This window comes from Cupressus sempervirens, chromosome 8, assembly GCF_028749045.1.
Source record: "Cupressus sempervirens isolate cs-2001-9-10 chromosome 8, ASM2874904v1, whole genome shotgun sequence".
NCBI classification, from domain to species: domain Eukaryota; kingdom Viridiplantae; phylum Streptophyta; class Pinopsida; order Cupressales; family Cupressaceae; genus Cupressus; species Cupressus sempervirens.
Window position 1 is genome coordinate 74,315,896 of NC_143125.1, and position 60,948 is coordinate 74,376,843.

Below are 60,948 nucleotides of genomic sequence, written 5' to 3' on the forward strand. Positions count from 1 at the left end.
CCATCCCTGTGCACTTACTTCATAAAGTGGGGATTCAGTCTGTTCGTCCTTGGTGGTATGATTAGAAGTGGTTTCTTGCCACTCCATTTATCAATTATAAGCCCAATATGGGATATAGATGGCTTTCGCCCCACCTTCCAATGGTGGACACGCTTAATCAACGGTGGCATTTGCATTCTTCGCTTTTCAATGGAGAAAACAGTTCGACACCATTTGGAGTGCCATTACAGAACCTAAGATTGCACACTTTGCTTGGTGCCTTGCCTTCCAAGGTCTTTCCCTGGGGCCTCGACTCAAGCGCATTGGGGTTCCTAATCCCAGATGCCCCTTCTGTGGCCAACCTGAGTCCTTTTTGCATATTTTTTGGTTTTGCAAGCGTACTCATAATTATTGGCACTGGATTCATGATTTTTTCAAGCCTTTTAGGCCCAAACCTTTTTCATGGCACATGATCCTGCTGGGTGATTCCCCCAGATTTTCTCGGAAGTTCTCCTAGATTTGGCATACTTTCAGGACGAAAATTTTGTTTTCTCTATGGAAAGATAGGAATGCAGTTTTATTCACTCACAGTTTTTTGGATGTTAACATTGCAATGTACACTAAGGCATGCATTTGTAACAATGTCATTATGCAGATACAGGTGTAAGCTAATAAAGTTGTCCTGGAGGTTGCACACTTACAGGAATTGTTAAATCATTCGGGCAATGCTCCTTGCACCATTGCCAGAGTGCCTCCGGATGCCTCGGTCGATGCCTCCTCGTCTCACGGTCACCGTTCCCGACGCCAGTCCTCTGGCTGCCATTCACATACGCCGCGCTCCCAGGGTCCCCGCCACCGCTCTCCCAGCGGTGGTCATGGCGGTTGGAGGCGCCACTCCGCTTCCCCACCATGTGGTGGTTCTAGCTGGTCCCTGGCTCCCCCCCCCCACTGGGCGGGCTTCTAGCCAGTCTTCGGCTCCTCCCCCTGGACAGGCGCACTCTGGCAAGTTTGCTCAACTGGCCTTGGCAATTTCTCCTCCGCGGCCAGACAAGAAGGATGTAGAGACTGCGACTACCCCAGATCCTACTGATGCTGCTGACGACTGGATTGTTCCCAATCTGCCTCACAATCCCACTGATGCATGGGGATTTCCTGATAAAGATGATCCTCCTCCCTTTGCTGGTACTGCCTTGGCAGCCTGAGGTTGTTAAAAGTTTTTTTTTGATGAATAGTTTATAATTTCTGGCTAAGGCCATGTTGTTTATTCCGGCTTCAGCCGTTTGAACTCATTCACGGGGTGACCTGTATCCCCCGGCCCCTTTTTTGTGAATTATAATCTTAGTAAATTTTATTAATTGAAAAGGACTATTCATCAAAAAAACTCCAAATTATGAACCAATAAAAGCACAAATAGAAACGACATCTCATCATAACCATTCAATAATTACATCCAAATGAAATTTGAATATTGATAATAAAAACAACACAAGATTTTAAATATCAACACAAATCTATAGAAAACTAAACGAGAAGACGGAGACTATTCCTAGACAATGAAAGGGCTTTCGTTTCTTCCATTATTTTATGATTTCTATATGAAGGGCAATGGCATTTTGGTCTAAGATTCACTCAATCTGCGGCAGAGAAAAAACCAAAATGTCTGAAGAATCAAGAGGGGCTCCTTTGCACGCAGTGGTTGTGCCGTTTCCTGCACAGGGCCACGTCAATCCTCTCATGAATTTTGCAGAGCTGCTGGCCATGCGTGGAGTCTTTATTACCTTCGTAACAACTGAATGGATAGACCAACGCCTTGTGAAAGCAGCTTCCAAAGATTTAGCGGCATGTGACCACTGGGCCAAAGAGAGGGGCTCCAAATTTCGGTTTTTGACTATCCCTGACGGCCTACCGCCTGATCATGGCCGAACTGCAGAAGTCGCTGACTATTTTTTGGCAATGCAATCTTTGGGCCCTGCTTTGGAAAGTCTGTTAATTGCAGCAGATGAATCTGTCCCGCCAATCACTTGTATTATTTCCGACAGTTTTTTGTCATGCACGGCCGAAGTAGCCAAGAATCTTGGAGTGCCCAGAGTTGTCTTCTGGACTTCTTGTACTGCACTAGCCATTATTCAGTCAAATGCTGAATTGCTTCTTTCTGAGGGTCATATTCCCGTCAAAGGTATTTTCCTAAAAATTCCCTTCTTGTTTCTGGTAAAATATGGGCTTCAATGATTAAGAATGAATTTCATTTCGAATAAGAATTTGAACTATTTTCAGTTGTATGTAGAACTGATCTACAGATTGTTAAGTAAGTCTGGATGTCCAATATTTGTGCAATCCATTGTAGAGCTTTCATGTTTTATGTTCTATCTTTTTCTGTTTGCCTCTAAGATAACAAGCCGCCTTCAATGCTAAGTTTGAGCTTAATTTCAGAGAGTTCATGCAAGGCCTTTCATAATTCCACAAAAAGCTTGATAAGATTAATTTGAGAGAATTTGTGCAAAGCCTTCTCAGAATTCCACATTTTCTTTTTACCTCATTTTTTATGATCTCTTCGAGTCTTATACTCAGGAGTTGATTTCTGGTGGATTCATAGTGAACCATTCAACTTTACCAATAGACCAATAGCCCATTGACAATTAAACAAATTTCGATAAGTTGTAGATATTAGTTTTCCACAATCCATTAGAAATCTTTGCTGTATTTTCTGAGCAGATTGTGTGACAATTTTTACAACTGTCACACAATCTACCCAGCAAAATTTCGATAAGATTAAAATATCAGATGTCCAAAAGGGAATAAGAGTTGTTTTTGTTTTGTTCAAATAGTTGTTAATTGATTAAAAAAATTGGACTTTTATATGAAACTGAAACTAATTCTTTATAGGAACATTTAAATTTTAAACCAGAATTGTTTAGTTGTGATTCTTGATCTTTAATATTTCCATATACCACTACCTACCTGGGAACAAGGAGGATCATTGATTTTGTAGAAGGCACCTAAAGATTTATATGGAAGTTCAATTAAAAGTTCTTGATTTACTAACTGAATTAAAAAGGTTTCTATATCTCGTCTGCATTAGAGCCATAAAGGACAGTTAAGGGGTGATACAATTATATCATGATGTCTCAGAACATGGTCTGGAAGATTGTTGTATTGAATAGTCAGATCATGGTTTGAAGGAAGTTTCTTCCAGAATAATTTTCTCATTTATCTTCACTATTGAAATCTGTATGAACAGAGTATTTATAACCAATATTCAATTCAAGGAAAAAGCAGACATATATCAAAATTACTTTCAAACACAAAAAGGGCAAACATCTATCAAAATTACTTTCACCAAAATGTGCTAGATACATGAAGAGCTCTGTTATTTAGTGAGTCCATGAAGGAGAAGAGATCCATAAAGAAAATCCACTGTGGAGATTCAGTTGTGAAGGATAGCATTTACAGCTCTCTGCAGGAGACTTTGCAGAGAGTTTTTCAACTAGGAAGACTGGCCCAGATCAAGATCAATATATAGTCATGTGCTTATTTTTTATCTACTAATGTAGAGTTAGATGTCTTTAAGCGGCTTAAACATCACATATTAAGATACTAATGTAGAGTTAGATGTCTTTAAGCAACTTAAACATCACATATTAAGATATTAATGTAGAATTAGATGTCTTTAAACAGTTTAAACATCACAACTAAGATTTGATTTCTAAACTAAACATATTGAATAGTCAAATTAAGATTTCCTCCACCTTCTGATTTGAGTGCAGATGGGTCCATTCTAAAGAAAACAAGTGTGCAGAGAAATCAAGCCCGTCATTGACTAATAATCACGCATTTGCTTAAATTTTGATAATGGCGTAATTGTTTCTGTTGTGAGAAGACCTTGGACAACCTCTGTCAAGTCAAGTTCAAATTTTGCCGTAAAGTTCAAGGTGGCTTGTTATGTTCTATGTTACTCTGTTATGTCCATTTGATTCTTATGTCGCTTGATTCAATCGCTCTGTTATCTGTCTTGCCTTCAGAATTTTTAAGCTAGTTTTGTTTCCTATCTATTCTTACAAATTCAATTTTAATATGACGAGCCCTGTTATTGCAGAGGAGGACTTGAAATCTAAAGAGAAACTCATCACATGTCTTCCGGGAAAGATTCCAGCGATCAGACCAACAGATATTGTCTCCTACTACCGCGAAAAACATCGATCTGATAAAATGTACAGTATCTTACTTCATGAGTCCCGCATTAACAAAATAGCAGACTACGTGCTAGTCAACACTTTCGAGGAGTTGGAAGGAGGTAAAGAAGCTCAAATGGGTCTCAGCTTTAATGGCTGCCCTGCTCTCGCAGTAGGCCCTGTTTTTCTTCCGAATTTCTTGGATGGTAGAAATTCAATGTACAGCATCCGGGAAGAGGATAAAAGGTGCCTTCAGTGGCTAGATTCTCAGGCAAAGCAATCTGTGTTATATGTTTCCTTCGGTAGCATTGCTGTAACATCTGAAAGGCAATTGCATGAACTGGCTCTTGGACTAGAAGCTTCTCGTTGCCCCTTCTTGTGGGTTCTCAGATCAGATATAGCAGACGGTAAGCCTATGGAATTACCAGAGGGTTTCATGGATCGAACGAAGGATCGAGCCTTCATTGTCAGTTGGACGGAGCAATTGAAGGTACGGCATTTTAATTTATCATCATTTTTTAAGGAAGGAGATTACAATGGATAAGTGGAGATAGTTTCTACATAAGTTAGATTGTGATATTGTTATATAGATTTAATTGAGTAGTTATTTGATCAAAAAAAATTATTCATATTTTGTGAGTAGTAATTTACACAAATTCATTTCTAATGAGAACAAATGGAACACTTAACATTCATTAGATCTAGATGATGTTCACAAAGGTGAAACACCGAGACTTCTTGGAAGGTAATCCGTCTCAGTACTACTACAGTTTGCGCACACTTAACTACGGAGTTTTCTTTATGATTAAATCAACTTTGCTTGCAACACCATTTGCAAAACCTTCACCATGTGTTGTGCCTTACGAACCATTCATTAGAAAGCCATTTAAGCTCATCAATTGATAAGTATGAGATATGTTTTTTCAACAAGTCAAATTGTGATATTGCTATCAGAATTTAACTCTGTAGTTTTAGAGCCAAACTCTTTGACCTATGTTTCATGAGTAGTGACTCACACAAATCCATCTTTCATGATAATAAATGGAATCAAAAATCAAGTGATATATATATATATATATATATATATATATATATATATAGTAACAAATGCATGTAAAAATAGGTGTAGAATATCAAAACAAGGTAAAAATAAAATAGGAGAAGATAATTATTCTAGTTGAAAAAAAATGATAAAAGTTTCATGGTCAATCTAGCAGTGCAATTTACAATAGTATTATTTTTAATGAATAATTTTTTCAACAAATCTAAAATATTTCTATATTTTTATACAAGAAATTCTAAACTTTAGAATCTTGTAGTCTTTCTATTTTGAAACTCTATGTAATAAACTTGATCCAAGAAAAATATCATAACCACATTTAGATTTTCTATTGATTCATATCACCGCTCCAATATGAATTTGCAAATCCAATGAAAACTTGAGGATTTTTAGCCATAATAGATAATACCATAGTGCATTTTTCATGCAAATATTACAATTTTTCAATTTTTATCTTGTATCTAACCAATGACTTTATTTAGGATCTACATAAATCTAGATAATAGATTGATTTGTAAATAAAGATTTCATCTAGAATGTGTTAAATAATCCAACTCTTCCACAAGTTGTCAAATATAAGGAGCCATCTACTCTCTTGGAAGCACAATCTTTAAACCTTAAAAAATAGTTTTGAGCATACTTTGATTGTGAAATAACTAAACCATCATATAGTCTAAAAATTTGTAAATGAAAGAAATACATTAGTTCACCTAAAGTACTCAAATGAAATGCCCTTTTAAGGCTACACAAACATCTTTGAATTCCTCCACTTAGGAGAAACTCAAATATATGATGTTGATATTTGGAAGTTAAGAGAGGTAGTGCTAGTTTGGGCTAGCGTTTCATTTCTTGGCCCTATTTCTCTTATTTTTCTTTTGTTCTACTCTCTTGACTTGGATATTGGAGGTCATTATGAGGTTCTAGTTTTTTATGGGTGTTTGTTGGTGAGGGATTGTGAAGTTTCTTGCAGAGTGTACATTGGTGTGGGTTTCGCAAGGTGAGTGTGGTGTTTGGTGTGAGATTTTTAGATGATGATGACTTCAATTGGTGGGACTTTTTTCCAACCATTTAGGTGTTTCTAATTTTGTACTTGATCTTCATGGGGGAGCCTTGAGTTTCCAATTGTCTAGTGGTTGTTGGCTCTATATTTCTTCTTAGAGATATTCTTTAGTAATTCATTCAAAGTAGTCTAAATCCTTCTATGTGGGAGAGAGTTATAAATTACAAAGGTGAATAGTTTTCTTTCATGCAATCGTGAGCATCCAGTCCTAGTAACACCTCCTGAATTGGTCATGGAGGATGTAGATTATTAGAGTTGACATCATTGATCTATACATCTCTTGGGCTTCACATCCCCTTTTTTCCAAATTAGAAGCATAGATTTGTCATGCACAATAGGTTGAAGGACATATGTAGATCATGCTAGTTGTGAATAGCTCTTTCCTAGTTATTTTTACTTATAACATGGTAGACTAGAATCAAGCTTTTGAGGGATGCCCATATGTTTTCAATCATGTAGGTTTGTTTTTTGAACTCTATTCCATGTAGGGTTTATTTCTACATAATAATTTCCCTTGAAGGTTCTTATGTGAGCTCATTTTCCATAGCCTCCTCTTGAGGTTTGACATGAAGATATTCCAAAATAGATCATTTCATTGCTTGTGAAGCCCATCGTCAACAAATCCATGATAAAAAGGTAATTTGTTTCACTCTTATTTTTATTGAGATTGTAGTGTAGGATCACCTACTCTAAACTCATCAAAAAATGCACCTAAGAGTCCTAAACATTCTACTTAGCTTAGAAGTACTAGTCAGGCACATAAGACCTAGTTGTAAGGCCTAGTTCCAGGATTGGAACGATTATAAGCCCCAGGCTAACTAAGGTCAAAAATGGTTAATAAGCCTAAAAATTCATAGGATCTTAGGTTTTTCATGTTTTAAGGTTTAGATCCATGTTGGATCATTAGCATAGTGTTTGGACCAAGTTTGGTCATTAGATTTGCAATTTTGCAAATTTTGCAAAAGTTGCTCTAAAAGTTGTCATGTAACTTTAGCAACTTTCTTAAAAGTTGTCAAAAACTTCTAATCACTTCTCCCAATGGCTAAAATAGTTCAAACGGGTCTTGTACCTATTGGGAATTCCCTACAAAGCCCTCATAGGCAGGTGGTAGGAAGAATAGTGTAATTTGGCATTTCAATCAATAAAATAAACATCATTTCTCTACAAATCTCGTGTTTCAAGCCATTGTACAGATTGGTATAGATGTAAGGGCATGTTTCAATGATCTCAAAAGTTGGAACATTTAATCTTATTCCTTTTGTAACAAGTCTCGTGCTTTGATCTGTTATAGTTTGAGAAATATCAAATTTTTACTCTCACTGCCTAGAATTCAGCCTTAAAATCAAGGTTCTCATAGGGCTTGATAGTTTAGGAACATTCCACCATGGTAAATTTATGCCTCTTGGTGGAATACAAGTATTTCCAATGTACTTTCAAAATTTTCAGGTTAAAAGTGTTAAAATTCAGAGGGCTAGATTTGCCACCATACCCTAGGTGTGCATCTCTATGTGTACACCAATCAACAAACTGGGATAGTCATCCTAGAACATGGTTGGGGACTCATCAAAGCCTAAAACCTTGGAGTTTAGTTTTTTTTTGTATACCCTCACATTTCTCCATGCTTAGGTTGTATTTTGGCATAGGAGAAAGAGCACTTGTAGTGCATTTGGAGCCCTAATTAAGCCTATCAGGTTAGTCTAAAATCGCAACAACAACATCTTCCTTGCATTTCCATCCTTTGATGTTCAAGCATGTTTTGTACCAACCAAAAGGGTATCAAAATATCTGATCAAGTTATCATCTCATTTGGAGATATTCAAACTTATGTTCAATTTTCACTGTAGGAAGGGCTACAAGCCAAATCCTTGGGTTGTGAAGCAACTTGATGTTATGGGTTGCTTTTGAAGGAAAGAACCATTGAGTCCTTGTGAATAAGACCTAAATAGGCTAGAATAGTGATTGTAGGCCACCTTGGGTCTTTGCATCCACTTTTTGGGGTTTGATCCCTCTTTTTGTTGAAGAAATCCAATAGTGCAATTGTGTGTTTTAGTGCTTAGGACCTTGGTAAGCCTAGTGATTAAGTTACCTTGCATTTTAAGGTTGTGATAACCTTCCCTAAGCCCTTTATATACCCATGATAGGTATTTGGCACTTGGACCCTTCATCTTGGGTGTTGAGGGATTTGGAAACATCACCATTTCTTGTTGTTTGAAGGCTTCCACTGTCCATGTTGCATCAGATTGATTTAAATAATCCATTGCCATATTCTTTGAAAATTTGCATGGGCTCTTCATTGTGGATTTAAAAACTTGATTAATAATCCCTCTTTTTTTTTTTAATCAAGTATGTCATGAGTGCGGTCCTGCTCTTCGAGGTCAATGTCCTCGAGTTAACAAGAGTGTTGGTTCTTCTATTGCTAGTTCTCCCCCTCATTCAATTCTAAAGGTAGATAAAGTAGACATGGGTAAGTCCCCTATGAATAATAATGACATACATAAGGAGGCTTTCATGTGTGTTAAGTCTCGAGGCAAGGGGAGAGGCTAAGAAAGATCCTTTTAAGGATAGTTAGTGTGATAATAGCTTTAATCATTTTGAGGTGTTTTGACACTTTAGCCTTGGAGGAATGGATTCGAGTTTATGTTTTTCATATGGGGCAGCTATAGTGGGCATAAATATTGTGTAGGAGTAGAAGTTAGCTAGTTTGCATCAACATGTTGTTTAGATTTAAAAGTACGATCTTTCTTCTATCCCTGCATCGAGGAATCCTTGTGATCCCATTGATTTACATGATTAGATTTATTTATTTTGCATATTTAGCTAAGGAGGTGTAGCTAAGGAACTACAAGGGTTGACCTACTGAGAGAATGTCAACATCCTTTACTATTGTAGCACCCTTGTATTGATCATTGGATTCATCTATTTGAATATGTATCTCTCTATGTGGTGGAAGAGTTTGTCTTTGACTCTTCCTTCTTCTTTCTTTTGTTGGAATAATTTAGAATAACTGTGGGGGGTGAATTAGTTATCCAAGGTCCAAAACTCCCAATTGAACTTTTTAGTGCTTAACAAAACTCATACATATATCTCCTTATCATGTATCTTGCATGCATCCATCATATCTTTCTAAACTTAAACTTGTAGGTTGTTGTCCTAGGTCAAATTCACTTTATAAAAATGTAAAAATAAAACATAATAGAATCATTCACACATATGACACAAGGATTTTATGTGGAAACCCAATTTCGGAAAAACCACCAGTAGCATGCTACTAATTCTCACTCTCTTGAAGTGATGCCCTGTGAAAGGCCAACCCTATTAAAGTTACAATACATGCTATTAAATGTGGCCTAGCTAAAGGATTTCAATTACCCTATTAGGAGTGAGCCTTATTAGAGGACTTTAGGTCATTCCATTAGAATTCCACCTAGTTAAAGGATTTACAAATGACTGTTAGGTCAACCTTAATGCAAAGGATTTTACCCTAAACTAATGCAATGATTAGAGAGTAACCAGTAACACTTGATATGATAACAAATTATGACTCACATGTAGATTACATATCTCTTTTTAGTCCTTCATTCTGCTTGGCTTCATTCACTTCAGCTCTGATCACTTATTCACCCTTCAAGAATTCATCCTCTTAAGCCTTCTTTCTTTACATGCCAATTGTAGACTCTATAGTTTGGCCTCTATATGAAGCAATACCCTAGACTCCTTATCTACCTTGGGTTTTTGCACATGCCAACACTTAGCCAACTTGTATTTATGCCTTGTACCCCCTTATAAAGAGAATTTATAGCTTTTGTCACTTCATTACAATTATCCACTCTAGGGTTAGGTCAAATTCATTGAATCTTCCCACTTTTCCATTTAGCTCCATCTAGAAACTTCCTTCTCAGTCCTCCTTGAATTTGTTTCAAAATGGTTTACCTTGCTAGAAATGTGTTTAGTGCTCCCCTAAGGATTTGTGACAAGGGCTTAGCGATCATTTTGTGAAAGAAATGGTTATCCCTCATATTCACAAAGTTCATACCATATGAGTGAAGCACCATTACCTAAATGTCCTACTATTCTAAAGGGAAGGTAAGGGATAACCTCATATTCACTTCGTTCATACCATATGATATTTACAGATTCTTCACCCTTACCTGAATTGTAAGTGAAGAAGAAGTTCCATCCTCATATTCACAAAGCTCATATGAGTAAAGTGCCCTCATCTTCATTTCACTACCTCTTGTGTACTATAAGTTGAGTGATTGTCCTAAGAAGTTTTGGTGCTTCACCCTTATGAGAATCACCTAGATCCAATGAGTGTTAAGTGTTCCATTGATTCTCATGAGAGATGGATTCATGTTGAATCACTACTCATGAAACATGGGTCAATGAGTTTGACTCAAAATCACACATTTAAATCCCAATAGCAATATCATAATTTGACTTGCTACGAAAATTATCTCCTAGTTATAAATTGATGAGCTTAAGAGGATTTCTAATGAATAGTTGATAAGGCACAACACTTGGTGAAGGTTTTGCAAATGGGGTTACAAGCTTTGGGTTTAACCATGGAGGAAACTTCGTAGTTAAGCACACTTAAGCTAGAGTAGTATTGGGATGGGTGACCTCCTGGGAAGTCCCGGTGCTTCACCCCTATAAGCATCACCTAGATCCAATGACTACTAAGTATTCCATTTATTCTCATGAGAGATGGATTCATGTTGAATCACTACTCATGAAACATGGGTCAATGAGTTTGACTCAAAATCACACAGTTAAATCCTTATAACAATATCACAATTTGACTTGCTATGGAAATTATCTCCTACTTATCAATTGAGTGGTTGTATCAGACATTAACAGATCGATCTTTTGGTGCAACAGCAACCCCACTCTAACAAGTGGTATCAGAGCTTGGTCATAGGTTTGAATCCTTAGACCCTCAAGTAACGCTGAGGGGGAGATTGTTGGAAATTTGTTCAACACTCCCCTTGGGATTTGTGACAAGGGCTTAACCACCTCCTATGTACTATAAGTTTAGTGGTTGTATCAAGCATTGATAGATCAATCTTTTGGAGCAATGACAACCCCACTTTAACATACCTTGAATTTTGTGCCACCAACTCATCAATCTTATCTACCCATGGCTCACATAATCTAAGAAAAAAACCTTTTCAACTCAAATTCATTAAATTTAAGAACTAACTCATAATGTTGTCACTCGGCATTAACTAACCACTGATGCTCGACACACACTATGTTGCTCGGCATCCACTAACATTTTACTTGGCACATACTAAAGTTTACTGATGCTTGTCACCAACTAAACTTTACTTGGCTTACACTATGTTCATTCGGCATACACTAAAACTTCTCTTTTCTCAGCTCCAACTGATTTTATGCTTTGCTTGCATTAACTTTTCTTGGTACCTACTGTGCACTCAATCAAGCTTAGTAGACACAATTCTTCTTACTTGTTCTTCTAGACTTAATCAATGTATCCAACCTTTTCAGCCTCAAGTAGATAATCAATACACTATATCATCACTACCTTAACCGATCTTTGTACTCCTTTTTCATACCATAACTCAACCTTTCCTCTGGGTTCTCTTGTTATCACATTTGATCAAATCCTCTTCATCAATCAAATAAATGATAGTACTCAAATCAACTAAGTAGTTATCTTACCAGCAGATAGCAGGTTTGACATTAGTACCAAAACAATGATTGAAACACATTCTTATACTTGTATCAACCTTTTCTCAACATCTTTCTCTACTACGACACTTTGGACATTCTCCAAATCAATGAAGTGTGGTCTTAAAGATAATCTTCCTCTTCTTTGGGAATGACATTGATCACTAGAGAAGGAGTAACACTTTCGCTTTTTATTTTATAAACTCTACTTTTAGGATCCTTGGGTGTGATAACTACAAAATGATTTTTTTTTTCTTTGAGGTTGGCTTCTGAGGGGTAACCTCTTCCTTGCCATGCTATTTATTATATGATGAGCAACTTTTGTATTCTTTCCTTTTCCTGAACCCCTCTCAAGCTCATATTTTTAAGCCACTTTCCTCTCATGTTTGGATACCATTTTCAACTTCAATGACACAGTTTTCTCCCAAGTTATTGAAAAATTATTCACATTTGTCTGTATCCAAAATAGGAATAAAGATGTTGTATTCATATCACATACAATTTAAAGTAAAAATATATAAAAGAATTTCTATCACAAGGAGAGGGAACCAATTTAAAAAAAAAATTAAAATCATGACAATGCTATTACTAGTAGGTTATACAAGTATACAATTAATTTAACAAACATTAAAATACTTAATCTACATTTTACACATATGTTGCTAAAGTTTATTATCAACATTAGAGATGGTATAGTTTGTGTGCATTTGTATGTGTGTATGTGTTAACTTCTTTCACATTCTATTATTCTTCTGGAAAAAAATAGGATTTAATCTCTAGTAAATAGAAGAAATAATATTAGCATGCATAGATAAAATTAACTTCTCTAAGTTTTGGTAGTAGTTTCATATACATTTGTAACATAAATTTCTCCTCTCTCAATGCTACTTAATGAGTATATAATTATGTTCCAAAGTTATTTAGTATCAAAATTGTATCTCGTGACCTCTATTTATTTGGCTTGTTTACTTATTCACCACTACTAATCCAATGCACCAATCACCCTCAATCATTGAAGGAACAATACACATAAGACTAGACACAGCTCAAAAATATCTAATATTAAATATAAAAATAAACCATATGTAACTTTTCCCATATGTTTACAAAAATGGATCACAAATTTAAAGCTTGAAGTGAAACTCAATAGTTCATTAAAAGCTTAAAATTCTTGGAACCTGTAATGATATATACAATTGAAACTATTTGAGGCATCTAAAATAACTACTAACATCTAAGAAAATTTAATTAATAGTATTTCTAACTCTTGTTATATCTTTTTATTTATTCTAAAAGTAGTACCATGAAAAAATGCTTATAAGAAATCATAATAGGCTTATTTGAAAAAATGTTGTAATTCTTTTTTATGGTGCCCATGTTCTAGTACTAGTATGTTGAACTTAAAATTACAAGATTGTTAAATTCTGCATATATTTAAGAAAATAACACATAATGTGGCAACACACTCACCATGATTTATTTTAAAAATATGTATCCTCTTAAACATAAAAAGGAAAAAGTGTTATCATTTATTTTTATTTTTGTTAAGTTTTTAATATATATTTTAATTTCTTTTTAAATTTATGCAGGCTCTTTCTCATCCTTCTATTGGAGGATTCCTTACACATAATGGGTGGAACTCTACTTTGGAGGCAATTAGCATGGGCATTCCTATGATTGGACGACCATATTTTCATGACCAATTTCTTGATTGTCGATTTGCAAAAGAAATTTGGAAAATTGGTTTGGACTTTGAAGGTGTTGATGTAGATGAATTTAAAATGGTGATGAAAGATGAAGTAAAGAGTATAGTTATAAGTCTAATGGAAGGTTGTATTGCAAAGAATTTACAAGAAAATGCTATGAGGCTAAAAGAAATAGCACATAAGGCTGTGATGATAGGAGGAACTTCCTATATGAACTTGAACACCTTTGTAGAGGATATGAAAAAGATGGCAAACACTTTCTAATATGTATTTATTTCAAATGTGTTGTATTTTAATGTGAGATATTAGGTATCATTTAATATTTCCTAATATCATGAGATTTTTTAACATGATGCTATATGTTGTTTACAACTTACACATTGAGAATTAATTAATATTAGATTGATTGCATATTTTTTGCAATTCATTGATGTCATAGATTATAATTAAATTAAAAGTTCAAGATCTATAGGGTAGCAATAGTTATTTACTATCATAAATCTTATATTGTAATAATTTTCAAGTATAAATTAGTTTAATAATCTAAAAAAAAATTATAAGGAAATCAACAAGAGGGTGTTGAACCATGGAACAAATAATGACCACTAGACACTATTAAACATTAACAACACCTAATGTCAAACAAAAAGAGAAAATAACTAAGGTTTGCCTCTGTCAGAAAAAAAGGTTCAAATGTGACAACACCACCAACCATGGTTTGCCTTGTTAAAGATCATCTTGGGACAAGCCCACATAATAGTTGCACTTTTAAACTTAAAAAAAGAGAAAGGGACCCAAGTGACCCCTTTAAAACTAACAACAACCATCTAGTCATAGGAACAAAAGAAACAAAGAGGGGGAGACATACTCATCCTAAAAGTATCCTAGTAACCAACCTCAGGCCCCTGATATCTTGTCCTTCTTTCACCATCATAGCCAAAGGTATGAACCTTTCAAATATTAGTGCTAACACTACTGGTAGCCCAACTATTATCTTCTTTGTAACATATCACCTCCCACACCAAAATCACAAGATTGGACTCCACATCTATAGGAGACAATCTCACCATAAAAAGGATCATGAAGGAAGCAAACAACAAACTCCAAGTCCACCATCTAGAAGAGCACATATTTCTCTCAAATAGGAGGTAAAAGGAATCCTTCTGATCAAGCAAAAACTTACCCAATGAAGGGGGAAATCATGTCTTAACCTATGGCTTAGAGGCACTAAAAAATAAATCAAATAAGTCAATTGTTAGCATGAATGTTGATGCTATGGGGGAGTATTACAGAACATTATTATGATGTATCTATAACTATGTTTGTCATTGGTGACAACATAGTAATGAGTTTGAAAAAGACTAATAAAGAAGCAGATTGTGATTTTTGTATTTAGGACAATATATTACTTATCTGCTTATGTGTAGCAACTAGCACATACTATAGTATGTATTTGTCACTTGGGCAAGTGCATAGAACCTAATTCGATAGTGTACAAAAGATCTAGTTGATATAAAAAGAATCACATGGAAACAGAGCATTAGGAAAGTAGTTCCTATTGTATGATTAATACAACTCATTGTAATTGAAATAAAGATTTGTGCAATTGATTGGAGGTAGTATACTGACCGCTGATGACATCAAAGAGTGTGCATGTATGAAAGTTGCATGTGTGAAAGTTTTTGTATAGTTGTGAGATGACAACATTAATTAAATGTGTATTTCATTTAATTAAGGTATGATGATAAAGTATGAAGCCGACTCAAGGATTTAATATTGAGTGTGGTATAAAGGAAAGATGTTTTCCATTTTTTAGACACCATCATTGAGATCATTGAGTAGAGAAGAGTTGTGAATTCGGGAGCAACAAAGCAACGTGTTTTGCTAATGTGTGTAAGTGACCTTAAGGGTTACTATTAATAGTTATAGAATTCTAGACTTGATTACATGATCTGAAGATGAAGAAGTCTGATGTACTGGACAAGAGGAAGAAGAAAAAGATTGTTACACATCAATTATTCTAAAAGGAATATTATTGAGGTCAATTGGAAAATGGGTTCGTTGATCAGATCCTAAAGCTATTTAACAGTGGATTTAGCTGCCTTCCACAACTTCTAATAGAGTTGGAATCTCCTAACAAGGATTCAAAGTCTCCTAACAGGGACTCTTTTACTAAGTGTTGTAATAGACTCCTAATAGGGTCCATCCTCTAACAAGGAATATTCATATTAGTACATCATTTTGTGGGCATCATTCCCATCAGGGTTTTCCCTCTGATCAAGGGTTTCCCTAGTCAACATATCTGGTGTAATTGTGTGTATGCATCTCTTTATGGTTGTTTTTTACTTTGATTGAATGGTTGAAATTGGTTAAGAGGATAAATGTTTCATATTTTTATATAACTAATTCACCCCTCCCCCCTCTTAGTTATATTGGTGGATTATTATTTATAACAATTGGTATCAAAGGCTCAGGTCCTTGAAGAAAAAGTTTAACAACTTTGGGAGATCTATGGTGAATCTATTCAGAAGGGAAAGTCTGAGATTTGATGGCACAAGCTACAATAGTTGGGATGATAAAATGAAGACTCACATCTTGTGCATGGGTCTAGGATATTGGCTTGTAACCAAGGCATCTAAAAACATTGCAAAAGAAGACAATCTTGAAAGATGCATTGAGGAACAAAGAGAAGTATTCATGTGCAACATAAGGGCAAGAGAAGCAATACTATCTGCCCTACCTGAAAGTGAGTATAGCTAGGTAAAATAACTCAAAACATCTCATGAAATTTGGAAAACCTTGGAAGCTAACTATGAAGGTGATACACATGCAAAAAGGGTTAGATTACAAAATCTATATTTCGCATTCCAAGATGCTAAGATGATGGAAGATGAATTAGTGAGAAACTATATTGGTAGAATATATGAGCTTGTTACAGGAATCACATCTCTTGTTGCAAAGAAGTTTGATGATGAAGTTATATGGAAGATCTTGAAAAGTCTGACACCACCTTTTAAGACAATAACACAAATGATTTGAATAATGTTACTTGTACAACTAATTTCACCAAAGAAACATTGCTTGGTAGATTGGAAGCTAAAGAATTCAATCTAAAAAAATTTGGAGAATTAGTAAAAGTTGAGACAACATTTAGTGAATTTAGCATTAAAGTTGGTCTAGCAAGGAACACAAAAGTACAAGGAGACATTGCTAGTAGTAGCAAGTCTATTGAGGAGAAAATCTAGCAAGGAGTGCCTCTTCTTGTGGAAAGAGAAAAGGATGGTAAGAATATCTTTAAATGTTAGACATGTAATGAATATGGTCATTATGCATCTAAGTTTCCTAAGAGAGAAAGAAAGTATAAGGGAAGATTCAAATCTAGAAGACCTAGAAATTGTTTATATGCAATGAAGAGAATAAGAAGAATCTGATCAAAGAAAAAGTGAAGATGAATTAGGATTCATAGTTATAAAGGAGAATGATCTTGATAAAGAAATTAGAGAAGAAAGTGCAATAATCTTACAAGTCGAAAGGAAGGATTAGATTATTAATAGTGGTTGTTCACATCACATGACTAGTGATATGAGCAAATTTGTCAAATTTAGAAGCCATGATGGAGGAATTGTTATAGTAGGAAACAATGCAGCCTACCACATCAAAGGAATTGGATCTATCACACTAGATGGTAAAATAAATACTAACGATGTTTATTTTGTTGATGGACTAATACATAACTTGTTAAGTGTTGGACAACTTATGGACAAGGTTACTAATTGTAGTTTGATAATGACACGTGCATCATCAAAAATAATGAAAGAAAACTACTTGGTACTGGCACAAGAATCAGAGGTAATGTAATTTAGTTAAACTCCACTAAAACAACATGCTTAGTAGCTAAAGTTGATAACAGTTGGTTATGGCACAGAAGATTTTTTCACATTAATTTTGATAACATTGTGAAAGCCAGTAATACACTTGTTGTGAGAGATTTACCTAAGATCACTAAGCCAACTAACATTATTTGTGAGGAATGTATCTTGGCTAAGTAGAAGAAAGTCTCATTTCCTAACAAGTAGTTTGGTACTACACAAAAGCTAGAATTGGTTCATACAGATCTGAGTTTTCCTGCAAGAACAAGAGGATTCTATGGAGAAAGGTATTTTATGATTTTTGTTGATGATTTTACTAGAATGATGTGAGTAGCTTTTCTTAAGGAAAAGTTAGAAGCATTTGAGAAATTCAAAATATTCAAGAACAAAGTGGAGAATGAATTTAGAGTTAAAATCAAAAGCTCAAGATTAGATAGAGGAGTAGAATTCATTTCTAGAGAATTCAATATCTATTATGAAGAGCATGGTATCAAGAGACAGATATCCTCACCCCATACACCTGAGAAGAATGGGATTGCTGAAAGAAGAAATAGATCAATTGCTAAAGTAGCAAGAGCTATGTTATTTGAGAATGATGTACCAAAAACTATTGGTGTAAATAAGTATTTACTATTTACACTTACAGTTTAAGTTTACTTAGGTTAATGCATTATTTTATTATTTTATTATTTATTTTGTGAGACACTTAGGAGTTTGCACACCTTTTTGAGTTGTCATGTTGACAACATAGAAGTACGCAACTCTAATTCAGCACATGGAGTCTACAACACTAGATTTTTCATCATTCACTAAATTATCATGTTGACAACATAGTTATTCGCACTCTCTTTTTAGCACATGTTGTCTACAATATAAATTTGAGTGTTACACCCTTATAGGCTTATCCTCTCATCATCGCACTTACTTCCATGCTTAATGGAGGATAAGCCATATTTGGTGGACATGTGCCTGGTTGTATGACTTATCATGATGCTAATTTCTAAGCATTTTAGATGAATCTCAGAGGCCTTTATATACAAGCACTCCTAGTGTACTTTAATGCATATTGAATTGAATACATCATTATTCTAATCATACTCCATTCTAGTCTATAGTTGTGCTTGTGTTTGAGTTCTTAGTTCTTGGGTGAATTTTTTTGTAAGGAAAATTCTTACATGGTATCAAAGCTATACCAAATTCTTAGATGGTATCAGAGCTCTTGGAGAATTTCTCTTCACATAGCCATTCGAGACCATCTTCTTGCTTCAACACCTCAGCCTGAATCTAGAGTATTACAGAAATTGGGAGCATCTAGAGCCAGATCTGACCTCACCATTGAGTATGGAATGCTGATTTGGTGAAAATCAGCTATAAAGTTACCTACCTTAGGCCAAAGTCAATTGTGAGGCAAAATTTGTTTACAAACCTACAACCGAAGGATCGATTTGTAGAATTGGTATGATCATTTCAGATCTATACATTTAATTTTTAGATTTGCATTTTTAGTCATCTACATCTCTGCAATTTATTTTAGATTTGTATTATTTTCTGGAATTTTTTGGCCATCGGGCCATAGGAGAGATTTTTTGCAGGTGAAGATTGGTGCTTGTTGGTGCAAATTAAATATTTGCATCACATTTAGAAGGTCAAAAAAACTCCCAAATTAGATTTTGTTTCATCCAAATTGGACATCTAAGGTAAAATCTAGAGCCATTTGATTTTTGGAGGTTTAACGACGGTGATGTAGAAAAAATAATAGCAACAACGATTTTCAAATAACGATATCTCCTTCATACAGAGTCCTTTTTGTGAGCATTTTTTGTTTTGTTTTGGGGTAGAATTTCATGATCTACACATTAGTGCAAGTGGTTTGTGATCTATATTCTTGAATTTTTCTACAACTCACAAATTCCAATTTTTACCACTTAAAATGCTTAATACAAGCTCATCTGGACTCTAAATCAGGCTTTGCTTTTTTTGAAAGTGCATTTTTTGTCTACTTGCCAAATCTATAATCATATTATAGGTTTTTTGGATAGAAATAGTGCTTTTAGAAATAGGCCCTAAATTGGCATGTGGGTATCACACTAAGTGCCAAATCATACATTTGGGGGGGAGGGGGTGTTCTTTGACTTGTTTTACATTTTGGGAGGTTCATTGATTGATCTCATGGAGTCTTGTTAGATATGTCAATCTGGTATTAGACTACAATTGGCAATAAGGAACTATCACAAATGAAGTGCTTTGATACTTGATCATCTAAGAGACCATCCAAAAATCAAGCTTCCTTATCTCTATTCATTGCCACCACATTTTAATTGGACACATTTGGTGCACCTTCATCGCTTTCTATATAATAGTATGAGTAAGGAATCTTTTGTTCCTCTTAGAATGGCAAGTTTTCCTTATGATATTTGGATGTCTATTTGGAAAGCATATGGAGATCCATGTGTTCCTCCATCTCTAGAAGATATTCTCCATCTAGTCACTTCAGCTATGGTTTCTTCAAATCTAGATGAGATCACACCTCTAGATGCTCCTATTTCTCCTACTAATATTGTTTCAGCCACAGATGCTTTAGATTCAGTGCAACAAGACCCTTTATGTCTTCCTACTTTACCTTCATGTGATGATTTTTTTCCTACCATTGCAGACCTATTCATGGAGTCTCACATTGAAGATGTGGGAGACTTCTTTGATAATATACATCTTCTCTTTGATGAGGATGATCCTTCTATAGTTGTTGTGAGGGCTCACTCTAATCCTCATGTCCATTCTCTACATGATCAATCTTTAAAGGCTAATGTGATTGTGGATCCTTATGTACAACAATTGCAGGAGGTCTCTTTATCATCGGAGAAGGCTCTTGGTTCTTTGAGATAGGTTCTATATGCATCCTTGCTCAATTTGTACTTCCTTTTAGTAGTTCTGGAAGGAGCCACCATCAGTATGGACATAGGGACACTTGAACAAGTTTCAGAGATACCTTTCATCATCGAAATTCCTTCCACATATAGGGGAAGCCTCTCACGAGTACCACTGCCTTTGTTTCTTCCAAAGGGAAGGAACATCATTCAACATTCATGGATCAGCTTCTTCCTTAGAGTAACACTCACTGGTCAAAATTCTTCATTTGGGGGGTGGGACTACCTTGTCTCTCTTCCTCTTCTTTCTTATGGGGGCGACTTTTTCTTCTTATAAGATTTTCTTCTTCTCATTCTTCACTATTATATATACTGGATGTATGTCGTAATGTGGGGGTCTTGATTACTCCATCCATCCATGCATCATTCTTTTCATCTCTCTTTTTGGGGGAGGGTTTTTCCCATGAGGTTTTTCCTCTTTCTCCACTTTATGAGAGATTTTATTTTGTTATGTACATGGGTACCTAACATGGCTTGGTAGCCAGGACCCATTATGCATTTCATTCTAATTTTTCGTAAGCTTATGGGCATTCCCCTAAATTGTACTTAAGGGGGGGTGTTGGTGTAAATAAGTATTTACTATTTACACTTACTTAAGTTTACTTAGGTTAATGCATTATCTTATTGTTTTACATTATTTTATTATATATTTTGTGAGACAGTTAGGAGTTTGCGGACCTTTTTGAGTTGTCATGTTGACAACATAGAAGTACACAACTCTAATTTAGCACATGGAGTCTACAACACTAGAGTTCACATCATTCACAGAGTTGTCATGTTGACAACACAGTTATTCACACTCCCTTTTTAGCACATGTTATCTACAACATAAATTTGCATGTTACACCCTTGTAGGCTTATCCTCTCATCATCACACTTACTTCTATGCTTAATGGAGGATAACCCATATCTAGTGGACATGTGCCTAGTTGTATGACTTATCATGATGCTAATTTCTAGGCATTCTAGATGCATCTCAGAGGCCTTTATATATAGGCACTCCTAGTGTACTTTAATGCATATTGAATTGAATACATCTTTATACTGATCATACTCCTTTCTAGTTTACAGTTGTGCTTGTGTTTGAATTCTTAAAGTTCTTGGGTGAATTTTTCCCTAAGGAAAATTCTTACATGGTATTAGAGCTCTTGGAGAATTTCTCTTCACATAGCCATTCGAGACCATCTTCTTGCTTTAGCACCTTAGCCCAAATCCAGAGTATCATAGAAATTGAGAGTGTCTAGAGCCAAATCTGACCTCGCCATTGTATCCAGAATGTTGATTCGGTGAAAATCAGATATAAAGTTGCCTACCCTAGGCCAAAGTTGATTATGAGGCAATTTTTTTTTGCAAACTAGCACCTGAAGGACTGATTTGTAGAATTCGTATGATCATTTCAGATCTATACATTTAATTTTCAGATCTGCATTTTTATTCATCTACATCTCTACATTTTTTTCAGATTTGCATTATTTTCTAGAATTTTTTTGGCCATCGCGCCATAGGAGAGATTTTTTGCAAGTGAAGATTGGTGCTTGCTGGTGCAAATCAGATATTTGCATCACATTTAGAAGGTCAAACAAACCCTCAAATTAAATTTTGTTTCATCCAAATTGGTCATCTGAGGCAAAATCTAGAGCCATTTGATTTTTGGAGGTGCAATAGTAGCGATTCAAAAAAAATATTAAGAGCAATTTTTAAATAACGATATCTCCCTCATATGGACTCCTTTTTTAGAGCATTTTTTGTTTTGTTTTGGGGTAGAATTTCATGATCTACACATTGGTACAAATGGTTTGAGATCTTTGTTCCTAAATTTTTTTGCAACATACAAATTCAAATTTTTGCCGCTTAAAATGCTTAGTATAGGCTCATTTGGACTCCAAATCAGGTTTCATTTTTTTTGAACATGCATTTTTTTGTCTACTTTCTAGATCTATAATCATATTATAGGTTATGTGGATAGAAATACTACTTTCATAAATAGGCCCTAAATTGGCATGTGGCTATCGCACTAAGTGCCAAATCATACATTAGGGGAGGTTCTTTGATTTGTTTACATTTTGGGAGGTTCATTGATTGATCTCATGGAGTCTTGTTAGATATGTCAATATGCTATTAGACCATAGTTGACAACAAGGAACTATCACAAATTGAGTGCTTTGATACTTGATCATCTAAGAGACCATCAAGAATTGCTTCCTTATCTCTATTCATTGCCACCACATTTCAATTGGACACATCTGGTGCACCTTCATTGCTTTCTGTATAATAGTATGAGTAAGGAATCTTTTGCTCCTCTTAGAATGGAAAGTTTTCCTTATGATATTTGGATGTCTATTTGGGAAGCATATGGAGATCCATGTGTTCCTCCATCTCCAAAAGACAGTCTACATCCAATTACTTCAGCTATGGTTTCTTCAACTCTAGATGAGATCACACCTCCAGATGCTCTTATTGCTCCTACTAATCTTGTTTCAGCCATATATTCTTCAGATTCAGTGCTATAGGACCCTTTATGTCTTCCTACTTTACCTTCATGTGATGACTTCCTTCCTGCCATTGCAGGCCTATTCATGGAGTTTCACATTGGAGATGTGGGAGACATCCTTGATGATATTCATCTTCTTTCATAAGTGGATTCTTCATCTATTGCCACAATGACAGATTCATATACTTCAACACATTAGGGTACACTTTGTCTTCTAGTTCCAGCCTCAAGTGATGACTTTTTGACTGACATTTTAGGTTTGTTCATGGAGTCACACATAGCCAATTTGAGAGATTTCTTTGATGATATACTGCTTCTCTTTGATGAGGACAATCCTTCTACAATTGTTGCGAGGGGTCACTCTGACCCTAATTGTACATTCTCTACATGATCAGTCTTTATAGGCTAATGTGATTGTGGATCCTTATGTACAACAATTGTAGGAGATCTCTTTATCATTTGAGGATATTGTTGGTTCTTTGAGATAGGTTCTATATGCATCCTTGTTTTATATGCACTTCTTCTTAGCAGTTTTGGAAGGAGCCACCATCAATATCAACATAGGGACACTTGAACAAGTTTTAGAGATACCTTTCATCATCGAGATTCCTTCCACACATAGGGGAAGCATCTCACAAGTACCACTGCCATTGTTTCTTCCAAAGGGGGTGAACATCATTCAACATTCATGGACCAACTTCTTCCTTAGAACAACACTCACTAGTTGGAATTCTTCATTTGTGGGGGGTGGGGGGGACTACCTTGTCTCTCTTCCTCTTCTTTCTTATGGGGGGGACATTTTCCTCTTATGAGTTTTTGTTCTTCTCATTCTTCACTATCATATATATTGGATGTATGTCATAATGATGGGCTCTTGATTACTCCATCCATCCATGTATCTTGTTTTTCATCTCTCTTTTCGGGGGAGGGTTTTTTCCATGAGGTTTCCCCTTTTTCTCCACTTTATGAGAGATTCCATTTCATTATGTACATGGGTACCTAACATGGCCTATTAGCCTAGACCCATTGTGCATTTCATTCTAGTTTTCATAAGCTTAAGGGCATTCCCCTAAGTTTCACTTAAGGTAGGGTGTTAGTGTAAATAAGTATTTACTATTTACACTTATAGTTTAAATTTACTTAGGTTAATGCATTATTTTATTATTTTATTATTTATTTTGTGAGACACTTAGGACTTTGCACACCTTTTTGAGTTGTCATGTTGACAACATAGAAGTACGCAACTCTAATTCAACACATGAAGTCTACAACATTGGAGTTTGCATCATTCACTAAGTTGTCATGTTGACAACACAGTTATTTGGACTCCCTTTTTAATGCATGTTGTCTACAACATAAATTTGCGTGTTACACCCTTGTAGGCTTATCCTCTCATCATCACACTTACTTATGTGCCTAATGGAGGATAACCCATATTTGGTGGACATGTGCCTAGTTGTATGACTTATCATGATGCTAATTTCTAGGCATTCTAGATGCATCTCAGAGGCCTTTATATACAGGCACTCCTAGTGTACTTTAATGCATATTGAATTGGATACATCATTATTCTGATTATACTCCTTTCTGGTCTATAGTTGTGCTATGTTTGAGTTCTTAGTTCTTGGGTGAATTTTTCCCTAAGGCAAATTCTTACAAAGACCTTTTGGAGAGAGGCAGTCAATACGATAGTATATACACTGAACAAAGTATGGATTAGGAAAGGTATGGAGAAAACACCTTATGAGTTATAATTTTGTCACTCACCATCAGTCAAATATTTCAGGATATTTGGAAGCAAATGATACATCAAAAGAGATGATGATATCGGTAAGTTTGATCCAAGAAGCGAGAAGGTATGTTTCTTGGTTATTCATTGAAGAGTAAAGCTTACCGATGTCTCAACTATAGAACAAAAACTATAGTAGAGTGTGCAAATGTAAAAATAGATGAAAATTTTAGGAAAAGATGATGGACTATAACTTTGATGGAGATGATTATTCTAGGATAACCAATATAAGAAATGAATTATTTCTCAAGACTAACAATGACTTGCAGAATAATGTGCAAATAAAGGAAGTAAGGGAAGAATAGAGCACGGTACCTGAAATAAGAATTAAAGTAGTAACTCCTACCCCAAATAAGAATGTAATGAGAAATCATCCTGTTGATCAAATAATAGGAAGTAAAGAAAAAGGAGTAATGACAAGAAGTAGAATCAATGAAGAACTATGCCTAATATCTCAAGTTGAACAAAAAAGTGTAGATGAAGCAATGAAGGATGATCACTGGTTGAAAGCAATAGAAGAAGAACTTCAATAGATAATAAAAATTGACACATGGGAATTGGTTCCTAGACCCAAGGACAAAAATGTGATTGGTACAAAATGGGTATTTAGAAATAAAATGAATGAACAAGGAGAAGTAATAAGAAACAAAGCAAGACTAGTATGCAAAGGTTACTCTCAACAAGAAGGAATATGAGGAAATATATTCAAATGTAGCAAGAATGGAAGCTTCTTAGCATATGTAGTGAATAAAAATTTCAAAGTATATTAGATGGATGTTAAGTCAACATTCTTGAATGGAGAACTTGAAAAAAAAAGTCTATATAGAGCAGCCAAAAGGATTTCCTTTGATAGAAGAGAAGGATATGGTTTGCAAATTAAAGAAAGCCTTGTATGGATTAAAGCAAGAACCTAGAACTTGGTATGAAAGGTCGGATAAATACTTAGCAAAACTTGGATATGCTAAAGGAACAACAAATAGTAACTTGTACTTGAAAGAAATAGAAGATGGTTTGTTGATAATTATTGTATTTGTTGATGATATCATTTTTGGAGGAAATGATGAAGATAGTAACATGTTCTCAAAAGATATGAAGAATGAGTTTGAGATGAGCATGATAGGGGAAATGAAATTTTTCTTAGGATTGAAAATTGTTCAAAACAAAGAAGGAATCTTTATTTCTCAGACAAAGTATTTAAAAGATTTGTTAAAGAGATTTGGTCTAGAATACTATAAACCTGTTGGAACTCCTATGATAACACATACTGTTGAAAAAAAGAAGTACAAATGTATGATTGGAGGATTGCAGTATCTGACCCATAGTAGACCTAATATAGCTGATGTAGTTGGACTTGTGGCAAGATTTTAGGCTGGTCTTAAAGAATATCACTATGCAACAATAAAAAGGATATTCAGATATCTAAAAGGAACATCTAATTATGGCATTTGGTATGAAAGAAGTAATGAATTTACTCTTTGCACTTATACTAATGCTGATTGGGCCAGAGATAGGGATTACAAAAATGCACCAGTGGAGGCACATTTTTTCTTGGTGGAAGATTGGTTTCTTGGCTCTGTAAGAAGCAAGATCACACCTCACAAAGCACTACAGAGGCAGAATATGTTGCATCAATGAACAATTGTAATCAAGTCATATGGATGAAGTAGATGATGAAGGAAATTGGAATTACATTCAAAGAACCTGGTATCATTTATTGTGATAATACAAGTACAATTAACATGTCTAAGAATCTTGTTTTGCATTCTAAGACTAAGCACATCTCTATAAAGTATCATCTGCTAAAAGAGAAAGTTACAAAAGAAAAAGATCAGACTGGAGTACATTAACACTAAGGAATAGATTGCAGAAATTTTCACAAAGGCCTTACCAAAGGATAGATTTGAGTACCTAAGAAGCATGCTTGGGGTTATGCCCCTACCTAGCTCAGAATAGAAAATGCAAAAGTGCATTAGTCCAGGGTAAATAGCACCATTGTTAGACTGGATTGAATGCTGATGCTTCCTCAATGGGGGAGTATCTGTGATGAACAAAGTTATTCAAGGACTCTTGGTAATTGGTAATTGGTATGCATAACTATCTTTAGACACTTGTTTTGTTTATAGAAGTTGTAAAGCAATAGATTGGCTTGTGGTTGTGCTAATAGATTATTGTATGTTCAAAAAAATTGAACCATTTGTGTACTATCTTTGACATTGATGTCAATAGGGGAGAAGTATGGCATGAAAAATATTGTACTATGGGGGAGAAGTGTTGCAATAGAGATTTGCATGAAGCAAAATTTGATTGATGAAGAAACTTTTTGGTACTCTTGGAACTAGATATTTTTCATCTATGTTGTCATCAATGCCAAAGGGGGAGATTGTTATCATGAATATTGATGCTATGAGGGAGTATTATAGAACATTGTTATGATGTATCTATAACTATGTCTTTCATTGATGAAAACATAGTAATGAGTTTGTAAAAGACTAATAGAGCAGTAGACTATGATTTTTGTATTTAGGACAATACATTACTTATCTGCTTATGCGTAGTTACCAGCACATACTGCACTATCTATTTGTCACTTGGGCAAGTGCGTAGAACTTGAATTGACAATTTATGGAAGATATGGTTGATATATAGAGAACCACATGGAAACAGAGCACTAGGAAAGCAGTTCCTATTGCATGATTGATACACCTCATTGTAATTGATATAAAGAGTTTTACATTTGACTGGAGGTAGTATACTTACCGCTAATGACATCAGAGAGTGCACATGTATGGAATTCACACATGTGAATTTTTTTGTATAACTATGAGCCAGTAGCATTAATTAAATATGTATTTCATTTAATTAACGTATGATGATAAAGTGTGAAGTTGACTCAAGGATTTAATATTGAGTGTGGTATAAAGGAAAGATGTTTTTCGAGTTTTAGACATCATCATTGAGATCGTTGAGTAGAGAAGAGTTTTGAATTCAGTAGCAGAAGAGCAGAGTGTTTTGCTAATGTAAGTGACCTTAAGGGTTATTGTTGATAGTTACAGAATTCCATACCTGATTACATGATTTGAAGGTGAAGAAGTATGACATACTAGACAAGAGGAAGAAGTAAAAGATTGTTACACATTTATTATTCTGAAAGGAATATTACTGGGGTCAATCGGATAGTGGGTTTGTTGATCAGATCCTGAAGTTGTTTGACAATGGGTTCAACTGCCTTCTACAACTCCTAACAAAGTTGGAATCTCGTAATAGTGATTCAAAGTCTCCTTATGGGGCCTCTTGTTCTAAGTGTTGTAATAGACTCCTAATAGGGTCCATCCTCTAACAAGGAATATTCATATTAATACATCATTTTGTGGGCATCATTCCCACCAGTATTTTTTATTTGATCAAGGGTTTCCCTGGTCAACATATCTTGTGTAATTGTGTGTATGCATCTCTTTATGGTTGTTGTTTACTTTGATTGAATGGTTGAAATTTCTTAAGAGGATAAATGTTTTAGATTGTTATATAACTAATTCATAGCTCAACCGTCCTTCATAGCTCCCTTCCACTTCTATAGAAAGGGATGCCACCTCAATAGGGTAAATAGGGAGGGATAATTTTTTTAGAGAAGATTGACACCAAAACCACCCCACCTTCTAAGTACTAGCATTAGTAGAGGCCATGTCCAATCCACTAGTAGCTACACTTGCAAAGTATACCATACTCTAAATAGATGGCATATCCACTTCCTAGGATTAGAGTGTCAAAGAAGCATAAGAGAACCCTCATGCCAAAGGGCCTCCAAAACATGCCACAGGGGAAAAATGAGGAGATTGACCTCTATAAAAGTCTCTAGGAGCAAAATTAAAGGATATCTCAAAGTCCACCAAATAAAATAAACTAAAAAGCCTGTGACTCTAAAATGGGGAAGAACCTTGGGAACTATTTTCTTAACAAAACACAACTAAGAGCCAATGAGTTCCCTTTTAAATCACTAACATTCACCTAGCATACAAAAAGACAACCAAGGAAAAATGAGCTCTCAAGAAGATATGGGCATAAAACTTTGATATCCTCAAGGAACTAAAAACACTGAGATCACCATGGGTCTTCTAATTCGTTGAAGTAGAAATAGAAGGGAAAAAATCCCACCAAAATGTTCCCACCTAGCAACACATAGAAAAATTAACTAGAGGAGAGACCCAATCAAGAAGGGGTCTGGGCCTCAAACACATTAGGCCCATAAAGGTTCCAAAGCCTAAAGAGAGGGCACAAGGAGCGATGAGCCCAAAAAATCCAATCAAAATAAAACCATGTTGCTTCTGAGAAAAGCAAGCCCATCCATAACATGCCCCCAAGAGGCATACATAGTGATGCAAACCAGGTTTTTGAACCCAAAAAGCATAGTGGGTATCAACAACAAAGAAGCTTAGTTGCCCAGCAAAGCCATCAAACCTACCCAAGCCAAACCTCCCATTAGGAGATTAAGGAGGAAGATAATGGTTGCACCCAAAAAATATCTCACCCATGAAAGCAACATGGACCCAAACTATCTTATCACATGAAGCAATCAAAAAATCAAAAATGGATGCAACACCCCCAAGGGAAATGTGCCCTAAAAATTTCCCCTTCCTCCATCTGGGTTATCCTCTTTCAAATCCACATTTTTATCTTCTTCACTTGAATCCCCAACTCTAGAAACCCTAAGCACTCCACTCTTGCCACAGTCCATATGAAATAGAAAATGTTAACCTAGATAAGAATCTCATTTTTGTGTGTGTGATTGTCGGTCATTTTTAAAGTGGCAATAAAGGTCTTTCTAGTGTTGTATTTGATACATCAATTAGAATCAGTAGCCTACTAAAAATACTTGCATTATAATCTTCCACAATCGTGTTATTTAGAGAGTGGTAAAAGTAGTTATGTATTGCACATTGTCTACCAAAAATATAAAATTATATAGCAATTTGTCAAGGTTAGAACCTTTTGTCTAAGGGGCTTAAAATATAATTCAACCAACTAGATTTTTTTATTTAATTTGAGTTCCACATAAACACCTTAATGCTATAAGGGATGCATCAAATTTCATATTCAAACATGACCAAAAATAATATAACTTTGAGCTTCTAACTTCCTTCAAATATATTGAATGTGTTGAACACATCCCAAGAATGACAGGGGGAAGGTGCATTGGTCTTGGACATAAAATCAAACTTTTTAATTCCCATTTCAAGATCAATTAAGTTTTATCAACCTAATATCAAATAAAGATAAAATAATAAACTGCATACACATGAGTGCCAATATTTTATGTGGAAAACCAAAGGAGGGAAAATCCATAGAGAGACCCAATCCACACAAGGTGAAGAGAAATATTACAACAAATCTTTTAGGCTCAAGGCCAAGGTAGATTTTCACTTCTTGTTTTACTTGTAGACTAAGGCACACAGCCTTAGATCAAAATACAAAGGACTTGTAGGCTAAAGCCCACTTCCTATGAGCAAGATACAAATCTTCCTAGAAGGGTTCATTGTCTTCTAACAAGATATATGAGTATATTATGAATCAATATGAACAATAATTCAATACATAGTATCTAGTAATTATACAAGAAGGAATCCACCCTTAAATCACCATCTCAAGAACCTTTGTTAAAAACATTATCCATACATTTGGTGCGTCAAACACTAATTTTTTGAATGATATGATTATGAAGCCATATTGTCAAATTGATCTTCACATTTAGTTTTACAAAATGTTCACATAATCCATTCCACACACTCTTCCACTTGATCTAGACAACACGTTGAAAAGATCTTCAATAAACATAATTCCAATCAAGTTAACCACCAAAATAAAATTGTGGTGATTGTGGTCCACTTTAGGATATAAAAGGAACCTAAAGACATCAAAAGCCATGTTTTTAAATAGCTCTCAATAGTTCACATGCAAAAATACATCCTCTAAAGTTGACATCAAATATAATTACATGTGGATAAAAAATACAACACATAATGTTGAGATGGTGAAGCCCAACGGTTCCCTTGGGTTTTCCCTCCAATTATCTTAACTCTTTAGATGATCATCTTATGTGCTTTATCTAGTGTTATTGCATCCATTGTAAATTCATCTTTTGAATAATAAAATTCATCTGCTCTTAGTGTGGATGTAGCCACAAGTTGTGATCAACCATGATAAATTTGTGTGTGTTTATTGTCTTCTCTTTTGTCTAATTATTTTTTATTTTCATTTCACACTTTCATTACACTTCACAATTGGTATTAGAGCTTGGAATAGTTGCTAAAATCAATTTTGGTAGTTTAATTTCCAGAATCATGGAAGATTTGAGAGTGTAGAAATTTTTTGGGTAGAACTACAGCCTGTAGAAAGTACATATGCATTCTTTGTTGGTTGAGTAAGACTTGTCAATTGCAATTGGAGGAAAAACTAAGAAATTAGCTATAATGTCAAATGAATATTGGGAAAAGATTGATGAGAAGGTGATGGCATCTATTTTTATTTTGCTTCTCAAAACATTTTGTTCAATATATCGAACAAAAATACAACAAATGAAATTTGGGATAAACTTCAAAACATGTACGAGATGAAATCATCTACGAATATATCTTTTTATTATGAAGAAGCTCTACAAGTTGAAAATGAAGGAATGAACTGTGATTTCAAATCACATAAATGAGTTTAACACCTTATTATGTCAAGAAACCTTTGTTGGTATGACTCAAGATGACAAATCTAAAGCTATCACCTTGTTGTATTCCTTACCTAATGTATTTGGGATGTCGTAGTTATAGTAGTTAGGACTTCAAATTTTGCAAAGAGCAAGCTAATCTATGATGAAGTTGTTACCACTTTACTTAGTGATAATATGAGAAGAATCTCAACAAAGAGTCTTCATCTAGCTATGCTCTAACAATGGTTCTCACACAAACTAGAGGAAGAATTCATCATAGAGGCAGAAATAATAACAACCATAGATCACAATTAACTAGAAGATCACAGTCTTGGGGTAGACAAGACAATTGTTGGTTTTGTGGAAAGGTTGGTCACATACAGTATGTGTTTTTTAACTTGCATCCTTTTGAATTGCTTAATTTAAAGTAGTAATAAATTTAATAATTTTTAGTATAAGATAGTACGTTGTCTTCTTTTAATTTAGTAAAATTTCTTTCTATTTTGTTATTAGTATTGACTTATATATCCTTCTTGCATAATATATATGATGGTAGTAAAATATTCATTCACAAATATTTGCATATTTTCCTATTTCTAGGGTGACAACGACCAAATAAACATTTTTGTTACTTCGATGACAACAAATTAATTTTCGAGACTTAAAGTAATATAATGAATACTATAACTCACAAGGATCATTATAATCTCAAATAAAATGACACAACACAATAAAATTATGCAAGTATTGTATGCATACAAATAAATTCTTATCAAAATAAATAATATCAAGCCACAATCTCATCAATCAAGCATCTCATTACTCTTGTAGGATAATGATTTTCACTACAACAATGTCCCTTCAATTGGCTCTTCAACCATAACATGCACTTAACTCCTCCCACTCCCTATGCAAATATCTCCTTCCTCTTCCTTGTACCTATGATGCACACACACTATCTATTTAGTAGTGTTCTATGTCTTCTTCAACACCTCTTGTGGCCTCCTCCTTCCCATGTACAAGACTCCTCCTATGTAACCTATCTCTCTTCTTTATTTAGTAAGTCCATCCATGTTGCACTATCCCCTTTCTAGATTGTAGTTCATAACTATTTTAAAACACAAACTGATGTTTGATTTCATCCCTTCCTCTCATCTCCCTTTGAAGTCAAGTGTCTCTCTATAAACCCCCTTTCCTTCTGCCCTTTATGTTAGTTATCTCCCTTGAAAAAATAATTTATTCTCCTCATTATTTCTAGTGTGTTTCTTTACTCTCTTTTCCACATTGTTTTTGTTCTAATCTTCAAAACCGTTCTTGTAGCTACCTCCCCATCCTTTCTAGAAAATATTGTAAATTATTTGGTATTATGTTAACCCATATGTTTGATTGATATATCTAAAAAGAAAAATAATGGTGAAGGGATTTTTAGCAAATACAAAAACAAGAAAATTATAGTGTATTAGTAAAAAATTTTAAAATGATCTAACAATTGTAGATTGTGGAATCACCTTGTATATTTTCCCCTTAATATGGATTGTTGATATCAAAAGTCGGTTGATTGTGTTCAAAGAGGTAATTCCTTCAATGTAATAACATTGATTACTTTTTTTGTGTGTGTCAGTCAATTATTAAATCATTAATCATTGAACTCCCAAATTCATTTCCCCCTAAAGATTCTTGAAAAATCATATACAATAAGGCTTCTACTCTATCATAACTTTGAACATGAACTAGGATAGATTTCAACAATATAATTTTTTAATTAAAAAACATGATCTTCCCATAAAAAGAGATCAATATTATAAGATATATAGAGTCTAACTATGATCCAAATAGTTAACAACTTAAGAATATCTTTCCTTAAAGCTTCAACACTTCTACAAGACACATCTTGACTTTAAGGGTGTGATCATCCAATATATAGGCAGTGCTAAGTTTCAATTATCTTATAGTGTGTGGTCCATACTTGTTTGTAGAGAAACTATTTATCATATTTCTCAAATGCATTGTGTTTGTCATATTTGTTCATTGGAATCTAAGGTCGAGAATCATTTTGTTTCTTGTAGGGCCACTTTTCTTTTTACCATGTTTCTTCTTCAAGATATAATAAGAAGTGATCGTGTGATAGACTTATAGTCATGACAAGATTCGTAAGACATAAAAAATAATGGGTTTTTTCGATACATTTTCTTCAATGCCCATGTTCTACCATTTTTTGATATTGAAAGCAACATAACAAGGGCGTTCTCCCTTAGTACAAATCCTAATTAAGGGAAAACAAAAAAACCGTCTAGTCCAAGAGCTAGTTCATGCATTCCATTCCAACACAATCCATTCCACACATACTCTTCCACTTGATCTAGAAAACATGTTTAAAAGATCTTCTATAAACATAGTTCCAATCAAGTTAACCACCAAAATAAAATTGTGGTGATTGTGGTCCACTTTAGGAGATAAAAAGGACCTAAAGGCATCAAAAGCCATGTTTTTAAGTAGCTCTCAATAGTTCACACACAACAATATATCCTCTAAAGTTGACATCAAATATAATTACATGTAGATAAAAAAATACATCACATAATGTTGAGATGGTGAAGACCAACGATTACCTTGTGTTTTCCCTCCAATTGCCTTGACTCTTTAGCTAATCATCTTATGTACTTTATTTATGCTATTGCATCCATTGTAAATTCATCATTTCAATAATAAAAATTTTCTACTCTTAGTGTGGACGTAGCCACAAGTTGTGATGAACCATGATAAATCTGTGTGTGTTTATTGTCTTCTCTTTTGTTTTATTGCTCTGTATTTTCATTTCACACTCTCATTACACTTCACAATCTGTATTAGAGCTTGGCGCAATTGTTGAAATCAATTTTGGTGGTTTAATTTCCAAAATCATGGAAGATTTGAGAGTGCAAAAATTTATCAGGTAGAATTACAACTTGTGGAAAATACATATGCATTCTTTGTTGGTTAAGCAAGACTTGTCAATTGCAATTGGAGAAAAAACTAAGAAATTAGCTACAATGTCAAATGAAGATTGAGAAAAGATTGATGAGAAGGCGATGAAATCAATTTTTCTTTTGCTATCTCAAAGCGTTGTGTTCAATGTATCGAACAAAAATACAACGAATGAAGTTTGGGATAAAATTCAAAACATGTATGAGATGACATCATTTGCAAATAGTTTTTTTTGTTATGAAGAAGGTCTACAAGTTGAAAATGAAGGAAGGGACTGTGATGTCAAAACACATAAATGAGTTGAACACCTTATTGTGTCAAGCAACCTTTGTTGGCATGACTCAAGATGACAAATCTAAATCTATTACCATGTTGTGTTCCTTGCCTAATGTAGTTGGTCCTAGTTATAATAGTTAGCACTTCAAATTGTGCAAAGAGCAAGTTGGTCTATGATGAAGTTGTGACCACTTTACTTAGTGAGAGTATGAGAAGAAGCTCAACAAAGAGTCTTCATCTTGTGATGCTCTAACAATGGTTAGCACACAAACTAGAGAGTTAGAAACAATAACAACCATAGATCACAATCAACTAGAAGATCGCAGTCTTGAGGTAGACAAGGTAGTTGCTAGTTTTGTGGAAAGGCTGGTCATATCAAGAAGGACTATCAAAAGTATAAGAAGGCACAAAAAAAAGGTTTTGGACAGTGAAGCAAATGTCATGCATGATAAGAATGATGGTATTTTGGTTCTTGCTTGATTTTGGGGCTTTTTTTCATGCATCTTCTTGCATGAAAGCCTTCACAAATTATCAAGAAGATAAGTTTGGGAATGTATATTTGGGCAATAACAATGCTTGTGAAATTATTGGGGAGGGTGATATTCTTTTATCATTAGAAGGAGGTGTTCAATGGTTGTTTAAAGATGTTAGAAATGTTACCAAGTTGAAAAGGAATATGATTTCGTTAGTCAGTCATGACCCAAGATTTTCATTACAAGATTATTTTTTACTTTTTTTAAAGTAAAAAATATTGTGAGGGATTTTTCTATTCAATTTGTGAGATGGTTTTTAAATTTTTTTTAATATATACATTGTAAATAAGATTAAATAATTCTTATAATTTTAATTTATATAAATATTTAAAAAGAGAAAAATAATTTATATAATTTTATATCTATCTATTTTTATAACTTTTATAAGCGAGATTTCTAAAATTAAATTTATTTTCTATAATTGTTATAATTTTGATTTTTAGACTCAATGAATTAGAATTAAGTTCTAATATAATTTATAAACTTAACAAGAAGTGTGAAGACTGAAGAAAAGAAGACTATTACAAGATTATGACTATACAATATATGTTTGAAGTACATTAAATTAGTAAAAATTTCTTTCGTGAATAATTTAGAAAGATAATCTAGAAAATAATATAAAAGATAAAATAATAAAATATAGCATAAACATTAAATAAATTCACTCAAATAAAAATTATTTTAATTTCAAACAATAAATATTCATTTTAATTAAACAAAGAAATGTGTTGTTTCTGAATTCATTTAAATTAAATATAAAAGGATAAATAGTTTTATCAAATTATGTAAATAAAATAATTGAATTAAATTAAAAATAGTTATGTACAGAATTTAGGCATCTTAAATAAAATGTCCCTGAATAGTAATATCAAGTCAAAACCTTCTTAACAAGTTGGTATTTAAATATATAGATTTTTAAGATATTATATTGGATAAGATAATGTTTAGCATAATACAACAAGTCTTCTAAGGATTGAGTGAAGATTTAGATGTAATTTTATATATTTAATGGTTATTAATAATTTATGATTGATTTTTATAGTTTTTTTTTCTATTTTTCAAATAAAACAATCTTATTTAAGATTCATAAATTTAATTTCATATATATAACATCATTCTAGTCTTATAAGAAATAATAATTGATTTCATTAGTTTTAGTTTAAAAATAAAATTATTAAATAATATTGATAGCAAAAAAATTATTATTATTTTTAGATAAATAAGATTAAAAATATTTTGATAAATTTATAAAAATTTAGAATTATTTAGATAGAAAAAAATTATTAATACATTTATCAAAACCTTATTATATATAATATTACTTTAGTATAAAACAAATAATAATTAGTTTAATTAGTTTTAATTTAAAAATATAACTGTAAAATAATATGATTTTTTGATGAATAGACCTTTTCAATTAATAAAATTTACTAAGATTACAATTCACAAAAAAGGGCTGGGGGATATAGGATCACCCCGCGAATGAGTTCAATCGACCGAAGCCGGAGTAAACAACATGGCCGCAGCCAGCAACTATAAACTATTTAAAACATGGTTGAAATAATATGATTTTAACTTAGATGATTTTTGTTTTTTAAAATTATCGAACAAACTAACCGGATAAGCATACAAAGAAAAAAAAAAGTTTGGAAAAGATATTAAATATAGATTTTAATTTGCTTTTTAGACGTTGAGCAGACAAGTCAGTTTGTCGTCGCCCAGTTTGTCAGTATTCATTGAACTGACTGCGAAATGCGTAGAATAAAGACACTGACACCATTCATGCCCATGGGATGGGATGCCCATGAAACGACTAAGCAGCTGACCAAATGGCCATTTATTCTAATTTATTAATTATTAAAAAATTGTAAAACTGTTATATTTTAATTTTTATAATAAGAAAATATCAATATCACAAGAAATCCTGATAGCAATATCACAAGAAATATATGTTTAATCACGGCCATTTGATTGGCTGGATAGACGCTTCCAATGGCTGCCGGTGCAAATATATTCGTAGCCGGTCCCAAAATAATTCTTAGTGAAGGACTGGATAAGGAGACTTCAAACCTTGAAACCAGTCCTATGTTTGGTGAAAAGTAGTCGTTTTTCCTTGAAATTTGACCTCACGCGTTGAAAAAACTAGTAAATGTTTTAAAAAACAAATGGCACGTGTCAAGTTATATAGAAATAACAAATTATTGGAAGGGCTCTCCCATCTAAGAAAACCCTTTTTTAAAAGAAAAATTTAAAATTAAATATTTTTATTTATTTTTATTTTTATTTTATATATTTTTTTTAAGGGCCGTGCTTTTCATGGCAAGCCAACGCAGCAATAATGAAAGACGGAAAAACATCCCACGTGAGAAATACAGGTAAGAATAAAGAATAAAGAATAGTGGCACTCGACAGCATCTTTTTGGACTTCGTAAGGAGCGAAAGAATAAAAAACAAAGTTAAACATACATTGCTGGATTTTCAACCCGACGAGTTGGCCATACTAAACCTGGGTTTGGGGGTTGGATAAGAGTGGTTAATAAATGCGGCAACAATTTCACTCGGCATATTACTCTGTAATTACTTTTTCGTGCTCTGATTTGAAAAGAGGGGCGTCAGTGAGATTATTGAGGAAAAAGAAATGAAGCCCGTTTTGCACGCAGTAATGGTTTCGTGTCCTGCACAGGGCCATGTGAATCCAATGATGAATCTCGCGGAGCTGCTGGCCATGCGAGGATTCTTCATAACTTTTGTAACCACTGAATGGATAGATCAGCGGCTTTTAAAAGCATCTTCCAAAGATGCAGCCGCACGTGACCGTGAGATTCAAGAAAGGGGCTTCAAATTTCGGTTTTTGACTGTTCCAGACGGCTTGCCACCTGATCATGGCCGAACTTCTGACATGGGTGAGCTCTTCATGGCAATGCAAAAGTTGGGCCCTGCTTTGGAAAGTCTGTTAACTGCAGCAGATGAATCTCAAGTTGTGCCGCCAATCACTTGCATCATTTCGGATAGCTTTTTCTCTTGCACGGTGGAGGTTTGTAAAAACCTCGGGGTGCCGAGAGTTGTGTTCTGGACTACTTGTACCGCATTTGCCATCATTCAGACAAACGCTCACTTCCTCCTTTCGCAAGGGTATATTCCTGTCAAAGGTACTACTCTCATTCTCATAACCATATATTAATATATATTTTTTTTGATGAATAGTTCTTTTCAATTAATAAAATTTACTAAGATTACAATTCACAAAAAAGCGCTGGGGGATACAGGATCACCCCGCGAATGTGTTCAATCGGCCGAAGCTCCTATAAATCACTCAATTTTGTTTTTCAGTTGTGTGATTAGAAATATTGGTATTAGAATTTAATAAGAGTAAATACAATTATAGTGTGATATTGTTATTATAATATAAGCAGTGATTCAAATAAATCCATTTTTGGTGAGAAATTTTTTATGGTGTTTATATCAGCAAATATATTCAACTCAGTTTTCAGTCTTTTGCTTATAGACCACATAATAGTACTTCAAGATTTCCCTTACAATTTTAATTATTTATATAGTAAAAAGAAATACTATTAATATTCCATCCAGTTTTTAATATTTTGATCAGAGGCATATAGAAATTTTTAAAGCTCCCACACTATTCTATCCACCAATTGTGAAAGTAGTAAAAACACTTCTAAATTCAAAAATGTTAATGATATTTTATGTCGTTTTTAATGCAAAATTGCATTAATTATTTTGAACTATATATAAGTTAGTGTAAGTCTGTATCTATAGATTTAGAGTCAAAGCTATCAAATTTCTACAATCTATATAATGCTTTACTTTTTTCTAGATAGAATTGTGCAAAACTTTTAAAACATCAATGTTTCAGATTGCACTTGCATCTTGATTATAGATGCGTGATTGGAAACATAGTTCTACAAAATTGAATATAAAAATAATAAGACAATTTTGTAAAGTATTTATATTAATCACCCTTCATCAATTCAGTATTCTGTTGTATTGCTTATAGGTTGCACAGTAATGCAGGTGTTCTTATAGTAAAAAGAGAAGCCTATTCAGATCAGCCTGAAAATGATTCTATCAATCAACAGTAAAAGAGAACACAATAAAATATTTAATAATCAACAAAACAAGCTAAAAAGTAAATTGGAAAGATGCTAATCTATAACTTTGAAAAATGAATTTAAAAAATAATCAATCATGTAATATCACATTGTCTATAATAAGCATAAACTTGTACACAATTATGAGTTTTATTTATTTTTAATTATTTTAGGCATGTTAACCTAAAAATATATTGATAATGTAATATCACATTGTCTATAATAAGCATAAACTTGTTTACAATTATGAGTTTTAGTTTTTTAAAAATATTTTAGACATGTCAACTTAAAAATGTATTGATAATTTTTAAATAGAAAATATAACTGAACTATTTTATGAGTAGAAAAATATTCAGAAAAAATTTTCTTTTTGAAAAAGTTAAATTAAGCACTTAACATTCAATATATATTGGAAAAACATAATTAGACATGAAATAAAGTTGAGTGATCTTGAATATTCCCCAAAAAAATATGACAGATTAAAAATATACTCTTGAATATTCTTAATCTGTCATGTTAGAATATAAGAGAGGTGATTATATACAAAGTGACACAATCGTTATAATTAAAACCCCACCAAATTCTATATTTGAAATCATTCTCTCTATCAATTATAATATCTTCTTCAACATAACCTTTTAAACCCTTCTGATAGAGCATGGGTACAAGAAGAAATATTTTAATTTTGGATCTCTCAAGGGCTAAAAGTCTCCAGACGACTTTTTAATGTTTGTAGATATTTGTTTCCCCTATACGCATGTATACAGCTACTTTGTACTGTGGTATATAGACAACAGGAAAAAAATGTACTGAAGTAGATGTATACAGCAGCAGCATTCTAGGTAAACAGAAAAATATTAAGATTAAGTGATAACATTTTCTGTCTTTGAAGGTGAATACATTTATTTGTTCTAGTATTTATAACAGAGCATATCTCTTGAAATTGCTTTCTAATATTGTTGTTTTGTGCTGTTATTATAGAGGAGGATTTGAAATCCAAAGACAAACTGATTACATGTCTTCCCGGAAAGCTCCCACCAATCAGGCCAACAGACTTGCCCTCATTTTACAGAGAACAACACATCTCTGAAAGCATTTACAGTGCCTATCTGTATGAATCTCGCAAGCAAAACATAGCAGATTACGTACTGCTAAACACTTTCGAGGAGCTTGAAGGACGTAAAGAAGCACAGATGGGTCTCAGCATTAATGGCTGCCCTGCTCTGGCAGTAGGCCCTGTTTATCTTCCAAATTTCTTGGAGGGGAAGAATTCAATGTACAGCATGTGGGAAGAAGATAAAAGCTGCTTCCAATGGCTGGATTCTCAAGCAAAGCAATCAGTGTTATATGTTTCCTTTGGTAGCATTGCCGTAAAATCTGAAAAGCAATTGCATGAACTGGCTCTCGGACTGGAAGCTTCTGGTTGCCCCTTCTTGTGGGTTCTGAGATCTGACATGGCAGAAGGCAAACCCGTGGATTTACCAGAGGGCTTCATTGATCGAACCAAGGATCGTGCTTTGATTGTCACTTGGACAAACCAGCTGGAGGTAAGTAGTTTGCTATTTATTTTTCAATAAACAGAGGTATATGATTTTATAATTTAAGCACAAGTTACTCTAATGTATTGATGTATTGTAGCGGCTGGACACTCATCTACTAAAAGAACAGTAGGCTATAATACATGTAGGTCAAAAATAACCAGGACATCCTTTTATCACTTTAGTGTGATTATAATTTTGTAATCATATTTCTTCTAGTAATCATAAATAAGCAAGATGAGTGGGATCTAAATTATACTGAAAGAAAAAGTTATTTATTTTTTTTGTCTTGTAACTTTCAATTGTAAGAGGAGATACATCCATTAAATCAAAGGATCAAAATATTAAAAAATAGATTTCACTATAATCAACATAACAATAAGAGAAATCAATTAACAATGGTTTAACTAATTTTGACTTCTTCATGTTGCTTGGATTGCTGGCCCATCGTTTATTCTTTGGCATATCTGGCTGGAGAGGAATCAAAGAGTCTTCCAAGATGTTCAAATTGGTGTTATGCATCTTTGGTGGAAGATCTCACATTTTCTTCAGGAAACTATTCAAGTGAAGTGTGTGCTAGATGGGGGCATGGATATGGCTGATCTTGCTATATGCAATCGCCTCAATTTTCATCTTCAAGATGGGGTTGCAACTCAATGGTATTGAAGAGTGCCCAAACAACCTCGGCAATAGGGGAAAGAACAAGTGAATCTGGAAGGGCATTGGACTTCTCCTGCTCATGGAGTTCTAAAAATTAACACTAATGGTTCTTCCTGGTGGAATCTAGGCCCTGCTAGTATTGGGGGAGTGGTTCATTGCAGCTCTATTGAAGTTAAATTTTTTTTCTTAGTGCATAAGGGTTACCATACTAACAATCTCATGGAGGCCCAAGCCATTTTATATGTTGTGGAACAGTGTTGCTTGTGGGGATGGCACAAGATTATCTTTGAGTCAAACTCCCAAGTGGTGGTGAACTTGCTTTCTTCACAGGAGCTTGAGGATGTTAGTTGGTAGCTGGTTACTATTGTTAATCAGACTCTTTTCTTTTGTACCTCTCTTGAGTTCATTAGCTTTACTTACATTCCTTGTCAATGGAACAGAGCTACTGATTGTTTGGCCTAATGGGCTTCTGTTCATGCTCCGAGCTGGAATATTATGGATAGGGGACAACTTCCCCTCAATCTGTTACAAGAATTTGATGAACTTGTTGCTCAAGACAAAGCTCCTTGTTGAGCTCTCCTTGTAATTATTTCATTCTTAATAAACGTTTGCCCCTCTTTTTCCAAACTTTGTGCACTTCAAGCCCCACTAGAACGAGGGTAATCTCATTTATAGATCTTAGAAGACAATAAATCATTCTTTGAAAATAGATAAGGGAGATGACCGGAAATCTGTAGGTGTATAGGGTGGCCACCCATCCCCAAATATAAGGGGACATTTCCTACCATTACCTATAAAAGAACATTTAAATTGGACATGATTGGTGACATTTCTTTTTCATCCCACTACCCTCAAAATGTAATGTTTAGGGGATAGAAAATATGTTCTCATGTAACATAGGTGTTTTGCACTTCATCAAATTCAAGCATGATACCTTAAAACTTGAATAATACTGAGCATTGATCACTTAGACATCTTGATCCCAAATTGATAGAAGTTTGATAAATGAACATTTTATGTGAATATGCTCTTCCAATAAATGAAGACAAAAAAAAACATAATAAGTTAAAAAAGAAAAGAAAAAATATCATTTAGATTTATAGGTTCCATTTGTAAGAGAAGTAGAACAAAGATTAAATACTTATCTTATGTAACAATATTAATCAACAGATGAAGATCTTTTATTATACTATCACATTATGGTAATAAGACCTCTAGAACTCATTGTGTAACCATTCTTGATATTATCACAACATTTCCACTCTTTTCAAAATAATAATAATCTATCCCTTGCACATGAAGAAATTATTAAAATCGCCCATTGCAACAAATGCTTAAGGTGATGGCAACAATCCTCAATATATTCACATTCAAATAATATTACAAATCTCTACTTCAAGAAAACTAACTAAAAGCATGATATTCATATAATTCTATTTCAAAACATAGGGACATGATATGAATTGACAAGTAATAACTACAAGCCTCCCTTTAACTAAAGTCATCCTACATTTCTATACAAATCTTTTATGTTTCTTGCTAACTTCAAAAAATTAGAGACATTGCAAATGATGAACATACATACATTTTATGGTCCTTTGTACAAATTTATTACACATCTTAGTATGCACTGAGTGACATGTCACCATGTGTCATGTGTCATGTGCCTCATGCCATGTGTCATGTTGTGTTTTAAGTTGGGTGACACTTTATTTTTCCTTTTGTGCTCTCTAATTTCTGTCTAATGATTATTTTTCACTTGATTTACAAAATGTAAAGCAAGTTTTCCATCTAGGTGAAAATGCCAATTTATTGAATTGTTTTGGGTTAAAACCCACTTAATTGACACGCAAAGTCTCTCTTTAACCCTACATTTTACTCTCCAAGTTTCTCTATTTTCTTCTACAACTAACTTGAATATTTTTCCAACTTCTAATATTTTTCATATACCTTCATCGGCCTTTTTCTACAATTATGTTGAGCCACACCCTCAATCATAGAATATACATATGATTATCAATAGTAGGCTTATGGTTACCTTAACTCCTAATTAAGTCATATTATCTTTATTGAATTTCTATCTAGTTAGTTAGGTTAGCCATGGGCATATTATCAATTTTAGGTCATCCTAGTTGATACCTATCAAATCTATAGCCTTATTGACAAACATTATGTGGTAAAAAAAGATTAATATAAGGAGCGAAAAATAATTGAAAAATGAAATGACTACTATACCAAGCAAGGGCATGAAAAAATAAGGAACAATAATGGGGACTAGGAGTGGAGGAAAATAGAATGCACATAATCCTCTTCCTAATTATTGGTGCTATACTTGTGGATGTCTTTTGGATTGAAGATGGGATGTTTGAGTCCTCCTATACAAGAATACCACTCTCATAAACAAATTCTCATAGAGCCTCGTGAATCTCAAATAGGTGGTGATTCCAGATTTCTTAACATATCATCAAGTCAAGGGAGACTTCTTTTGGGAAGCAATACAAGGGGATGTTGAAAAATTTATGGTTCAATGTATGATTTTCCAAATAAATAAAGGGGAGAAAATAAAGACACATAGTCTCTTGCAACCCTTTCTTATTCATGGCCAACATTGGGAAGAGGTTTCTATGTATTTCATTAGTAAGAATATCATTATGGAAGTGGAAGATTTCTTAACTAAATATCTCCCCTTTCTTGTATTATCACATTATTTTACAAAAAATATAGTGGTAACATTTATTTTCAAAAAAAAAAATAAAAGCTACTAGGGACATCTAAGCTTATTATTCTAGTGATTATGATCCCATATTAACTAGTAATGTTGGGTTAGGTCTATTCTCACATTTGGCATGACCTCAATCAACTCATAGTCCTACATATCATCCTTAATATGATAGGAAACTAAGAAAAGTCCAAATGATGAATAAAATGACAGCAACACACTTGTCTTAATAATTCCAATGAAGTACACAAGTAATTATAATAGATTCCACTCATACCTCTTACCAAAGTATCTAAAAATTCTTCATCTTTTCTTTGATATCTAGCATCAAGGCTCATACACATAATAATAATTCTACACATTCTATACATTAGAACCAAGGAAATACAATCCTTTATACAAATTACAACGAAGCATTTAGGTCTACTTTTTAGGACTTCCCCAATAAACAAAAAAATAAATACATAAACAAGTAGACCCATTCTATGTGAAAATTAAGACACTGATTATTAATCTCCTATCACAAATGATTATTAAAATTCCATAAATAAATTCCTAGCTAATATAAAAAAAACAACTTCAACTTCACCAATAAAATACAGAAAGAAATTCATAACACAAAGAGCACAATATTTTTCGACAAATTGTCCCTGGAAAACCCCTTAGGGAAAACTAGTTTTGTAGATGGAAAATATATTAACTTCAGAAAATTGAGAGATACAAAATTCCTTGCTTCTCATTAGTAGAATTTAGATAACCTTCTAATTTCTCCTATTGATATTACCCACTACTATCCCCAATGCTATCATTGTGCCCTTGCTAACACTGCAAGACTGTTTGCTATCACTGCAAACTCATTTGCTAACATTGCAAATGCTTCTAAAACTCCTTGTGTTCCTCTGTACTGTTCACCAAATTCCTCCCTTGACCTTGCTTTTATACTACCTAACCAAGAGGTTTCTGGTTGCTTCTTGATCAAGACAACCTAACCAAGAAGTTTCTAGTTGCTTCTTGATAACAACCTAACCAAGAAGCTTTTAGTTGCTTCTTGATAACAACCTATCCAAGAAGTTTCCAGTTGCTTCTTGATTAAAATAACCTAACCAATAGGTTACTAGTTGCTTCTAGAAGGAGTCAATTAATTAACAAATATTTGCTAATTAATCACATATGGATGAACAATTGTCCAAACTACCTAAAACTAACACTCCCTCTTAGTGAGGAAGCTATTCTGCATGACACCTAACTTATCTCTGAAGAAGTTGAATTTAGTCTTCCCCAATGCCTTATTAAAAAAAAATTCTACCTACTCCTCTATAGGTATGTACTATAGCTGAGCAACCCCTCATTGTACACAATTTCTGATGAAGTGATATCTGATGTCTATATGTTTAGACCTATCATGAAACACTAGATTCTTAGACAACTTGATGCAACTTTAATTGTCACAATATATCACAATAGTCTCAACCTTTTAACAAAATAAGGCTACTAACAACTTCTAAAGCCATATAGATTCACATGTCGCCATGCTAGCTGCTATGCATTCTACTTTTGATGAACTCAAAACCATGAATTTCTACTTCCTGCTAAACCAAGATACAACTCCTGATCCCAAACTGAAACAACACCCTAAAGTTCTTCTTTTGTCCATTGTACTTCCTACCCAATCTGCATCAATATAGCCCATTAACATGATACCTTCACCTTGAACATATCTAATCCCATACTCAACTGTACCATGCAAGTAACACAATACATGCTTGGTCGTTGTCCAATGCATTATCTTTGGTTCAACTATGAACTGACTCAGAGATTTTACTGCAAATGCTATATCTAGCCTAGTGTTCACCAAATACATAAGCGAACCAATCAAATGTCTATATAGGGTGGGATCTACATCCTTCTTTTTAGATGTAACTACCTTCATTCAATTCATGATCATGGGTGTAGACATGGCTTTGCAATCCTCCATCTCGAATCTCTTCAAGATTTTAATGTAATATTTCCCTTAAACAAAAAAAATTTCTCCATCTATCTACCACACCTCCATGCCTAGAAAGTAGTGCATACGTCCTCAGTTCTTCATCTCAAACTCTTTTACAAGGTCCCTCTTGCAGTCTTCTATGAGCCCTAGTGAACCTATAAGAAGTGAATCATCCACATAAAGAACAAGAATGAGAATCTCATCACCAACCACCAAGTAGTAGAGGTTAGCATCTGCTTCACTCTTCAAAAATCCCATTTCTTACAAGTATGTGTCAATGCACTCATACAACGCTCTAGGAGCCTGCTTGAATTCATACAATACTCTCTTCAATCTGCACATGTGGGTCTCTTTGCTATGTGCTACAAAGCCTTTTGGTTGCTCTATGTACACCTCCTCCTTTAACTCACCATCAAGGAATGCTATCTTGACATCCATTTGATGGATCTACCATCTCATCTATGCTACAAACGGAGATCACAACTTGTATAGAAGAATACTTGGCCACTAGAGAAAATGTCTCCTCGTAGTCTATTCCATCCTTCTAAGAGAACCCCTTGGCCATGAACCTTGCCTTGTATTTCTCAATGCTACCATCTACACCATGATTTATCTTATAGATCCAACATGATCCAACAACTACCTTATCTATTGGTCTAGGCACTACCTCCCACACATTATTATGCATTATTGAGGAATACTCCTCAACCATAGCATCCTACCATACTTGATGCTGTGCAACCTCCTAATAGCTGGAAGGTGTTGGAAATATTCAAGACTATGCTAGGTTACTAAGAGGGGAGGGGTGAATCAGTAACCTTAAAACTTTTAACAAATTCAATCCTTAATTGCAATAACCCAATAATCATTTAATAAATTAACTCAGATCTAACTGCATGTATAAAAACTGAAAACATAAACATTCATGACACATGGACATAATGATTTGTTGACCCAAAAACCTTCCAAATAGAAAGTAAAACTAGGGTGGGGATAATACCCACAAAACTTTAGTACTGCAACATAAAGTTGGCCTGTTAAGGCTTACAATGATCACTTCTAATGATTTTCCATGTTAGGAGCAATTAGGACTGCTAGGTCCACCTTGTTAGATGTTTTACAAACATACAATGAAGTATGCACTTGGTAAAGAGATTTAAAGAAAAGAGTGTTAAGTCTACCCTGTTAAAGGATTTGAAGCTGATTCACCTATTAAGATGAAACAATAAGTCTCTAACTTACAACTGAATTGCTGATTGAGATCCTTGAAGTACTGATCACCTCTATGTGATAGATGTAACTTTGCTGCTCCTGATATGGCCTTGCTATACACTCAGTTCTATTGTTGATTCACATTCACATGCCTGCATTTCATTCACATTATCTTATATCATTACTACACACTTGGATATGATACAATTCATTACATATATATCAATCCAATTCACATTATTACAAAGTCAACCATTACACAAGTTAACACCAATATTACAAAGTCAGCCCAAATGTAGATACTCGGGTTCTGAAACTCACTTGGTGAATTTCTGATACACGACATCAACTATTATTACTTAGCATCGTCATGTACTTGGTAGAAGTAGAGGCACGGTCCATACTAATCACTTCAACATAGTTTCAAACTCGGTATACGCTGGTGACTTGGTATAAACTACATTCCTTGTTTACCACAACTATGCTTGGTAGACACTATTCTTCATTCAACTTGGTTAACATTGGCTTTGCTTGACTTAAGCTGTTAACTTGGTAGAAACTGTAAAGCTTGGCAAACACTGAACTGCTCGGTCTAAATTGTAGTATTTGACAAACACTGAACTATTGTCTGAATAAGTGTTGTCACTAATAAAAAAACTTAACTTAATGTCAACAATTTCCCCCTTTGGCATTAGTGACAAAAACACATTTTAGCCAAAACTTATGTACAACATAGTGTGATACTTAACTTGGTATGGCAAGCAGATTTTTGAGATTTTTCAAAATTAGTCTTTGTAACTTTGTTATATATACATTTTCTTTGCATATGTCTCCCCCATACAATGTACATATCATGTCATACTAAGTATATCTCTTAGTATGGTATTTTTGTCTCATGATATATACAAATATCTCTCCTCCTTAATTATATACATGTCTCTCCCCCTTTTTGACAATAATGTCGAAGATTTATAGACAATCTACTTATATAGAGACACCAAAATGTGAGAGAAATTCAGAATGTACCTTAAGAATGAGAGTTAAGGTCTTATCCCAGTTATCTTGCAAAACTTTGTAAGATTGAAGAGCAACTTGTACTTCTGTAGAGAGCTCGATCATGTGATCTACAATTGAGAAATTATTGTCATGGATCAATGTTTTGGAATAGGCAATGTGCTTCTGCATTGTATCCATGATGGGAAGGATCATGTTCTGAATGTCTATGAGTGTAGACCGGATCCTTGCTTCCTCTCTCAATGATTTTTCCTGCATATTTGATAAGAATCTAATCTTTATATGATGTGCAAAGCTTGAACTAGGGTCAAGTTGCAACTGCTTTGCACTAGCCATCAAATCTTCATCAATTTTAGCCAATTTTCTCTTTATTTCCTTGATATGCTCGGTAACATCACATAACTTTGCAAAAAGAGATGTTACATTTGTATAAGAAGTTTCAAGACTTGTCAAAATTAAAGAAAGCTCTACCTACTAAATAGTTATTTGCTAAGCAATGCGCTCAAGCACTTTGTTATCAAACTTCTTTTTTGCTTTCTCAATTAACTTGTCCTGGTCAATGGAATCTTCATTGAATTTTTTGACTGCCTCTTCTAATTGCAACAAAATGTGTTGAGAAGAATCAACTTCAACACCTATAGCTTTGGTCAAAATATTTTTAGCATTTTCTATGATTTTATATTCTCTGTCTCTTTCTTCTCTCAATTTCTTTTGTTTTACTTTCTTATGGAGGAGTTGACTAGCTAATTGCATTTGATCTGTAGTGGCATTATCAAAGTCCCATTTGGGAATTTCAATTTCCTTATCTAGATCTATATGTTCATCTATTTCCTTTCCACTAAAAAAAAGTCTTGGTTGAACTAACTTTGGAGTTGATGCTTTAGATTTTGGAAGAGAAACAATAGTGGAAACAGTAGGACTAACAGTGAAAACTTGTACAGTTCTTACTGGTGGAGTACTAACTCGAATCCTTACAGAATCCAAAATTGATGTATTTATCAAACTTCCCAAAATTAAAATATTTGCACTTGTGAGGTACTGACAGAAGTATTTACAAATGAAGCACTTACTAGAGTATGTACAACTAAGGTAGCCAAAATTGAAGAGTCCAAAACTACACTTACTACTAAAGAACTTGAAATTGTGGAACACTATGTATCCATTGTTGATGTTGTCTTGATAACTAAAGGATTTTGTAGCTTAGTGGATGAAGTTGTAAACACTTCTATCTATGATGTGCTAAGCTGAGAGGTAACAGGGAGTGATTGGACATTTGATGTATCAATGGTTGTCACAACCAAATCTGCTAAAGCTGTCTCTATGCTTGATGATGTTGTAAGTTTTGTTGGAGAGTGAGGAAGTGAAGCTATGATAGTAGCAACTACCTTGACTGGGGAAATGTCTTCTTCTTCTTGCCTAGCTTCCTCTTCAGCTTCATCCTCTTTTTCTTGTTCATCATCCTTCATTAACTCCTGATATTCTTTAGCCTCAAATGTGACAAATAGAGTAGAGTCTTCTTCATTTTCTTCATTCTTGTCACTATCATCATCATCTTTGATTTCAATAGGATTTTCACTTGGTTTGTGAAGATGGAATACATTCTTCCATAGGTTTGTAGTATTCTTCACAACATAATCTATATCTTTCATCAAAACTAGACAAGTGTTGAACTTTAAAGTCATTTTGTTCTCATTGTCTTTTAATACTTTATTCACCTCTGCATCAGTCAAGTTGGGCACCAACTATTTCAACATTTGAAAAAAATTGTCTTTGATAGTCTGCTTGGTGTTTTCCCATCTAACCTTGACCTTATCCAACAAAATTGTAGGGATCTAAGATGCTAGTTGGTCTGGAGAGAATTTCCATTTTCCCAATTTGTCCATGACCAGATCTTCAACTTCTTTCTGTTCTGCTAGAGTCTTGGTCTCATACTTGAGTGCTTTAAAGTTATTTATTCTAGCACCTTCTATGAGTATCTTCAGCCTATCTTGAAATGTAAGAGGAGGTCAGTTGAAGACAACATCACTACCATATTTTCCTACTTTCTTCCTAGATCTTGTAAATACTGCAGTGGATGGCTTTGGTGGCTTGGTGATGATCACCTTTCCTTTTTTCCTTATTAGCTCTTCTTCCTTTTTAGATTCCTCTTCATTCTTTGATTCTTCCATATCTTCTCCTTTACCTTCAATTAGCATAAGAGGGGTGCTTGCTATTTTCAATTTTGTTATCCTCCTCTTGCCTTTGTTTATCGCCTATGAAAGCTTGATCTCAAGTTCAATTCTTTCTTTAGCCTCATCATAGGTTCCAAAGAGAGGTGCCTTTGGATCTATAGGCTCATTTATCAAGGCTTCAATGATTTCCTTTGCCTCATTAATGTTAACCTCATATGGAAGAGGTTTTACCCACACAACTCTGGGCCTTACTACATGGATGTATACTCTATCACTATCTACCATAAAGCAACATCATCCTTATAATCTTCAACCAACTTTTTTGGTATCCTAAATTTGTTACTCATCGTTTCTTTGAAAGTTTCAAAATAATTATCCATGATATTGTCAAAATTTTCACCCATTTCAGTGATGTACTCATTGATCTAATATAAAACTAGTGTGTCCTTTCTCTATACAATTTTGCCTTTAGAGGGGAAAAACTTTTGAACATAGAAAAACAAACATGTCAACAATGAGCCAAATTTGCATGGGTTATTCTTTGAGGCTCTAATGCTTTTCATATTTTTGTTAAGCTACTTCAACAACAAATTTGCTAGGTCATATGACAAATTCTTCTTTACGACCTTATATGCTAAGTCAATAGCTTCACAAGACACACTATTGAGGCAATTTGAATTGTAAATCTTGTGTGCTATCACATGGATGCCAAATTTTAATTTTGTATAAGTTACATTGCTGATTGTCATTCCTCTGCCATCCCACTTAGCTAGGGTTTTCTTTTATAACTCATCCTGACCTAGGGTTTTAGTGGTTTTAGCTTTGGTGAGCATGGGGAGACTAGTAATGTGATGTATCATTTTATTTGTAATCAAAATTGGTTTCTCTAACCATAGTTGACCATTATGAACTCAACTTAGGATATACCTAATCCATTTAATTTGAAAGTTCTGAGGTAGGTGATGAATATTGGTTAAACCTTTTTCTTCCAAATGTTTGTGTTTTGGTTGGAGAATTCCATCCACACATAGTTCACTTATGGCATTATCCATTTCTAGGGTTCCTATCTCTTGAATTGCACATCTAAAATGAGTTTGAATGTCATTTATGAGAAGTACCTTAGGTGGTATCTATGACTAAGCTCCATTCGGGTCGAGGGTTTTGACGATCGCTGGCACAAGTTTGAAGTTAGGGACTTTCAATTCAACACCTCATACCAACATTTTAGATCCTTTCTTCACCTTGTTGCTGCTACTAGATGCCATGGTAACTCGATAAGCTAAGAAAATTATTCAAAAAAAATTTACTGCAAATTCTACTCAAGGTTGCTTGGATGCTTTGCAAATTGCTCTATTCACAATATACTGAATTCATAGTGAAAATGAAGTTGATTTCTTGCCTTTTGATAAAACTCCTCATTAATGCTTAGTATAATGAGAGATATTGTATGTGACAACCTGTCATCCACTATTTATATAGATTGATCGGTGAAAGCTTGTAACTCAGAAAACATAACCATGTTACTCCTGACTCTGCTCGGTAGAGTCCGTGACCCAACCTTGCTCGATAGAGAAGTCAATTTGGTGATAACTGTTTACTAATGATTCTTTTGTATCTTGAATACCAATATGAATCTTTACTTCCTTTTAATTGGAACTGATTAAGATGTGACTTTGAAAACACAGTTCCAGTTCTTCCTTAAGAACTTAATTGGAAATGGTGGAGTCACCCACTTCTTGAGTGACATGACTATCATCACTTGAATTAGCTTGCTTAGTAGATTTAGGAATCCACTACTGTCTCATCTGCTTCCTAATGCTATCTACTTTTTCTTTCTTTTAATACTCAATTTTACCTATATTCATGCAATTCTTAGCTATATGACCAAGTTCAGTACATGTGTAACATCTTATGGTGGTATCTTTTCTTCTCATGTGATGTCTAACAAAATTCATGCCAATGTGTCTGTATTCTTCATAGTAATGACATCTACACCAAGTGTTGTAGTCCCAACTGAATATTGCCTTCACAAATTATTCAGTTGGATTAAATAACTTAGATCTACATTCAGATGCCTTGTGACCTTGTTTCTTGCATTTGTGACACTTTCCTTCAAATTTTGTTTTCTCTTTGCATTCATTAGCTTTATGACCATGCTGACTACAATTGTAGCATTTTCCATTGAATTTTTCTTTTCCATTACTCCAATATTTGTTTGATGTATGACCTATCTTACCACAATAATTGCAAGTAGGCCTTTGATTCCTTTGAGCACTTTGTTTGGAGGATTCACCTTCTTCTTTATATCTAAGTCCTGCCTTACCTTTTTGCCTATACAAACTCTGCTCATTTTGTTGATTCAATTGATCCATGTTTGCTTGGGATTTCATTATTCTTTCATTGATTTGATTTTTAAAATTGAGATCAACTTTCATCCTTTCATTGATTTTCCTTTTAGAGTATAAGTCATTCCTTAACCTTTCATTTTCATATCCTAGTCTTATGATTTCTTCATTTGCATTGGAGAGCTAATTAATAAGATTTTTTTGCTGAAGGGAATGATTTTGAATTTCACCATTCCTTACTTCCAAGTCTTCTTTTTCCTTATTCCTCAATTCTAAGATTTCACACAATCTTATTGACTGTATCTCTTGTTCTCTTTTCAATTTTCTTACTTCTTCTTGTAGGGAACCATTCTTTTCTAAGAGTTCTTTGATTACATCATTTACTTCATTTGAACTACTTGAGGAAAGAAAATATTCAATTTTATCTTCAACATATTGGTGGTCATTCATCTGATTCGCATGTTCCTTCCTTCTTTTTAGGGATTGGGAAAGATGTTCTTTTGCTTTCTTGAGTTGAGCTATGGCCATCTCTAGATCTAACTTTTTATTATCAATAGCTTTGTCAAGTCTGAATATCTCCACTGTCCTTGATCTTTGCTCAATCTATTAAACTTTATCCTGAGAACCACAAAGCTCTGATACCAATTGTTGGAAATATTCAAGACTATGCTAGGTTACTAAGTGGGGATGGGTGAATCGGTAACCTTAAAACTTTTAACAAATTCAGTCCTTAATTGTAATAACCCAATAATCATTTAATACATTAACTCAAATCTAACTGCATGCATAAAAACTAAAAACATAAACATTCATGACACATGAACACAATGATTTGGTGACCCAGAAACCTTCCAAATAAAAAGTAAAACTGGGGTGGGGATGATACCCACAAAACTTTAGTACTATAGCATAAAGTTGGCATGTTAATGCTTACAATGATCACTTTTGATGATCTGCCCTATTAGGAGCAATTAGAACTGCTAGGTCCACCTTGTTAAAGGTTTTACAAACATATAATGAAGTATGCACTCGATAAAGAGATTTAAAGAAAAGACTGTTAAGTCTACCTTGGTAAAGGATTTGAAGCTAATTCACCTGTTAGGATGAAACAATAGATCTTTGACTTACAACTGAATTGCTAATTGAGATCCTTGAAGTACTGATCACCTCTATGTGATAGATGTAACTCTGTTACTGCTGATATGGCCTTGCTATACACTTAGTTCTACTGCTGATTCACATTTGCATGCTTGCATTTCATTCACATTATCTTATATCATTACTACACGCTTGGATATGATACAATTCATTTACATATATATCAATCCAATTCACATTATTACAAAGTTAGCCATTACACAAGTTGACACCAATATTACAAAGTCAGCCCAAATGTAGATACTTAGGTTCTAAAATTGACTTGGTGAATTTTTGAGACACAACATCCACTGCCATTACTTGGCATTGTCATGCACTCGATAGAAGTAGAGGCAAGGTCCATACTAATCACTTCAACATAGTTTCGAACTCGATATACACTAGTGACTTGGTATAAATTGTATTCCTTGTTTACCACAACTGTGCTTGGTAGACACTATTCTCCATTCAACTCGGTTAACATTGGCTTTGCTTGACTTAAGCTATTAACTCAGCAGAAACTACAAAGCTTGGAAAAGACTAAACTATTCGGTCTAAACTATAGTATTTGACAAACACTAAATTGCTATCTGAATAAGTGTTGTCACTAATTTACCAAACTTGACTTAATGTCAACAGAAGGTTCACTATCTACCAACTAACTAACTAATACCACATAGTCATTAAACTTGGTTGGTTGTCTCCATTGTCTAGTACTTTTCTTAGGAGCTTCCAAAATCTTTTGAGTATCCCTTAGTGTCTCTTGAACCTCACAATTCCTATTACCAATTGTAGAGGATGAAATATCAACCTCCGAGTCTTCTAGATGCATTTCTTGTTGCACCTATTGCTCCATGCTCTGTGAATCTTCACCACCTAAGCCTACACTTGTACTAGTAACTGTACTTGTGCTTTGTTGCCTTTGACTAGGCCTTGGAGATTCTATTGGCCACCCACTCTGATTATTTGCTAGCAAATCTATGGACCTTCTAAATGCTTTTTCCTCCATGAACTTAACATTATGTCTGACAAAAAAAATTCTCATCCTAGGGATAAAAATCCTATATGCCTTTAAGGTTTCACTATAACTAACAAAGTACCCCCTCTTTGTAGTTTGATCTAACTTAGTATGTGTATCACCTAGAATATGACAATATGCCAAACTCCAAAGTATTTTGAAATGATTTACATCAAGCTTATTTCCTATGAAAGCTTCCTCTGGTGTATCCTCCCTAGTACCTTGTGTGGAACCCTATTCTAAATGTAGACTATTGTACTACACACTTCTACCCATAAGTAGCGGGGCATATCCAAGTCATGTAGCATAGCTCTTGCTGCCTCTAATATAAAATGGTTCTTCCTCTTAGCAACTCTATTCTATTGTGAATTGTAAGGCACAATCCACTCTCTCTTGATTGCTTCCCTAGTATAGAACTCCTAGAAGTTATTTCTTTTGTAGTCACCTCCATTGTCTAATTGAAGAACCTTTATCTTCCTTCCTATCGAGTTCTCCACTAGAGCCTTGAACTCTTGGAATCAACTGACAACCTCATCCTTAGTCTTCAAGAAGTATATCCAAGTTTTCCCAGAGAAATCATCAATAAAGGTAACATAGTACTCATATCCTTTGATAGACTTTGTTGACATTGATCCACATACATCTGAATGCACTAGATCAAGAACACCTTCAAATTTGGTGTCACTCCTTGGAAAAGATGTTTTTGCAAACTTCCTCAACATGCATCCTTTACATGCATCATCATGCTCTGTACTCACCTTGGGAACACCTATCACTATCTCATGAAGTAGTTTAAGCGCTCCATGATGAATATGGTCCATCCTCCTATGTCATAGCTCTCCAAGATCTCTAGGATTAGTGTTGCTCATGAGTGACTTAGGAGTATCACACTACAACCTATAAAGGAAAGCACTCCTTACTCCAATAGTTATGGGTGATTTCCAATCCTTGTGCTTAATCAACACATGTGTCCCTATAAAGAGTACATTATACCCCCTATCTTGAAGAATAGATACAAAAATTAAACTCATACCTAAGCCTGGCACATGTAGTACATCATGAACTAGAATTATCTTTGCATTCTCCCTTTGAAACTAAACAATCCCTTTCCCAAATGGGTTGAGTTTGGACAAGTTTCCCACAGAAATCTAGATATTGGTGTTCTCATCCTTATAACTAGAGAAATACTCTCTAACTCTTGTCATATGAAATGGTGCCCCACTATCTATATACCATGTAGTTTGTGAGGTTGAGCTCACCATACAAGCTATAAGTGCAAACTCATATTCCATTCTACTAGAGAGTTCTTCTGCACTTGTTGAAGTTGCCACCTACTTCTTTGCTTCTTCCTTTCTAGGAAATCACTAACATAGTGACCATACTCATGACATCCAAAGAACTTGACCTTAAAAAGGTCCTTCTTCTTCTTCTCACTTTGTGAATTTGATCCTTTGCTAGAGCCCTTGTTTTCTTTCCCTTTCCCTACTAGGGCAATGTTCTCCTATTCCACCTCACTTTTTTGACTCTTGTTGGCCCAATTGACAAGATTTAGTCTAAAATCCTCTTGAGTGAAATCAATCCATAGTCAATCTCAACTCGGTAAGGTATCTCATCCACTGACAACTTGAACAAAGAAACTCCACTGTTTAGAAAACCTATTTAGGGCTATTCTCACTAGCTCATCATCACTGGGACTATCTCCAATAATTCATCCTTGACAAATCTAAGTCTGCTGAGGTAATTTGTAACATCTTCTCCCTAGTTTATCCAAGTATTCTTTAGCTTCTCTCTAAGAATCATCTTCCTGTTGGTGGTAGTATTTTGGTATAGATTCAAAATGACATCCCACATCTTCACTATATCTAGCTCTGAGATATGTGGAACAATATGATCCTTGACACCATCGAGGATAATCCTCCTCACCTTGGCATCATCCTTCTTATATGCTAAAATTTGTGTTGCATCCATTGGTACAACTACAACACTGGTAACATAATGCTTGATACCATTTTCTTCCAACAATAAAGAAATTCTGGCCTTCCAAACACCAAAATTTGAGGCACCATCCAGTCTATCTTGATCTCTCAAACTAGCTAAAGCCATCTCAAGGGATTAAAGCAATAATAATTCTAAAGAGATTACACTAGGTTATATAAACCTTAATTTCTTTCCTAGGGAAAAACTCTTCTACTATCAACAATGCTCTGATATCATGTGAAAATTAACACTATTGCAGTAATTGATTATTAATCTCCTATCATAACTAATTATTAAACTGTTGTAAATAAATTCACAACTAATATCGAAAACTAACACAACTACAACTTTACCAATAAAGTATAGAAAGAAATTCACAACACAAAGAACACAATATTTTTGGACAAATCATCCCTAGGAAAACCCTTAAGGGAAAACTAGTTTTGTAGATGGAAACTATATATTAAGTTCAAAAAATTAAGAGATACAAAATTTCTTGCCTCTCATTGGCAGAATTTAGACAACCTCCTAATTTCTCCTATTGATATTCTCCATTATTATCCCCAATGTTATCACTGTGCCCTTGCTAACACTGCAAGACTATTTGTTATCACTGCAAACTCATTTTCTAACACTGTAAGTGCTTCTACAACTCCTTGTGTTCCTTTGTATTGTTTGCCAAATTCCTCCCTTGAGCCCCTTTTATACTACCTAACCAAGAGCTTTCTAGTTGATTCTTGATCAAGACAACCTAACCAAGAAGTTTCTAGTTGCTTCTTGATTAAAACAACCTAACCAATAGGTTACTAGTTGCTTCTAGAAGGAGTCAATTAATTAACAAATATTTGCTAATTAATCACATATGGAAGAACAACTATCCAATCTACCTAAAACTAACATTCTAAGGCATACATGCCTTCTCAAACAAATATACAAAAACATGACATAAATCAAATTACATGCCATGATCTATAATTAATATTTCCCACATTAATACATGCCACACCATCCTATTGACTACCAAAATAATAATTCGATGATATTAATCAATGAGTTATCATGAAGGTAATAATTTATCTCACTTCGTACATAGTCATTAAAACATATTTAAATAAAATTTCAAAGCTTCCTAGCCTTATTACAATTAATATTATATTTATGTTCAAACTATTCTAATAAAATATATGCACAAACATGCACACACACATCATAAAACAAGAGTCAAAGAGATCCAAGGAAATAGAGGGGTTGATCATTAATGTATGCATCAATACCATGTCTAATAATACAAAAATATAAGATTGGTTGTTTTGTGAAGAAAAGAGTACTAAGTTTATTAAAAGAAATTACAATGTAATGCACTATGTATAGTAGATTCTATGAGATGGTAATGTTTTTTTTTTTCTATATCCAATATATAATTATGGAAAAATGATATCTTATTGAAATAATTATATTTTCAATATGAGAAAATTTTACAAATTATTTACAAATTTATATTTATCAAAATGAAAAAAAAAATCTATTCACTCAAATTTGAAGTTATAAATAGACAAAAATATTGAACAAAAACATAAAAATTTATATTGTATGAAGAGTTAAACTCCAATTAACTTAAGTTTTTAGTATTTGATTTATAATTTAAATTTTACTAAAATAAAATATTTAAATAAATTTATTAGTTTACATCATTTTAAAATTTAAAAATGTAGACAGGATTGAAGAGTTATTAGCAACTTATTATTGCTCATTTTAAATTTATAAAAGTATAATATAACTTCAAAACTTCACTCATTTATACTTGATTCTTACATAATAAAAAATAAAATAACTAACTAGATATAAGATTAAAATGTCACAAAAATAATTAAATGTTTTAAGCATGAATAAATTATAAAATATAAATTATGATTTTTTTATAGGTAATTAATTGAAGTCTAGATTATTTATTATTTCTTTAATATTATTGTTAAGATTAATTATTATTATGTGTTACTTTCGAATAGATTTGAATCCAAAATCTCCAAAATTAGAAGCTTGCAATTTATCGATGCATTGTAGGCTCTTGCCTTCAATTATAAAATGTTAAATAACAAAAAATTAAAATTTTGAATAGCTTTTAATAAATTTTATCTTTTCTATAAATATTTAAATAGTATATTTTTAATCTTCTAATAACACAATTAGAATTTGATGGATAAGGTGTATTTAATAGACCTATTTACCTTATCTATGCATATAAAACTTGATGACACATGAAGAAAATATTAGATACTATAAATCAATTACATACTCAATATCACATTATTTATGACAAGAATATTTGTTTCTATTAGATTTTATATTTTTAATTGTACAAAATAATAAAATTTATAATATATTTTAAAAATATCTTAAATTGAATTTTGTATGGTTGTAGGTTCTTTCCCACCCATCTGTAGGAGGTTTTCTTACACATAATGGGTGGAACTCTACCATAGAGGCCATTAGTTTGGGAGTTCCTATGATTGGATGGCCCTATTTTGCTGATCAATTTGTAAATTGTAGATTCTCCAAAGATGTATGGAAGATTGGCTTGGATTTTGAAGGTGTTGATTCAAATGGATGCAAAATGGTGACAAAGGAGATGGTGGAGAGTACAATTAAAAGTTTGATGAAAGGTTGCATGGGAAATAAGTTGTATGAAAATGCTATGAAATTAAAGGAGTCTGCAAACAATGCTGTTATGAAAGGAGGTACTTCTTATATAAACTTGAACACTTTTGTAGAAGACATGCTGAAAATAGCCAAATCCTATATGTTGGATTATTAAAACAATAGAATTTGTCTTCTATGAAAATTTATTACTAACTCAATATGTTCATTATAAGAGTTAACAAGTACTAATATTTTTAGAGATATGATCTAAAATCAAACATTTATTTTAATATGAATTATTTATTATTTCATATATCTCACATTACATTTTTTATTGAAATTCAGTTTGATACAATATTTTAGGGGAATAAATTGAATTTTTTTCATTATTTTGTTGGGATGCAATTAATCAATAATATTAACATATAAATAAATTTTTTAGTTTGACTTATTTTTCTATCACTAGAAATTAGAATGACCTTATTTCTTGCTATTTTTCCTTAGTCCAAATCACCTTAATGTTTCTACCTCAATTATCAATTAATATCAATGTTTTAGTCTTGTAATTTAGAATTTCATATCTTTACCTCTCTCACCAAATTTTATAGAAATATGATTCTAGCTTCTTGACTTACATGTTATAGATCTCAAGTTATATCAATTTAAGTGTACTAATTATTCATATTTAAAAAAATCATTTTAAGTCATTTTGATAATCACTTTGTATTTAAAAAGAGTTATCTAGCATATTAGTCATAGTTTAGTATCAGTCTAGCCTATATATCACTTTCTTTATTTTATATGTCATCAATCATGTTATATTTCCTATGCAATCTATTTATCATTAATGAATTCAACAATAATTCTTCTATCTATATTAAAAGATGGAGAAGTTAAATTGAACATTAATAATTTGTCTTACACTAGAACAAAGAATAAGAATAAAAGTTAATTAAATTTCTATACAAAAATTTAAAAGTAGAAAGAGTTGCACAACATTAAAATTTCCAAGAACTTATGATCTCATCCTATGCTTTAGAATTTCATAACACCATTTATGTCAATTCCATAATCATTATGAAATGCTTTTGGAATTTCAGAGCACCTTTATAATCAAGTCCATGATCATTATTATTTCTTATAACATTTAAGCTATTCAAAGCAGTCAAAGTTAAAAATTCCATCATAAGCTATATAATATTCTAATGGGTGAGTGCAAGCTAAT

At 33.6% G+C, this 60,948-nt stretch overlaps 2 protein-coding genes across 3 annotated transcripts; both read left to right on the top strand.

The window, feature by feature from the left end:
• Positions 1-1,635: 1,635 nt before the first annotated feature.
• LOC149541699 (7-deoxyloganetin glucosyltransferase-like) lies at positions 1,636-13,929 on the top strand. The gene is made up of 3 exons (XM_089795653.1): positions 1,636-2,155; positions 4,073-4,638; positions 13,549-13,929. Exons 1-3 carry the CDS (start codon positions 1,636-1,638, stop codon positions 13,927-13,929), a joined length of 1,467 nt encoding a protein of 488 aa, XP_089651779.1.
• Positions 13,930-37,784: 23,855 nt separating this feature from the next.
• LOC149541700 (7-deoxyloganetin glucosyltransferase-like) lies at positions 37,785-60,034 on the top strand. 2 transcript variants are annotated; one of them, XM_089796107.1, is made up of 3 exons: positions 37,785-38,348; positions 40,290-40,855; positions 59,506-60,034. In XM_089796107.1, exons 1-3 carry the CDS (start codon positions 37,838-37,840, stop codon positions 59,896-59,898), a joined length of 1,470 nt encoding a protein of 489 aa, XP_089652233.1. In that variant the 5' UTR covers positions 37,785-37,837; the 3' UTR covers positions 59,899-60,034. The 2 variants fall into 2 exon arrangements, with proteins under 2 accessions (XP_089652233.1, XP_089652234.1); XM_089796108.1 differs by having other exon boundaries at positions 59,634-59,819.
• The last annotated feature ends 914 nt before the right edge of the window (positions 60,035-60,948 follow it).

Bases quoted from the DNA above. Each gene is read 5' to 3' on its own strand.
- LOC149541699 (XM_089795653.1), top strand. From the start codon at position 1,636: ATGTCTGAAGAATCAAGAGGGGCTCCTTTGCACGCAGTGGTTGTGCCG. The intron at 2,156-4,072 runs GTATTTTCCTAA...CTGTTATTGCAG, and splicing joins GGGTCATATTCCCGTCAAAG to AGGAGGACTTGAAATCTAAA. The intron at 4,639-13,548 runs GTACGGCATTTT...AAATTTATGCAG, and splicing joins GTTGGACGGAGCAATTGAAG to GCTCTTTCTCATCCTTCTAT.
- LOC149541700 (XM_089796107.1), top strand. From the start codon at position 37,838: ATGAAGCCCGTTTTGCACGCAGTAATGGTTTCGTGTCCTGCACAGGGC. The intron at 38,349-40,289 runs GTACTACTCTCA...CTGTTATTATAG, and splicing joins AGGGTATATTCCTGTCAAAG to AGGAGGATTTGAAATCCAAA. The intron at 40,856-59,505 runs GTAAGTAGTTTG...GTATGGTTGTAG, and splicing joins CTTGGACAAACCAGCTGGAG to GTTCTTTCCCACCCATCTGT.